The 71879-nt window shown below is 44.0% G+C and overlaps 2 protein-coding genes across 2 annotated transcripts; both read right to left on the reverse strand.

The window, feature by feature from the left end:
• Positions 1–7615: 7615 nt before the first annotated feature.
• LOC132508422 (epidermal retinol dehydrogenase 2) lies at positions 7616–21152 on the reverse strand. Its single transcript, XM_060128580.1, has 7 exons — positions 21017–21152; positions 18017–18363; positions 14955–15086; positions 12379–12478; positions 10177–10321; positions 9194–9319; positions 7616–7919 (listed from the first exon to the last, which is right to left on the reverse strand). Exons 2-7 carry the CDS (start codon positions 18347–18349, stop codon positions 7826–7828), a joined length of 930 nt encoding a protein of 309 aa, XP_059984563.1. The 5' UTR covers positions 18350–18363; positions 21017–21152; the 3' UTR covers positions 7616–7825.
• A 15328-nt stretch (positions 21153–36480) lies between these two features.
• On the reverse strand, positions 36481–59490 carry LOC132508415 (short-chain dehydrogenase/reductase family 16C member 6-like). Its single transcript, XM_060128573.1, is given in 6 exon segments — positions 36481–36569; positions 36572–36606; positions 38486–38611; positions 39869–39987; positions 44001–44316; positions 59306–59490. Coding segments are annotated over 6 exon segments (870 nt in total).
• Between the last annotated feature and the right edge of the window lie 12389 nt (positions 59491–71879).

The following is a 71879-nucleotide window of genomic DNA, read 5'->3' on the forward strand; positions in this document are numbered from 1 at the left end:
TACCACACTCACAACACTTCTGACACCAGATGTGTGGGTTTTTTCCCCACACAAAGCAATTTTCCAGTTCTCAGTGGACACTGACCAGGTGTCTTATAAATTAACACAGTTCTGACACTATCTACCTGGAGATAGCATCTGATCCTACAGGTTATGGACTCCGTCCCATAAGACTGCCCCCACTGCAGATGCCAATTGTAAGCACAGGTTGTCACCTGTGTTTCTGACCAACTGGCTTGACACTGCAGCTTCCCATGACTCCTTTTTCCAGTTTGATTAATTTGCTAGAATGGCTCACAGAAATCAGAGAAACATTTACTTACATTTATAAGTTTATTATAAAGGATACAGATGAATAGCGAGGAGAAGAGGTCCATAGGGTAGAGCTGGGAAGGGTCTCGAGTGCAGGAGCTTCTGTGCCCATGGAACTGGGGGTGCCCATCCTCCAGCCATGGGGATGCATTCACCAACATGGAAGCTTTCTGAAGGCTGTCCTTTGGGTTTTATGGAGGCTTCATTACATAGGCATGCTTGATTACATCATTGGCCATTGGCGACTGATTCAACCTCTGGTCCCTCTTCCCTCCCCAAAGGCTTCCCAGGCAACCAGCTTGCACCCTTACGGGCTTTCCAAAAGTCCCCTCATTAATATAAACTCAGGTGTGGGTGAAGGGAACTTGTCAGATGAATAATAGGGCACCCATTTCATCTTTATCACTCTTATCACTTAGGAATCGCGAGGGTTTTAGGAGCTCTGTGTCAGAAATGGGGAAGAGGAATATATATATCTCAGTATAAGTCACAGTATCACACTTACGTGCATGTTTGTGCATGTTATCTACTTTTTCCATTAGAGTCCTTAATATATTAATCATAGTTATTTTAAATTCCTTGCCCAATAATTTGAACATCTGTGTCATATCTGAGTCTGGTTTCGATAATAACTTTGTCTCTTTAGACTGTTTTTTCTTGCTTTTTGGCATGCTTTGTAATTTTTGGTTGAAAGCCAAGCATGTTTTATTGGGTTATGGGAACTGGGGTAAATAGGCTTTTGGTGTGAGGGTTGATGTTCATCTATTTAGGGGCTGGGCTATATTTAATGTTTACTGTAGCTCTAAGTGCCAGAGGTTTCAAATCCCTCCACGGCCCTTGTTTCTGTCTCCCCTCTGGTCTTTGGGTTGCCCTAAGTATTTCTCTTTAGAGAGAGAGCTTGTATGTTGCAGTGTTTTCAGCTATAATCCACTGTTATTACACTGGAGCTCTGTTGGTGTGCAGTAAGGTGTGGGGAGAAGGGTAGCAGTCTACAAACTTCTGACTGAACCTCACCTTCTAGGGGACCTGTTTCTCAGAGCTGTAATCTTCCTAAATGTTTTCCAGGAGTGTAGCTTTTTCCCTGTCTGTCTTCGTTCCCTGGCTGCAGTGTTCCCAATCCACTTCCTGGAAGCCCTGGCCCGACTTGACTACTTTCTCCTCTTAGGTGAGACAGCGGAGCTGGAAGCGGGTAGAATGACCTTCGTCCTGCTGAGATAAGGCTTTGGCAAAGTTCTTTCCCCTGGAGAGTGCTTTGTGTGGGGAAGGCCCTGGGCTTCTTTCACAACGATCCCTCTTCCCCAGAGCCAGGAAGGGATCTTTCTCAGACCTTCACTGTGAGAACCTGCTAGGATTCCCAGAGGTAAAGCCCACGTAAGTGTGAGGGCCCTTAACACTTTGATTCCCAAGAGTTTCTCACTGTCATATTAGTTCATCCTCAGCCTCTAGCAATTTGTCAGAATTGCCATTTAAGTGTTCCGACCACTTTATAGCTCCAGTGGTTTCTGCTCCAGGTAAGTAGCTCTTGGCTCCGTCTCTCTGAACCAACTTCTCCAGAGCCTGCAGTGGTGGTTTGCCCTCAGTTTTCTTCTTCTTCTTCTTTTAATGTTAATTTCTTTTTATTGGGAGGTTTAAATCATTAAACTAATGACCTCATCCATATTTTGCAGCAAGATAATAAACCGCATGCAGCTATAATCACATTTAACCCCAAAACTACACAGAATTTGGTATAAAAGATTCCATTATATATTTTATTATTTTTTCTTAAAAATTTTCATTGAAGTATAGTTGATTTACAATGTTGTGTTAGTTTCAGGTGTACAGCAAAGTGATTCAGTTTTACATATATATGTAATATATATATAAATTAAATATATATATATATTTTTTCAGATTATTTTCCCTTATAGGTTATTACAAAATACTGAGTATAGTTCCCTGTGCTGTACAGTAGGTTTTGCCCTCAGTTTTCTGATGGGTCAAAGAAAAGTAATTTATTTTCAGTTTATCCAGATTTTGTTGTTTAAGATGGGAATGATGACTTCATGTCAGAAATGAAACCTGACATTTAGAAGACGAAACCCGAAACCAGAAGTTGGCATCTATCAGCTAGTCCTGCGTGCTTATATTTAGCACTGTCTTTTAGAAGATAAACGTCCTTACCCTCCGTGTTTACAGCTTTGTGGCTTCAGCCAAAATTTTAAGATGTCAAGAAAATGTTCCATTTAATAGCCTGTAACATATATTAAATATTTGCATACCTAGTACATAGTACTTTGCAAAGTGACTGAAATGTAATTTTTTGAAAGGAAGAGATAGAGAGACAGAGAAGTTAGAAAGGAGGAAGTCAGAAGGAAAGAGAGAACAAATAGGAACCATAAGGAGAAAGAGAATTAAGATCCAAAGTTTATCCAAAATTATATCAATATAAGTGGCCTACGTATACTGAATAGTAACATGAATAAAAATCAAAGTAGAACATTATATTTTCTTTTTTTTTGGTATACTCCCAAAGGCAGGCAAATTCTTTTAATTTTTATTTTATTTTATTTTATTTATTTATGACTGTGTGGGGTCTTCGTTTCTGTGCGAGGGCTTTCTCTAGTTGCAGCAAGTGGGGGCCAATCTTCATCGTGGTGCGCGGGCCTCTCACTATCGCGGCCTCTCTTGCTGCAGAGCACAGGCTCCAGACGCGCAGGCTCAGTAATTGTGGCTCACGGGCCAAGTTGCTCCGTGGCATGTGGGATCTTCCCGGACCAGGGCTCGAACCCGTGTCCCCTGCATTGGCAGGCAGATTTTAAACCACTGCGCCACCAGGGAAGCCCAGGCAAATTCTTTTAGATAACAAAGAATTAAAATATTTATTCTATAAAAATCCATAGCTCCAGGACTTCCCTGGTGGCGCAGTGTTTAAGAATCCGCCTGCCAATGCAGGGGACACGAGTTTGAGCCCTGGTCCAGGAAGAGCCCACATGCCACGGAGCAACTAAGCCAGTGTGCCACAACTACTGAGCCTGAGCTCTAGAGCCCGCGAGCCACAACTACTGAGCCCGCATGCCACGACTACTGAAGCCCACGTGCCTAGAGCCTGAGCTCTGCAACGAGAAGTCACTGCAATGAGAAGCCAGCGCACCACAATGAAAAGTAGCCCCCGCTCGCCACAACTAGAGAAAGCCTATGTGCAGCAGTGAAGACCCAACGCAGCCAAAAATAAATAAATAAAATAAATAAATAAATAAATAAATAAATATATATATATATATAAACTCCATAGCTCTAAATAAATACTGAAATACCCTTAACAAACAGGTTAAAAAATGTCAATGGAAATGTGTTATAAAGAGATTTCAAGTGGTACCAGACTCATTGCTACAAACTAGAAGTTTAAGGTCAGAGTTTACATAGGGGACATAGTAGAAACTGATGTTTATTGAGTGTTGGTATGTACCAGACCCTACATTAGGCATTTTATCACTGTCAACTCATTTAATCCTTGTAGCAGTCAAAAGAATTACAGCCATTTGCAGAATTGGAAAAGGGTTTCAGAAAGTTCAAGTCACTTGACCTAAGTTGCATAGCTAAACTGATTCAAAACCTCTTCTATGACTTGGAAGCGCCTGTGGCCAAGATTACTAATGCCCATTTTCCCACATTTAGAAATCTCTGCTGTTATTAGATGGAGTCATGGCTGCTGTAATCAAAGCTACAATCCCCAGTCTCACTTGCATCTAATAATGTTTGAAGAGAGTGTTATGTGGCTGTTTCTAGAAATATCCTTTAAAGGCAAATTGGTGCCTATGTCATTTTCATCCTTACCCTTCCTACATTTGCTGCCTGGAAGGTTCTATGATGGCTGCCATCTTGGCGGTGATGGTGGTGGCCACACTGCAGGGATGGCCGAGTGAGGAGCTGTCCATAGCCCAGGTCCCTGGAACTTCATAGAGCAGAACCAGCAGAGAAGGTATCATCCACTCACCTCTGGACTTTCACACAACAGAGAGAACACACTCATAGTTCCTACCTCACTGTTATTTACGATCATTATTATAGCTGAACATCATTTTAAAATTAATATAGAACTCAGTACCTTGTCGAGCAGTGCTGCGTATGGCAGAAATGAAAATATGTGGTGTAAGTTCAAGTTCTCAGGTGGGAGGTGGCAAGGGCTCAGAATCGTACAGACTAGAAATCTGGTGATCTGTGTTTGGCAGTGGAAACATTTAGTTCAAATTGACCTTACTCTACCTTGAAAGCTCTGTCACCTGCTGAGGGAGATTGTAGCATGAAGGGAAAAGGTAAGACAAATTCAGAATCTTGCTATGACTTGGATGTTTCTGCTGCTTTAAGTGGAGTCGCCCAGAGTTGAACCCAGGCTGGAGAGCACCCGTGTGCAAACGGAGGTGTGAGGGAATAAAAGTCTGTCCCAGGAGGCCCTCTCTACCTACAATCTAGAGCCTCAGATGGTTGAAACAGCCAACACCCTCTGTGTCTGATGAGAAGCCCTTGGAAGTGTGGATTCCAGACAATGGCCTTAGCAGAGTAAGACTGTGGTCCTAAGCCTTTTTCCAGCACCTTCCATTAAAGGTTGTTTGCCAGACATGGTATCCAGCACCGTAGCAATCATCAAGTGATAGGTTTTTCCCCTAAAGCTATGCTTCAGATGGTCCCAAGAGAGTCTTTACTAGATGGGGAGGGTCACGGGGAGAGAGAGAGGCAGGGCATAGATGCCAGTAGCAGAGCAGAGCCAGGACAGAGCAAAGTTCTGGACTTCGCAAGACATGCAGTGAGTGGGAAGGGCTTTGAGGTGGAGTGGGTCTGTGGGTTCCATCTGATAAGAGGATACATAGATATTTAGGGAAGCCGACTGTGACAGAACTGTAAGTTGACACTAACACCTGTTTTTATCCTTTTCTACAGTGATATAACCCCTAATCTTTAGCTGGTTCATTCAGGGCAAAACGGGGACCACACTTAGCATCCATGGCAGGCTGGTTTAGTCACGTGACTAATTCTGGCTGATAGGATGTGGTGTTTGAAGCCCTGACTCCTAGTGTGATGATATTTGGAGATGGAGCCTTGGGGAGGTAACTAGGGTCATTCGGTCATGAGGGTTGAGCCCTCGTGATAGGGTTAGTGCCCTTATAGGAAGAGGGAGAGCATGATCTCCCTCTCCATGGCCACACATGGAAGAAAGGCCATGTGAGAACACAGTGGGAAGAGGGCTGACCGCAAGCCAGGAAGAGCCCTCAGGAGAAACTGAACCAGCTGGTACCTTGATCTTGCCCTTCCCAGCCTTCAGAACTGTGAGAAAATAAACGTTTGTTGGTTAAGCCCCCCAGTCTGTGGTATTTTGTCATGGCAGCCTGAGCTAACTAATACAACATCACAATGTAAAAACCAAGCGCCCAAAACCTCCCCAAACCACGGTCACACGTGTTCCCCAGCCAAACTCCTTCTAATAGCAAGCGTTCTTCCTCATTCTTGAGCAGCGTGCCCACTACAGGATGATGCCATCCGGAGGGCAGCGTGCCCACTTCTGGGGACAGCCCTTGTTTTCCAGCCTTTCCAGTCTTAAGGCCTCCTGAGGTGTTGGGCTCTTGATCGTGGCTTCATTAGGATTAAATTTCAGATGGAAGCTGCTGGGAAACACACGCTGAGGACACTTGCTCCTCAGTGGTGTTAAATCAGCTTGTTATTTGTTACCCTCTAGAATCCTCTACTTTACATGTGGTCTCTTCTCCTGTGAACGCTTCAAATAAATCTGAATTCACTTAGATAATCGTACGGGTACTGTAAAACCACAATTAAATTTCAGGCCTTTGTAGTCGTCCAGCCAAGATGCACTCCAATTAGAAATAATTGCTGTTAACGCGGTTACGATGTGGTACGGCCCACTCTGCCCCAGACCTTTGTTCTACAAAATCCCCTGAGAGTCTCTTCTTTATTCTTCAACTAAATAGACAGGCGCCTAGAATATACGCTTTTGGAATTGTAATACAGGAGCAATATTGTGCCTCTCTCTTAATTAACCTTGTTAACCAAGGATTTGGAACATGAGTTGGTTGGCGTAAGCGGGCCTTTGATCCTCTGAATGCACGTCTCTGGTTGAGGAGGAAATAAAACGCTTTTTCTTCTTCGGCGTACGCCAAATACCTTTATGATTCTGGTTTAATGAAATAACGTGTGTAAAGCGCTCAGCTTCGTGCCAGGCGCGTTAACATGAGCTATCGTTTTTAGGATCACAAAAGGAGTTTTTAAAAGGCTTTCTGAAGGGACAGGAAATACAGGGGCGGAGCTGTCGGAGCCATGCAGGAAGCTCAAGAGAAATCAGTCCACAATGAATCCCAGACGCCGCATTCCCTGAGACGGTTGCTCCTCTAAGAGAATCTTACCCCCAAGATACTCAAACTCTCATTTCTTTTGACTCTCACAGGGTCTTCCAGGATACTTCTCATCCCTTCCCACGCTCCACCAAAGGATGGGAAGAGACAAAGGCTGCTCTTTCTCTTGCAAGGTAGGTGCTCCCACCAGCCTGGGAAGGAGCTCCAGGGATACGGTAATTAACATGTTTCTCTTAATCGTGCTTTTATAGTTAATCTCCAAAGCGTGAAAACAGTTGGCCAGTTGATTAAACTGTAAGCATACAATAGATCTGAAATGAAGGCAGCCCTGAGGAATGCAAATGGATAAAATTTTTCATTCTGTGATAAAAATACCTCACAAGGACCCCAACTTGAAATACTAAATGAAGCACTTGAAATTACCCACATGAATATGATTTCTGGCTTAATAGGGAACAGGTCATCTAACTCAGTAGAATATCATTTCTTCAGGGTAAGAAGCAACCATTCTTGAATCTCTTCTAGGAAAGAAATGTGACCCTATTTAGAGTGTGGTCTAGAATCACTGCCCCTCGGGTCACCCAGGGAATGTGCAGGAAGGCTCCCTGACACAGTGGCCCTGGTGCACCCTCACCAGGATACCCAGGGCTAGAAGCAAGCATTTGTGTGGTTACTGTGCAGAGGGGGACATGGGAGGCTGGCCTTTCTACACCAGGCGGCACAGTTTCAACAAGGCCAGGGCTGAGAGCAGGGCAAGGGGGAATCCAGAGCTCTGTGTCCTCTGGAGAGAGGGCACCCAGTTCAGCACTCACCCATCAGCCCTCATCTCCGCTGCCCAGCGCGGGCTCAGCCACAGCCAGCCCCATTTAAGCCACCTCCCCAAAGACCAAAGCGAAAGGCAGTTCACGAGAGAGAGGATTATCTCACTTTCACATCTGTTGCAAGCAAATGACAAAAATGGGCTGGTTTTTTTTTGTTTTTTTTTAATTTAAAAAACTCAACAGAAAAGCAGTACGCAACATTATTTTCAAAGGCATTGGTTGAAAATACTAGTCCGGACAGCAGACGAAGAACTTGTGGTTTCCAGATACATTCGGTTGGACAAACACTTCTTCATTGAAACAGACATTGCGTAGCTTTGGGTATCAGGTGACATCAGCCAGAGTTGGTCTTTAGTCTTTCTTCTTATGGCCACAGAAGCCATCCATTGCATTAAAGACACCCATATACTCAGCCAAAAGCATTCCAAGCTTGAGGGGCAAGAAACTAAAGAGAACACAAGAGTGAACTTTCCCGGTTATAATTCATGAAAGCATCTTTACTGGCTCCGCTGAAAAGCAGGGCCACTGACTTGTTGCAGAAGTCATTCACACACGCCCACCTGAATGTCCCTGCCTCATGGTCACTCGGGGCTTGTCCACCACGTGGGAGGACACTGGCCCAGGGTCTCTGGATCTCTCCTTGCTTTATTTACACTATTCAGCCTCCAGGGCCTCACTACACTCTGTAACGATGGACAGGAAGCCGTGAAGTCCTGTGGAGTCGTGAGCCTGGCTTGCATCCCAGTGCTGTCACCCGCAGTGTCACTGGCCTCTGGAGACTCAGTTCCTTCCACTGTCAAAAGAGGTCATCGCTCTTTCTTTCTGGGACCACTGGGAGGATTAGATGCAATAGCTCCTCCGAGCTTTGGCGTGACCCAACTAAGACTGTTCATCTTCTCCACCCTGCTCACCCCTCCTGACACTCTGACCCCGTCCAGCCAGATGTTCACACAGCAGGGCGAGGAGAGGCACAGCAAACAAACCGGAGACTTGTCCTGGGAGTGAGGTGAAGAAAAGGGCCCCTCCGAGGGCAGCCCAAGATATCCAGGTGGCTCCTGCCCTCCCCGGCTTCCGGCCTCTGGTCAAATGTTACCCTTCTCCAGGAGATGCCCGTGCGGACCTTACTGACAATTCAGTCCTGCCGTGCTCTCTTCCACTCTTGCTCTGGGATCACCTTCTCCTGCTTTGTATTTCCTTCATAGCACTGAGGACCACCCAGAATATCTTTCTTTTACTTTACTTTCTTGTTTGTTTGTTCCCTCCACCAGCCCCCCGAGAAGAGAATCTCCAGTGAGAGCAGGGACTCTTGTCTCTCTTGTTCTTTGCTGCAACCCAGATCCTGGGATGGCCAACAGAGCACGGCACACACACTAGCCACTCTACTGATGATTGAATAGATATTTGAAGGAGTGTGTGATGTGGTTCCCTGTCACTGAACTTCTTCAGGTTTCCAAAGCCTTCTCAGGACCTATGCAGATAGCTCCCCAACTGGGCCCAGAACTAACAGCCTATGAAAGTAAACGTAACCTCCATTTTCTGACTCATGGGAAGCACCGCAAGTATGCAAATTTGAGATGGTGTCAGCAAATGGGAACAATCGAGGGATCAAAATCCATTCATTTAACAGGTATTTTTTAAGTGGCTCCCCTCTGTAGGACCTGGAGTCATTTGTTGATACGATTGACACATTACAGAAGTAATAGAAGCAGATACTGTTACCTTTTTAAAAACACTATGAAGTATATAAACCTTGGCATATATAAGTACGACTTTTCTTGCAGGATAGCATCTACTATCTTCCTGACTGCATATTCTGGTTCCAGAATCGGTAACAGAGAAGGACAGCTAGGGGGTCAAAAAAAAAAAAAGCCGTATATTAAGAAATTAATAAAAGCAATTCTTAAAAATAGGATAAAACAGTTGTAAGACATTATCATTTATTTGCTTCTTTCCCTGCCAGATTTGATCTTTTTCTATACTTACTTCCTTATTACCTACCTGGCAAATAATAGCATAACTAGGATTCGAAATGGAAAATGATTCTAATTAATACACTGATGTTACAATATGCACATATGTGAAACCGTATTAAATGAATGGTCTAAATGTTGTAAAGCGAGTCTTTGAGAAATCACTGCTGGGACTTCCCTGGGAGTCCGGTGGTTAAGACTCCACGCTCCCAATGCAGGGGGCCCAGGTTTGATCCCTGATCGGGGAACTAGATCCCACGTGCGTGCCGCAACTAAGACCCGGCGCAGCCAAATACATAAATAAATGAATATTTAACAAAAATAACAAAAAAAGAAAGAAAAGAAAACTACCTGCCTGTCATCTCATGAGTGCAGACTGGGTATTTATGCCCCTTCAACAATTTCTGGTCCTTCTGTGCAATCAGGGAGAAGGCAGGATGGAGTCAGGTGGCAGAAAGGGGGTGCGACGGGAGTGCCGAGGAGATGGGGGAGGAGGTCTGGGCCACAGGGTGGCTGCAACTTGGATACAGCCTTGATAACCCATTGCTTATTAAACCCAGTATCTTAAACACAACTGCATTTGAGGAAGGAAATTCTGAAACCATTTATAAATCAGGCTGCATGCTGGAAAAATCTTTTTAAACAACTTTAGAAAACAGATAGAACAAAATAAAATGGATGGCTAATCATTTTTCAAAACATAGTTTCTTTGAAATCAGAGGACATGCTTACCCAGTAGTACAGCCGTCAAACATTCCAGTGTTTATAAAAAATGGGCACACAATAGTGGTTTTGATCCCGTTTTGTTTCTTGGCAAATGTTTCCATAAATACCGATTCAGCAAATCCAAAGGCTGCAAATTTACTTGCACAATAATCTGAAAAAAGACAAACGATGCTAACGTATAGCGTAAAGTTTTTAAATGTCATTACATTAAGGTTTCCTCGTAACATGAATATCAGCAGAGAATGGGACGGCAATTTCAGAGTCCTTATTCTGTATGATCTTGGTCTGCTCCACATGGAAGGGGCCAGGAGTGAGCGGGAAGGACCACGGTCACCTCAAGGTCAGATTACAATGACCACGTGGATTCGCGGAGAAGCAGGGCTGCGGGGAGCCTCCTGAGGGGCGGGTCACACAGCCGGCCTTTACTCCCGTGTTAGTGATGGTCAGACACTCTGCCAGCCATGACACGCGGCACAAGATGTGCGTCCTGTCCCTGTCCCTGTCCCAAAGAACTGCAGCCCAGTCGGGGCAGGAAGACACACAAAAGGAGAAATAAAATAATAGGTCAAGTGGGAGTCTGGGCAGTGGAGATCAGTGTGGGCCATGATACTCAGATCAAATTTTCTTCCAACTCTAATTCTTCCACTTCCAGAAAAAAAACAAAGGACTCTGTCCCTTCCGCCTCAACTGCTCAAGTTATCTTCAAGTGCAGGGGGAGGGGAAACTGGTATTTGTGTCAGTTTTGAGCTCTCTGTCCTCAGGTACGCTCACTTCAAGTAAACACCTGAATATTCAATTTACTAAATGGAAACGTGGGGAGAAGAGGAGTTTAGGTGGACTTATCCTTTCCTCTGCCTCACACGATGCACACCTCCTGGCTTCGGTGGGAAGCAGCTCCTCCAGCTGGCAAGATCCAGGCTACACGTGCCAGGTGTGGGCTGGTGGGGGCCCGCTGCTGCCCAAGACAGTGGGAAAGCCAACAGAAGAAGGGGCCGGGGGGGGTGTCCTGAGCCGCTTCTGGGATCATCTGAGTCGTTTGGTAGAAATGCAGCTCTCTGAGCTCCTCGACCCGCGAGATGAAGAGGTGTGGGTACGGCCCAGGGCCAGGGAATCTGCATTCTAAATAGCATATCTGAGGTTCTGACACAGGGGAGCCACCACTCACACTGTGGGAACTCAAAAGGCTTACACTTGTTCCTAAGGGGAGCACGGGTGGGAGAGACGTCCGTCTGAAGACAGAGATGTTGTGTCCAAGAAAAGGATTAAGACGAGCTGTAAATACACTTGTATGATTTCAAGACCCGTGATTTCTCAGATGTACGAGAGAGGTAATAATAACACCTGATGAATTCTAAGGAGGACAGAGGAAGGGAAATCCAGGGTACAGGGAGATGTGTACAGACTGCTAATATTTTGGGTGATGGGTGGTTCCGGAAACCTATCCACGTAGCTGAGACGTACTTGCTGAGACTAGTGTTGTGAACCTTCCACCACACTACTCAGCTCCAAAGCACTAGGCAGGGCCCAGTCGGCCAGCTGGGCCGTCCACTACTGAGTGCTGCAGTTAGGGTTCCGGTGGGTGAGCCTCCAAGAGGGACAGGACTTCCGCTCCTCCTAGAACCAGCTCCCCAGTGGGCCGCCTTCACCGAAGATCTTGGCGTACGTCTTTGTCCCCTCCCCACCGCTAATGTCAAGTCAGTTGCCAGGGAAATGGAAGTCACAACAAGTTCCTGCAAGTCTCCAACCAATGGAAAAGCAAAGAGGTTAATTTTAGGTTTCCTGGGGTGAAGACATTTTCTCTAAACTCACGGCTAGGGGAGATCACTTAATGGAAACTTAGGAGGGGTGAGAGTCCTCCTGGTATCATCCTGATAACAGTGCCGGGTGAGCTTTGGGGGACGGTGACTATGCTGATCACTTGTGTAAGAAATTTATCAGTAGGGTCTCTCTCTTTCTCTCTTTTTAAACCCAAGGGATTGCCTAAGACCTAACGCTTCCGAAGTGCACAGTTCAACTTCGTGTACGTATAAACTGCTGGGTGATTTGGCCGGACCGTGAAGTTCTCAACCACTTACCTTACTTGAATATCCCTCTTGATCTATTATCCTTCATTATGAGTGCATAAGGTCAGTGCTGATTATTCAGAGCTATTACTCAAGTTAAAGTTACAAGAAACTTTGCAATTGTGAAATATCACATTTCTCTTACCGGCCAGTCCATTTACTCCAATTAATCCAGCTGAACTCGAAATGCAAACCAAATGTCCATGGTCGTTAGCGATCATCGCAGGTAGAAAGGCTTTATAAGTCTAAGAAGATCAAGGTGAAATGTTTAACATTTGATGCCACATTTTATATTTTTTTCAGATGTTTATAAGATCACTGTGATTGAAAAAAAAATTAAGCTCAAAAAAATACCTGAAGGCACTGGGATATTCAAACTTAACCGTCTGGGAAATAACCATCTTAACCGGTTTAACCTGTATCGATGCTTTCCTGATGGCAATTCCAATATTATTAAAAATAACTTATTCAGACGTATATTTTGCTCATGTTTGACTTTTAAAAACACAGTATTAAGACAATAATTGAAGCAGTATAGGAAACTCTTAGTTGTGGCAGCCACGACCCACAAACCAATAAGAACACTCAAGGATAAGATTATTTCAACTCATGGTGCCTTTTTTCCTCCCTGGGCTTATAGCTGAATTTCAAATTTTTCTGAACATTGTTCACAGGACATGCGACTGCTGGCTTCAGTTTAAAAATATCACTTTATTTTTAAAGTCATCTATACTTCTCTGAATAATGGTTTCTTATTTTTATTCCATGTCATAAAGGAGAATATCTGTTAGACAGGAGACACACACTGTGTCTCAGTATGTATTATATAGAATACCTTCACCTTTCCTGTGGGACCTGGGAAAAAAAGCTAAAAGAGAAATAAATTTGGGGACATGTATGCTGCAACAAAGGAATAATGAATCAAACATGGATAGTTGCATATTTATAGGAAATAAATTTATATTCGTATTTTCAAATAGGAATAATATGCATAAATATGAGAAAAGGGATCTCTAATAAAAGTCAAACAACCTTTGTTCGTCTGCATCTCGCTGAGTTTCAGAGAGAAACTAACAGAGAGAGAAGCGGAAAGTCAAAGAGGCGCCAACAGCTCAGCGTGACCCACGGCATCCTGAGTTCCGATGGTCCATGATGATGGGCATCACTGCTCCGTGGGACACGCCCCTCGGGAGCACGGTCACCACGAGCTCTCTGACCCTCAGCAGTCACGTGCCTACTCCGGGCAGGTGCTCAAAGGGCGTTTGCGAACCCGCCTGGGAAGAGTGTACAGAGTGTGAGGACTCGAGGGCATGACAGGGGCCAGGGAAACACCAGCAGCTCAGGAGCAACTAGCAGGGGAGAGAGAAAGAGGAGACCAGGATGGGGATGCGGACAGCGGTGGGGAAGGAACACAACGCCCCGGGGGTGGACACTTAGGAGACGACGCCCTCACATTCATGCTGACCGTACCTTCTAACCTCTGTCTCGAGAAGGAGCGGGGCATTTGCAACAAGACAACATCAATCCCGTGCAGTCGTTCCTGAAGGAACTCGGTGGCCCCTTAGCTCGGAATCTTTCCATCTTTCTCCCCAAAACTATACGGAACGCTGAAACTACCACCAGCAGCGTTACATTTTTGGTGAAACCAGGGGACACAAAACGTACAAACTCCAAATGGCATGTGAAGGCTGTCACAGGAGAGCTGGGCAGGAGCCCGAGGTTGGCGTGGGGAGAAAGGAGGGGGTCTCTGAAATGTCCGGCAAACTCTCACTCCCCGATGGAGAGAGCTGGTCTGGGGGACAGGCTGTGGGCAAGAGCCGGGTGAGGGGGCAGAACGAGGGCACATGTGGCTGGGGAAGCTGACGTGACTGGTCTTTGCAAAAGCCAGGAAGACGCAGCCTGAATGTGGGCACGTCGCCTTGGAAGTCAGGGCTATGCCTCAATGTTCAAGGCCCCTAGTCACCAGGTGGGACTGGTGGGAACTCTCCTTTCCCTGGTTAGGTACCGAGTAAGGTGACCATGCGTCTTGGTTTGCCCCGAACAGACCTGATTGATGCTTGCTTGTTAATTACGCCTCCTTTCACTTCAAGAGAGTTCTAGCCAGGAACTCTCTTAGGCAAACGATAAGGTCACCTGGTCATGTCTAAGCACGGTCACTTTTAACTTCTATGGTCCCTTGTCTCACTGGGCTGTTTTAAGGCTTCTTCATGAGGGATAGTACCTGACACAGGTGGGCCTTCAGTTCATGATTATGACAGGAGGAGAGGACAGTTGTGTCTTTGTAGGATTCTCTGAGCAGAGGTGCTGGGAGGTGTAGGTTAAGTTGGATCTGGAGAGGACAGCTCAAGCTAGAATTAAGAAGTCTGTGCTTTATTTAGAGACCAATACTACTGTAAGAGAACATGAGGAAGGCCAATACTACTGTAAGAGAACATGAGGAAGGCACTTTAAGATGACACAGTAGGGGCTTCCCTGGTGGCACAGTGGTTGAGAGTCCGCCTGCCGAGGCACGGGACACGGGTTCGTGCCCCGGTCCGGGAAGATCCCACATGCCGCGGAGCGGCTGGGCCCGTGAGCCATGGCCGCTGAGCCTCCGCGTCTGGAGCCTGTGCTCCGCAACGAGAGAGGCCACAGCAGTGAGAGGCCCGCGTACCGCAAAAAAAAAAAAAGGTAAAATGACAGAGTAACTTTATATTTATAATGAGAAGAAAAAATAATTACCCATAAATGTGCTTTGAAATTCACATCGAAAGACTTTTCCATAAGCTCATCCGGGCAGTCGAGGAACTTTTTGCCTGTTACGATTCCGGCATTGTTGATGAGGATTGAAACGTCGCCAACTTCTTTCTTAACCTGAATTGAATAAGGAGCACAGCATCACCAGTGCAGTGCAGGCAGACCTCGGAGATACTTCGGGTTCGGTTCCGGACCTCCGCAGAAAAGCAAATACCGCAATAAAGCGGGGTCACACGAATTTTTCGGTTTCCCAGTGCATATACAAGTTATGTTTACACTATACTGTAGTCTATTAAGTGTGCAATAGCATTATGTCTTAGAGACAAGTTGCCTTAATGAAATTTTTTTTTTTTTTGCTAAAAATACTAACCATCATCTGAGCCTTCAGTGAATTATCGTAGTAACAAAGATCACTGATTGCAGATTACCAGAACAGACATAATAATGATGAAAAAGTGTGAAATACTGTGAGAATTACCAAAATGTGACCCCGAGACATGGAGTGAGCAAATGTTGGAAAGATGGTGCCAACACTGTTGCTCAAGGCAGGGCTGCCACAAACCTTCAATCTGTTAAAAACCTTCAGATGGAAAAAAAAAAAAACACAGTACCTTTGAAGTGCAATGAAATGAGGTATGCCTGTAATTCCTTACATCATCCAGGTTCACTTCCCCATAGTTTTATATGCTTCCTGTCCTTGTTAACTCAGACTGAGTTCATGCGCTCTAAAAACAAAGTATGTTTATCTCCTTTGCAGAGTTTATGGCGCACCAGAAATCTAGGTCTGATGCCTCTCTACTCATGCTCCTCCCGTCCTATGATGGTTCCAACACTGCAATGCTACTTTCCTTCTACAGGTAGAGCTGCTCTTATACTCAGTGGTCCTATGCTAAAATGACGTATGAGCAGCACCCCATTTTAATTAGTGCAGTGGCACACCAGGCATGACAGCCATGCCACGTAAATCACGACCTGGCCCGCACAGCGATGGGGGCGGGGGGGGGAGACGGAGGGTTTACGATATTCACATGCATAGTTGAAACACACCGTTGAGCTCAGAACCCGACCGTCCTGTTCTCACCAGCTGGCTGGTTCCCTTCTCCCCAACACAGACTTTCAGGTGTAAGATCTGTGAAAGGGGGATCAGGGGCCCGTCTGCGGCTGTCACACCGGCCAGAGTAGGTGTCAATAACCTTCAGGAATAAAAATTCCGGGAGCGCCACTGGAGCCTTCCCCTTAGAGCAGACCTTCGGCATGTGACCCGGGCCCTTTGTCAGAAATGAGCAACAGGATTTTCTAGGCTTGGCGACAGGGGATGCGGCTGTCCCTCTGCCTTGTGTTTTGAATTTCATTCCTGTAATGTGTCGCACAGCAGGGGCCCTGTCCCCCGCGAATCAGAGGGCGCCACTGGTTGCAGCACCACTTACATCTCTAGCTCTGTGTGTTGTGTGCACACGTGTGGGTGTGCACGTATGGGGGTGAACCGGCCTATGAGAATGGTGCAGCTGGGCACAGGGAGGCGGTACTACTGAAGCCAGGCGGATGCTGCCACCTTCCCCATCTGCTGTTGCAGAAGGCCCGGGTCCCAGCAAGGAGGCTGACGTGCTGGGTATCCACCAGCCAACGAGATCCACAGCCTGGGGGGATGCAATCGAGAAGTTTCCGGATCTGAAAGTTTGCCCCTTGTTTACTCCTTTTTATGGGAAAAAAATCTCTGGTCCCTATCGTCTATCAAGAACAAGAAGTGGAAATGGTTGCTTTATAGTATCAATATCTTAAGGTCTTTTGTGTTTAAATATGAACCAGTCACTGCTTAAGAGTGGCTGGAGACGTCAGTCATAGCCAGCGGAAGTCAATGTGCCGGGCGATTGGCGCTCCAAGTGCAAAGAGCTTACTCTGTGAGGGTGACCAGAGCAAACACCCCTGCGCTTTGAAGGGTGGTCCCCGCACAAGCCCATGCCAGTTTGTTAGGTCTGGATCCCCAGACTCTGCTGGGCAGCCTGCGACTGGTGACGGTGGTGGTCACGGACGTATAAAATGTAAAGACAAACTTAAAACAAAAGAAACTCACTGGCCAGGGATCTGCGCTAGGGAGTGAGGTGAGAAGCCGCAAGGGGATCCGGGTTCGAGCCGACAAGCTGTGCAGGAACCTTCCCACAGGCCGGTCTGCTTCCTTCCTTCTCGCTGAACTGGGGAATTCTGAGAGCCGCAGAGAGTGATGTGTGGAGCGCTCGTGCCGGTGAGCGGGATTTCCCTGAAATCCTTCTCAGGGAAAAGAGGCGGCCACCAAACAGGTGCGTGCCTCCATGAGCTAAGAACGCCCGTACCGCTGGCCTACCGGAGCTCGGGTTTCCTGAAAGCGTTCTTTCTAAGTGCATCTGTGTCACTGCCAGAGCAGCAGCTGCAGTTGAGTCTTTAGGATGAATATTCTGATTTTCATATGACCACTTAAGAGAAATACACGTAAATGGAAAGCACTGATGGGGGCAGGGGGGACAGCTGGACTTACGATGAGGCTAGATATGGGTTCACATCCTGGCTTGGTCCCATGCTAGCTCTGTGACCCCAAACAGGTTATTTAATAGCCCTGTTTCTCAGTTTCTTTAGCCTCAAAGAAGGGTGCTACGGCCCATCTCTCGCACGGTAATGGGGGCCAGCACAGCCAGCACACGCGCTGGTTAGAGTGCATTCTTCAGAGTTAAAACTCAAGTCCCAGCTGTAGCTCTGCTACTTATTACCTGTGTTTCTCAGGTAAGCGACTCACCTGCCCTAAGTTTCCATTTTCTTATGTGTGATGTGGAGATAATAAGAGGCCTGACTTTACAGGATTGTGATATAACTCACACAGGGTGCTAAGCACGGTGTATTGCACACAGTGAGAACTCCAAAATCCTAATTCCCACTCTCCAATATTTTTTAAAGTAAAGGGATGCGGGAGAGGTACATCAGCACTGAGGAAGGCGAACAGACAAAGAAACTGACGGATGTCAAAGAATTTACGTAGCGGTCTCACTACCCGTAGGAAACAGCAAGCACCCAAGATGTACCTGGTCGGCCACTCTATACACTTCCTCCTTCCGGCTGCAATCACAGGTATACGCATAAACCCCTGTAGCTCCAGCTTCCTGAGCCATCTTGCAGGTCTCCTCATTCCCCTCCTGGCTGACATCCCAGAGAACAAGCACCGATCCCAGGCGGGCAAATTTGAGGGCTAAGAGCCTTCCAAGTCCACTCCCAGAGCCTGTTATAAGTACGATTTCACCAGCAACATTCTTCTGTGGCCTTGGGATTATGGCAAAAACCAGAACCTCCAGAAGGGCAAACACTGATTTTCCCAAGAAAACGAAAAACGTCTTGACTGAGTTCAGGTTGGGCGCCATGTTCTGGCTGACACCTGTAAAGCAAGAGAGACTCACGTGAGGACCTCGGTATCCATTCCCTCCGAGCTTGCTTACCCCACGGAGCTCACACTTTCTGCAACAGTGAAAGAAACCAAGAAGCATGATGTAAACATCTCTCCCGGCAGCAGACTCTCAACTTAGAAAGGGGAGGGAACCCACAGGGACCATCTCGGCCAACCTGCCTTCATAGCAGCAAGGTCATCGCTATCCGCGCACCTGCTAAGCATTATACGGGACAGAAATGTTCAGTAATCAGGAACTGTACATGTGCCCAGATTTAACCCAAAGGAGAAGTTCACTGTTTCTCATAGTTAACCTGTCTTCATAATAATCACAGGTCCTGATTATTCACGGGCAAAGCCTTGACCATGTGGTGTTTATGACGTAACTGCTCCCTTCTGGTTTTATTTTTACCTCCGTTTAGGTTTCTTATTTGCACTGTTTTCTTATTTGCACTGTTGTTCTTTAAAATCTGAGATTCAAGAGGAAAATGTAAGGAGGGGAATAACCAGACGTTCGAAAGCTTTCCCCCGGACTTGCTGTCAGCACACGGTACCCCTTCCCCACGCTCTGAGGCCCGCACGCCAGATCACTTACCACTCGGCCCTGTGATTGTAGGATATCGGTGGGAGATGGGTGGGCCCTGCCCCTGCCTAGCTGTGGAACCTGGGGCGGCCCACGAAGGCCCTCTGGGCCTCGGTCTCCGCACCTCTACTGGTCCTGTGGCCTCGGGTGGTTTTGCAGATGGGATGAAAATGTCTGCGGTGCATGTGACCACAGTGCTGGCCAGCAGTAAGTGCTTTACGATGTTACCTTGTTTCTCAGACCCACAGGAAGGCACTCAGTAGGTCTGCTGAATGAATAAAAGGCCTCCCTTTGACAAACGCATACAGGGCTCAGTGCTTCCATCCTATCAGTTACTCACACTTGAGTGAGAATGAGTGTATAAGATGCTTCACTAACAACCAGCTGAGAAAGAAGGGAAGGTCTTATTTCCTCCGGGATGAGGAGAGAAGGGGCAAACTGCTGTGGGTAGAAGGCTTCCCTGAATGGAGTGGTCACCTGAGAGGCAGGGATGAGGACAGAAGATGGACATCATTAGTGAGGTGAAGCGGTTCTTCACTTACTCTGCAGCTTGGCTGGGGACAGACTAATGCTCACAGATTCATCTACGGGACGGCTTGAAGCATGGTCAGACCCTGAGGAAATTGTGACTTAAATTGTTGTTTCTTGGCTCATTCTACAGATGGGACTGAGGACCAGAAGAATATGTGTGTGGTTTAGCCAGGGTCCCTGTGCTAGTTCGTGCAGGCCAGGTGAGTTCATTATCATGTTTACTGAGCACCGGCCCCGGGCAGGTAAGATGCTGGTCCCTGGGGCTGAAGGGGTGGGCAGCCTCCCATAATCTCTGCCCTGGTGAGACGCCTCTCAGGGTCTCCAGCACCACAAGGGTGGCCGGAAGCCTCACCACTGTGCTGGCTGACATGAAAGTTACCGGATTCTAGACTTCGGTGTTCCACTGTCTCAGTGCCGGCGTGATGCAAGCCCTAAAACAAGCCCCTTGTTAATCCCTGTCCTGGCAGATTCTTCCTAGGTTCTCCAGAGCCTAGCATCCTGAGGTCTCCCTCATTTGGGGTTTAGGGTGTCTGCTGGGTACCTGCACAGGTAGTGAGGTCTAGAGATTAAGGTTTGGGTTGGAATTCGGGATCTGCCACTGACCTCTCAGCATCCTTGCTAAAAACTGTTGCATCTCTTCTGCCTCAGTTTCCTCATCTAAATAGCGGGATTCTACGGGTACATGCCAACATTTATGAAATAGGGAAAGTGTGCAAGTTAAATGAGGTTAATACAGGTATTAAGGAAAGGAGGATAGTATGGTCACTACTACCCCGTAGGAAACTTCTGAGCAGACTGGGGAAGAACAAAGAAGGGGGCAGCCCTCTCCAGGAGGTAGAGGAGGGCGTGCTGTGGGATCTCAGCCCCCGCCAGGTTACGCAACCCCTCCACCCCCCGCCCCCCATAACGCGGAAGCCAGGCACATGAGAGCGAAGTAAATAATAGCTAGGGCTGTGATTGGTGTTCCTGCTAGCAATGTGAACTTCGGATCCTCAGCTATACCAAAGAAAGAGGGTTACAGCATGCAGACGATGTACCCAGGCAAACGTCTGGTTCTGTTCTGGTATAAAGTTTAGCAAGTCAGGGAGCATGTGCATTACATTTAATCAGGCTGAAGGCGTCTTTGGTGTCTCCATCCCATGGCTTTTACCCCCTTAGTCCAAAAGCTGAGCTAACTTGGTGCAGCCTAAACAGGTGACTTCCGCCTCCCCGGCCAGGGCGCGGCCGCAAGTCGGCCCCGGTGCCCGGGGGCGGAATGGGGTGAATGCAGGAGGATGGCTGGGGAGGGGCAGGCAGATGCACAGAGCAGCGGGGAGCAGGGCACCTGGTCAGAATGCCCCGAAGGTGACGAGGCGACCAGGGATCAACCCCGCGCTGCTCCGGGATGGGGCGGGAGGCCACCAGCTCACTCCTCGGGGGCTCGCGGCGCTCCCCCGCGCTCGTCCCCGCCGCCCAGGCTCCCGGACTGCGCCGTCTCGAGCCCCCGCCCCGCCTTGACCTTAACGCCGCCAGCGGGCCTCGGCTACTCACCCGGGATGCGCTGTCCTCGCTGCGACCGAGTGGCCGGCCTGCTCCGCCACGGGCCTCGCGTCACTGGTTCTCAGCCTCGCGAGGTTCCGGGTTTATCCCCGCGCCGCCGGAGACAAAGTCCAAGGGCGGGACGGCCACGCCCGCGCGGGGGTGGGGCGCCCGGGGACCCCGCCCGCCGTGTGGGCACGCGCTCTTTTTTTTTTCCCAGGCAGCCGCGTGCAGGAGCTGGAGATTCTGTCGCGGGGACCCATCGCGCACCTGGATTCCGAGCAGGAGAATCACCAGGGGATGTTTAAACATTGCGATGCCCAAGCTGCACCCGGGATTATTAAGTCAGAATTGCCGGCTTGGCAGGAGGCCCTGGTACGAGCGATTAAAAAGCTCCCCAAGTTGGGGATTGGCATGTACACACGGCTATATTTAAAATGGATACCCAACAAGGACCTACTGTAGAGCCCGGGGAACTCTGCTCAATGTTATGTGGCAGCCTGGATGGGAGGGGAGTTTGGGGGAGAGTGGATACATGTATACGTATGGCCGGGTCGCTTTGCTGTGCACCTGAAACTCTCACAACAGGTAATCGGCTCTACTCCCACATAAAATAAAAAGTTTAAAGGAAAAAAAAAAAAGCTCCCCAGGTGTTTTTAAAGCACAGCTGGAGGTTGGGACCCCCGTAGAAGAGAACCAGGGGGCGGCAGAGGCGGAGTCCCTGCAGGAGGGGGCCAAGTCCAGCCTCTGAAGCCTGCAGTGCGGAGCACAGATACCAGTTCGGGTCAAAGTGTGACTCCTCCGCTTGGGATCAAGGTCTGCAGCTTCGCTGGCCCGGACTTTGGCGTGTGGGCCTGGGGGAGGCGGGTGGGGGCGGAGCTAGCTGGGGGCCGAGGAGAAGCGGAAGAAGTTTGTTCTGACTAGATCAGGTTGGGAAAAAGAAAGTCAGCAAGTGCTTCTGATCCAACCGGTGTTTATTGAACGTCTTCTCTGTGTGCAAATATGCAGAAGACATAGCAGTGCTACATCTGTCAGGGGAAAAAAAGAAAAAAAAAAAGAAAAACATCGGTTAAGAACCTTAGCTAATCATTTAATATGAGTCACCACTGAAATGACTGAGGTTGGAGTTTGATGCGTGGCGTGAGGAGAAGAAACATCTAGTTACAGGGTGCTGAAAGAAAAGCTGGGAGTCGGGACAAGATTGCCTTTGGAGTTCAGCCAGGGTTGAGTAGCAGGTCCAGGAGTGCTGAACACGCAGAGGAGAGCTGGTTAGCCAACGTATATCTGGGACAGACCTGGGTATGTGAGGAACTGCACCTTTGTTCTTTATTCGGCTGTGAGAAGAGCCAGGTGGGCTGTATAAGCCTGGAGAACGGGGCAGGTGTGTTCATTGGTTTCAAGTCAGCGAACATCACCCGAGGACACGTGCCGTGGGGGGCCTCTGCATGGCTGGGGGAACCGCAAAGTCTTTTTTTGGGGGGGTGAGACACAGTCAGGAAGTGCACACCTGCAGATGATACAGACATGCAGGGTGCTGCCCCGGGTGCATGGAAGAGGGGCACCTGCAGTCTGGATGAGGAGAGGTAGCTGGGAAGAGCCTTCCCCACTTGGGGACAGAATGGGTCAAGGTGCGGGGGGCACTCAGCAGGGAGTGAGAAGTTGGGTGATGGACACCAGGTCACACAGCCCACCTGCAAGTGCTCAGATCGGGGGACGTCGGAAAACGGCAGCCTTATGTCATCTTCATGGTTTCTCTGAGAAAAATCCTAGGCGGTCTTTCTTCTTTCTGGTGAGAAGTTCACAGCAGACCTCAAGAAAGAAGTCTCCAGCAGTATTAGAAAGCTCATTGAAACAAAACAGGAATGTAAAGCAGTGCGGCTCCACTGATGATGCAGTTCAGGGAACTAGAGGCCCCGCCTTTGGAGAAGGCCTCAGTCTGACTTGGTGTGGGAACGCTCAGTGGATGACCATAATCCTGAAAACTAAGAAAGTACATTTTTTCTTTCCTTTTTTTTTTCGGTACGCTGGCCTCTCACTGCGGTGGCCTCTCCCGTTGTGGAGCACAGGCTCCGGAGGCGCAGGCTCAGCGGCCATGGCTCATGGGCCCAGCCGCTCCGCGACACGTGGGATCTTCCCGGACTGGAACATGAACCCGTGTCCTGTGCATCGGCAGGCGGACTCTCATCCACTGCGCCACCAGGGAAGCCGTAAGAAAGTGCTTTTAAAGGGTCCTTTGTGGCAAAGGCTATAGGGACAGATAGTTTATGATGGCAGATGTACAGTAGAATGGGCTAATGAACGTATGAAAGAAAATGCTCTAACTTTATTCTTAGAGAAATGCATATTAAATCATTCCTTGCCTTCCAAATTGACAAATATTAAGAGAGAGAGAGAGAGAGAGAGAGAGAGAGAGAATGTCTTCATATGGAGGTAGTATAAGTTATACTGGAGAGCAAGTAGGTATCAGAAACTAGAAAGGTACGTAACCTCTCACCCAGTTCCACATATGGGTTTATCTTTACAAAATAATCAGATATCATTTGTTGATTCCAGGAATGGAAACTGGCTACTGGGAGTCATGGTTGGAAAGGAGAATTCTGATTGTATTGATTCATGGAAGTGTATTACTCTTTCTGGCAATACATATATTATTAAAAAGAAACTGATCATTAATTTCTAAGAAACATGTGCAGATGGAGTACTCTACAGTCATTTAAAAAATAAAATCATGTTCTCAAGGATATAGAAAAATACTCTTCACATAATATGAGTTTAAAAAGCATAGTATAAGACTAAATATATGATACGATCCAACATTTCTATGAAAACTGTATTTATATGCATTAGAAATGCTGGTAGTGAATTCGCCAGCATCTTGATATTTTTTATTATCGAATAGTGGAATTTTGGTTGGTTTTTATTTTTTCTTTGTGTCTTTTTGTATTTTCCAAATTTTCGATTATGTGCATGTTTTTATTTCATAATAAAGTGTTTCTCAGAACATATATACACAGACATTTCCATTCAAGATGGCAGACAAGCATTTTCTGCCAAAATTCCATTGAAATGAAAGGGAAGATGTAAAAATGTGAATACAAACAAAGTAGTGCTAGAAAAAAAGGAAAGGATCTATCAGTGAGGACTGACTAGAGGTCGGTAAGCAGATGGATCCCATTTCCAGAAACCAGAGCAAAAGATACTTAACCTAAAACACACCCGTGGCAGGCACTACAGAAATGAGTCATTCTTCCCAACAAAACCCTGAGTAACTACAATTCAGTAAATAAACACGAAAGAGTGGAAATAGGACACAGGGAATCCGGATGGAATAAGAGTCTTGATATAAAAAACAAAACACTGAAAGTACTGAAGTAAAATATAGAAAAATTATTTTGTAATTTGGGGCTAGGCAAGCGCCCACCCTGAAACCATCAATTATTGATCTGACTCCATAAAAAGTGCAAACCACCACACAGTAAAAAAATATCATAAGCAAAATGACAAGCAACAGACTAAGGAGGCAATGTTCTCACATAAAGAATCGACATTTGATAATTAGGCATAATTTAGAGCATTTCTCTAAACCACTCTGAGTAGGGCAGTAGGAAAAATGGGTAAAGAAATGCACAGGAATTAATAGGCAAATAAATTATAAATGACTGAAAACATCTGAAAAGATGCTAGATGTCACTAGTATTCAGGAAAATGCAAACTGAAAAAGAATATCCTCTTTTTAATCCATTGATATCGAGATATTAAGAAGTTAGAGAAAATCCAGGAATGATGAGGGTGTGGGAACACAGGTATTCTCGCGCACTGAGTGTGAGAGCAGATTCTGATGTATCCTTTATGGAAGGTGATTCGGCAGTAGCTCTCATGCCTTTGACTCTGCTCTTTCACATCTAGGGATCGATCACATAGGAATATTGACACTTGTGCATAAAGAATTCTCACTGAAGCTTGTTTGCAATAGCAAAAAAATAGAAACTCCGTTAATCATGGTGTAGTCATATAATAGAATTCTATGAAGCAACAAAAAGGATGACGTTAGAACTCTATATACTGACAGGTAAAGATCTCCACGGTACGTTAAGTGAAAAAAAAAAAGTACAGACTTATCCCATGAAAGTTAAATTTAAGATTGCACTGTGTGTGTGTGCGTGCACGCGTGTGTGAATACAGATGGAAACACTTAGAGCAATGGGTTTGAGGACACACACCAAACTGTTCAAGTGGTTACCCCTAGGAGGGGACCAAATTCAGTGAGGGCCATTAAGGGAGACTTCTCGCTTTAGGATATAGGTTTCTTTTTTTTTTTTAACTTAATTTTTACTAGAGTATAGTTGATTTACAATGTTGTGTCAGTTTCCGCTGTACAGCAAAGTGACTCAGTTATACATATACATATATCCACTCTTTTTTAGATTCTATTCCCATATAGGTCATTACAGAGTATTGAGTAGAGTTCCCTGTGTTCTACAGTAGGTCCTTATTAGTTATCTATTTTACATATAGTAGTATGTGTATGTCAATACCAATCTCCCAGTTTAGCCCTCCCCCCTTTCCGCCTTGGGAACCATAAGTTTGTTTTCTACATCTGTATGTTTCTTATTATTAGACATTTTACAAATGTTGTGCATTATTTTGTAATCTTAAAAACCAAAATACCGTTTAAAATGGACGTACTGTCTGTTTAGAAAAGACTCATTTTAAGAACAGATTGTCAACACAACATTGTAAATCAACTATACTTTAACTAAAAAAATAAAAGTTTTAATTCCAAATCTCCAGGAAAAAAAACAAAAAGAAGACCAGGTTGCCTTTGGGAATTACTTTGTAAAATAGTGGAAGAAGTCTAGTCAACAGGTGACACATTCAAACTATATTAGTTTTACCAAAATGTATTATTTTGGGATACTGTCTGGATTTGGTTAGAAGGAAATTATAAAATTCTCAGAGAAAAACAAAATTAGCTTAGAAATAGATTTGTTTGTTCCATGGCAAGAGGAAAGCAGTGTTAGCTGGGACAGAAGTAGGAAATGGGTGTATGTGAAAACTTCAAGGAGGTACAAAGCAGAGCGGGCTGATTTTAAGGGAATTAATTTCCAGGTCTTAAACCCCACATGTGATCTTTCCTAAAGTGACTCATGTGAGTGGATAGGAAGAACGATACATATAAACAAGTAACCCAAGAGTTGAAGGAGGCGAGGGACAGTTGTGCTGACACATGGCTGGGGAGAGTAACCATATACCACAGAAACTCACAAGTTCCCCTAAGACTTGGGGAAGACAGTGATAGGACAGGGCACATGACTGGCATTCCCTGTGTGCTGCATTTCTCAGGAGGGCTGGTCACACAGCAAAACACTCTTCATTCCACCTCTCACAGAAAAAGACAAAAGGAGGGGTTGTTATGAGTTTGTTCTTGCGCCTCTATTTATCCCAAGATCACTTTTTTTTTTTTCTGAGTAATCATAGCGTGAGTGTCATGGTGGTGAATTAATGCAGATTTGACCTGGTTTGCTATGCCAAGTTTGCTTGAGTCACGTTGGAAGACAATTCAGACACAGCCGGTGTCTCACGACACGGATAAGTTTTCTCCTCTTCATTCTGCCTTTCTGTTCTTGGATTTCTTTTCCCTTTTGATTCTGTCTTTGGTCAGGAAACACTGCTGGTGAAGGGCATTAGCTGCCTGTATTGACTATTGATATACGATCAGATCGGGAGCAAGACAGGCAATCTGCCTCCTACCTCTGCCCCCAAAGCGTTACTGAAGTATAATTTACATGCTATATAATTCACCCATTTTAAGTGTACACTTTGGGTTTTAGTAATTTACATAGCAAATTTACATATGCAACTTTTGTTAAATTAGCATATTTACGTAGTTGTGCGTTATTGGGCTGCCTTCCATCACCCCAATAAGTTGTTGGAAGCGTTTTAAACCAACCATCTGGCTGAGATTTATTGTAGGGGATAACACGGATGATATCAATTCTGGTCCCAGCTGCACTGTATCTCTCTAGGGCAGTTCTCTAGAGAGAACTCCCTCCCCAGCTCAACCCTCTGACAGTGTATCCTTTCTGGGATTCTGGGTTCATGTGGATGTTTCCCAATCCATCCTCTTGACTTTTACAGGCCCCGTGTTTTTGTCTTTTCTCCCCACTCTATGACCACCTAGGAGACCCAGGTACACATGGCTGCCCCACCTCCTGACAAACGCCAGCATAAGAGAGGCTTAACTCTCAGGATTTTCACTTTCTTATCCTTATCTATCCTTTTCAAAACAGTTCTACCAATTGGTTTAAAATATTACAAAAAATTTTATCCAGAATGTTTAGATCCATATCAGAAGGCTTTCTCTGGACATCTAGTCCCTCATATAAACAGAAATGGAAGTCATTATACTCATCCTTAAAAACTTTCTTTTTTGAGTTTTGAAATAATATTTAGAATATGCCAGGAGTCTTCAAAATGGGTGTATGTGAAAACTTCAAGGAGGTACGAAGCAGAGTGGGCTGATTTTAAGGGACTTAATTTCCAGGTCTTAAACCCCACATGTGCTCTTTCCTAAAGTGATCTGCCCGGAACTAGACTGTGCTCTGCTGGTTCTCCTTTTCCACCTTCCCTCATAATCGAGCTGGTCCTGTTGTACAAAGTCTGGGGGTACTTCTCACTCTTTCTGAACTTTACTCATGTTTTGCCCTGGATGCAAACCCCTCTTGGATGACAATTAGATAATTCTAAAATGGATAGCTCCTGAGGAAGAGATGCACGAGGGCAAAGGAAAGCGAACACAGAGCTGAAGGGGGCAGTGCCTTTTCATCCAGGTGGCCAACTCATGACAACGCTTCCTGCTTTCTCTATCTTAGTGCTAGAATTTAGAAGTGAGGTTTTTTGTTTTTTAATTTTATATTGGACTATAGTTGATTAACAATGTTGTGTTAATTTCAGGTGTACAGCAAAGTGACTGAGTTATATGTACACATGTATCTATTCTTTTTCAAATTCTTTTCCCATTTAGGTTATTACAGAATATTGAGCAGAGTTCCCTGTGCTCTACAGTAGGTCCTTGTTGGTTATCTATTTTAAATATAGCCGTGGGTATATGTCAATCCCAAACTCCCAATCTATCCCTCCCCCCCCATTACCCCCTGGTAACCAGAAGTTAGTTCTCTAAGTCTGTGAATCTATTTCTGTTTTTTAAATAAGTTCATCTGTGTCTTTTTTTTTTGGATTCTGCATATTAGCAATATCATATGATATTTGTCTTTCTCTGTCTGACTTACTTCACTTAGGATGATAATCTCCAGGTCCATCGATGTTGCTGCAAATGGCATTATTTCATTCTTTTTAACGGCCGAGTAATATTCCACTGTATATATGTACCACATATTCTGTATCCATTCCTCTGTCGATGGCCATTTAGGTTGCTTCCATGTCTTGACTATTGTAAACAGTGCTGCAATGAACATTGGGGTGCATGTATCCTTTTGAACCATTTTTTTCCCCAGATATCTGCCCACGAGTTGGATTGCTGGATCATATGGTAGCTCTATTTTTAGTTTTTTAAGGAAGCTCCATACTGTTTTCCATAGAGGCTGTACCAATTTACATTCCCACCAGCAGTGTAGGAGGGTTCCCTTTTCTCCACACCCTCTCCAGCATTTACTGTTTATAGATTCTTTTGATGACGGCCATTCTGACTGGTGTGAGGTGATAGCTCACTGTAGTTTTGATTTGCATTTCCTGATCTTGGAGAAGTGGTTTCATGTAGGGGACGTCCTGTGGGCCCAGCAGTGCATCTCCCTCTGGTCACCAGGGTTACGTGCTCTAGGGGTGCCCTTTAGGCGGGCTGCGTGGGCCCTTCTGTTGTGGCAGGCTGACTACTGTGGGCAACTAGTTAATTGCCGGGCCCTGACTAGTGTAGAGGCTGCTGGTGCGTGGGGCTGGGTCACAAGGTGGCTGGCTTTGGAGCCCTGGGAGGGTCCTGGGGCTAGTGCTGGCCCGTTGGTGGGCGAAGCCAGGTCCCGGAGTGACAGGCTGTGGGGCGGGGGGTCCTGGAGCTAGTGCTGGCCTGCTGGGTGGGCTGGGTCTTGACATGGCTGGCTGCAGGGCCACTGTGGTCCCGGGCCTGATGCCCACCCACTGATGGTGAGGCCAGGTCCTGGGGTCTCTGAGCTGGTGTCAGCCTGCTGACGCGTGGGACCGGTCCTGGCACTGATAAACCAGAGGGAGGATTCCAACGTTGTGCTTCCCAGCACCCGTGTCCTCGTGGTAGAACGAACTCCCAGAATGGCTGCTGCCAGTGTCCGTGTCCCCAGGGTGAGTCCCAGTTGCCTCCTGCCTCTCCAAGAGGTTCTCCAAGGTCAGCAGATGGGTCTGACCCAGGCTCCTTTCAAATCACTGCTTCTGTTCTGGGTCCCAGAGCATGTGAGGTTTTGTGTGCACCCTTTAAGACTGGAGCCTCTATTTCCCAAGCCCTTTGGCTCTCCCAGAAGTAACCCTGCTGGCCTTAAAAGCCAAGTGTTCTGGGGTCTCATCTTCTTGTGCAGGATCCCGGGACTGGGGAGCTTGATGCAGGGCTCGGACCCCTCGCTGCTTGGAGAGAACCTCCGCGATTGTAATTATCCTCCTGCTTGTGTGTCTTGACAATACTGCGTCTCTGCCCCGCCTACCATCTCCTGAGGTTCCTTCTTTGTATCTTTGCTGTAGATCTCTTCTGCTAGTCCTCAGGTTGCTCTCATAATGGTTGCTCTGTAAATAGGTGTAACATTGGTGTGCCCATGGGAGGGGGTGAGCCCAGGGTCTTACGACTCTGCAATCTTGGCCACTCCTCAGGATATACAATTTTAAAAGTTTTAACAAGTTTGAAGGCTATTGACATATACCAATTTTTCTTTAAAGTTTTTATATTGTCTTTTTTTTAATTGCTTTTGCAATTACCATTTTAGGGTTTTATCATTTTAGTCACTTTAGTAATAGATTTTGTAATCAATATTGATTAATTTGTAAAACTTTAAAAATCTGCTTCATCTAGCAAGAAACAATGGACAAAAATAAACAGAGGAACTATTCAATTATCAAATACAATAAAGCCATGGTTAGAAATTAGTTTTGAGTTAAAGGGCTTCTACTGAGTTAGGTCAACCTCCCTTTAATGATATAGACAGAGTGCTCATTTTAGCATTATCTTGGTGGCTCCAAACTGGACCAGGTATCCAGATAGCTTGTGGCGTATTCACACAAGGGAATACTAGACAGTAATGACAAGGAATGAACTACTCTGGACACAATCTGTGGATGCAGCTCACAAACAAAATGTTGGGCAAAAGAACGATACGCACAAGTAGATACTGTGTGATACCACTTATCTAGAATTCAAACCCAGCAAGATTTATCTCTGGTGCTAACAGTGGTTACCTAGATGGAGTAATGACTGAGAGAGGGGCCACAGGGGGTGGTCCTGGGGTGTCCTTTATTGGCTACATCATGATCCGGGTGGAAGTCACAGAGATGAGTTCACTATAAAGAAAATCTATCAAGCTATACACACTGGGTGTACTTCCCAGAATGTATGTTCTATTTCAATAAAAAGCTTACTTTAAAAAAAGACATCGTGCTTCTTTTACCCAGTTGAAACCATGGCCACTCTTTCACATTAAATACTCTTTGTTTTACCTGTCTTTTACTGTTGCTGATGACGATGGTGATTTTCAGGTGGATATTTTTTCACTTAGCATATCTTTTAGCCTTAGCCTGTGGAGAAAACACAGCTTAGTGATATTTTTATGCCAGGTCCCACCTTGTTAAGGATTTGCATCCTTCTGCAGCCTTTTCGGCTGAAGCAATCGCTGAGAAGCAGGTATACTTTTGAGTCTGATCATATTTAACAAGCTTTCACTTGAGCTTGGTTTCCTGTAGCATCTCTCATTTACAGCAGGACTGAGGTGGGGTCTGAAACGCCAAGTGCCCAGAAGATTTTCTCGTCGAATTGCAAAAGCCAGTGCTTGGTGGGGATGCTGTGGGACCGCCCGCTGGCTTCCAGGGGTGCAGGTGGGTGCAGCAAACAGCACCCCGAGGCGGTGGTCCTGGGGAGCCCGGGCTGAGCACGTGGTGCCTCTTCCTGTGCCCACAGCTGGGACACATGCCTACCGCATGCCCAGGCTTCCACCACCCCTACCCACGTCCTTCCAGCCACTCCCACCGCCTCCCAGGGGGCCAGCTCACATGCAACCAGAGCCTCGGGGGCCACGACAGCCAATCTCTTTGCCTTTAGGCTTAACTGATCCCTTGAAAGTTTAGCAGTAGACGCACGTGTTCTTCAAGAGATTCATTCACAGACAGCTTCCATCTTATCAAATTCATAATCATGGGCTTTGCATATCTGCTGCCACAGTCTAACCTCTACAGTTTGAAAAATGACAGTAGTAAAACCTGGAGAAGCACCCCTCTAGGTTTATTAGGTGCAGAGCACCTCTGTCCCAGAGTGGGAGCAATACCGGCCTCTGGGAGGACCAGCAGGGCATCCTTCATCCTCTCTGCGACCCCAGCCACTGGCCACTCCTGGTGAGTTGGGAGCCCAGCCTGGCCTCTGCTGAAATGTGGCTGTTCCTGGGGAGGGGGGTTCCAGGGTGCATGGGAGGGAGAGAGAGAGAGGGCAGTAGGACACAAGTGACCCTGGACCCCGGCTCAGCAGAAAGGGAGGAGGAAACTGCCTGGCCGGCTTGTGGATGGAGGCTGACAGCAGGCAGTCCCATCAGGTGACGACGGCACAGATCCCCATGTGTCTGTTGATCTGTTCCATCCGTCAGGGCCAGTTGGGGAATGTCAGCATATACGGTGGAAACTGCAGTGAAGTTCGAATGCAGGAAAGTCCACAGGCGATGTCATCCGGCTTTGACTTGGGTTTACAGGATGTTAGAGCTGGGAAGGATTCTGGAAATCAGTTAAATCCGGAAGTTTTCTACCTGTGGTTTTGCAGACGTGACTTAGGTGCTGTGGGACCCTCACCACCCAATCAACTAGATCAGGTACGTTTTGAGCCTCTTCTATATTCGGGAACAGCAAGTGGTTCTGAGTTTGGGCCCCGAACTCAGCGGGGGCAGGAGGGAGGTGCAGCAGCCCGGACGAGACCCGAATCTACCCCTCCTGGGCTCTGTGACACGGAGTGACCTGCTTCTGGACCTACTGGAGCTTCAGTTTTCTTCTCTGTAAAGTGAGCGTCACAACATGTACTTATTCTGGTTGTAAGAAGTAAATGATGATAATGAAAAATAGTCAAAGCTAACACTTACCGAATCCTTGCAACTTGCCAGGTGTTTTTCTGAGTTCTTTCCGTGAATCACTCAGTGAGTTCTGTTATGGATGGGACACTGTAGTGCAGAGAGGATGACTTGCCCAGAGTTACAGTTGCAATTGGTGGTACCAGGGCCGGATTCCAAACAGGGCTACCATCTTGACGACAGTGTTCTCCTGCCTCTCGCCATGGGTAATAAACTATGGAGAGCTGTAATGTATTGAGCCTGGACTGTGTACCAGGCACTGTGCTAAGAGCTTTCCATGGATGCTTGCAACGCACCTCCTCCAGCAGTGTTTGGAGTTGTGGTGTGTTATTACTCTCATCTTACAGGCAAGAAAACTGCAGCTTAGTGAGTGACCTCGGCGAAGGTCAGCTAGTTGGTAAGTTGGGAGTTGAACCTGAACCAACCATCACGTGGCCTCTCTTGCAGGAGATCCAGCACAGTGTGTGACACAGGGCGTCACGACCAGCTTCAAGGACCTTCGAGTGTGAGGATGCACAGGGTCCTGTGCTCGGAGGGCTTTGTATGGACTTAGCGTAATGCTCTGCCTTTGCTCTCTTCAATTTGCTCATCATTTATCCTTGAGCTTGTGTGTTGTGAGTTGAGTTTGATAGGACAGCAGAGTGTGTGCGTGGGCACACACAGTGAGCAGGTAGCTGTGTGCACGCAGGGCTGTGGTCCAGCTCCGCCCACATGCACAGTGGGTGGTGCACAGAGAGATGACTCCGAAGGCATGTGCTTTTGCTCTGGGGCAGTTTGGGGTGCACAGGGCCCAAGATGGTGGCTGGGCCTGGACCTGGACCTGGCCTGGTGGTGGCCGCAGGGGATAGAGGGCTCCACACGGGGGCAGTGCCAAGACCCAGGGTGGAAGGCTGGCTTGTCCTTTGTCCCCAGAGCCTGTCCCTGAGGCACCCACCTGAGCACCAGAATAGAACCTGCTGTTCTGTCTCACCTCTTGCTTCAGGGAGGGCTTATTCATCATTCCAAGACGTTTCTGGAATTCTTGCCAGCTAATGCCTAAGGTTCATCCTAAGATGATCTTCTCTTCTAAGAAAAGATATTCTCTGTTTTCTTTTTTTGCTTCACTTACCTTTCATCGTTTTTCTTCCAAATTCTGCAAAGTTACCCTCACATTCTCCTATTTTCCTTTTCTCTTACTGAGTCCGACTAGTGCGTCAAAAGTACGTTCAATAATCTCACAAATATTTATGCTTTGCACTTAGGTTCTCGATAAAGATTTATGACAAGAATGAGCCCTAAATAAAGATTTTCCAGATGGGAAGGGATCCAGATAATTTAATCATTAACCTCCTTTGCTTTTCAAAAATGGGAAACTTCATGTTTCAAGAGTCTAAAGTCATTTTTATCTCAAGCAGCTGTTATTATTAGAAAGTTCTTTCTTAGGTTAAGCCCAAAATCTGCCTCCTTTCCCGTATCAAGAAGAAAAGGCTACTTTAAGAAATGAACTTACGTAAAAGAAAGTGCTCTCAATTTCCAAACCCTTGGAAGATTCTAGTCATCAATTTCAGAACCATCACAGACTTCTCCTATCTCTTCAGCCTATAAATTTTTTTCAAGTATTTAACTAAAAAATGGCTAATTCATTATTAAATACTGTTTTCACATATTTTAATTTTTAATATTTTTACTATTTTTTATTGCATTGGATTATGAAAACTTTTGTAGGATGAGAGTCACTATCAAGTATAATATTATTCTGTTGCAAAAATGAATCTTCACTTCTCAAAACACGCCCATGAAGTGTTTTAAGTACGGGGAAAGGGTGAGGGGGGCCTTCACATGTAAAGTACTAGGGTAACGGGTGGTTTGAGAACTTGGTGGAAGGAAATAATAGAGGCGACCAAACTTCGGACACGATAATCAATTCAGTTTTGCTGCTTCTGTTGGACAGAATTCATTGTTATATATGAAAACTGGGAACAGAGTGACATGGACAGCTGTTATATGTTCTCAAATTTCAAAGGTACTGAAATAGGAAGAGAAAATGCAGTGCCCACCAGGAAATCGTTTTTAGGTTCAACTCCACATTCAGACTCAGGGGACAGGTATCTGCTCCGAGGTGGAGAGGAGGAACCGGGGAGGGGGTCCTTCCCTCAGTCCAGGTAGCACTGGGCACAGATGTCAGGAAACTTCTCAGGTACCAGCTTGTAAGTGCGACGTCCCTCCCCATCAGGTCCTTAGAATTCATTCACAGCTCCTCTCAATCTGAAGCAAGGTACCAATCATTGATCCTTTTCATCGTGAGCAACGTTGCTTAGAAACGTGTTTGACATTTGACTCTTGCCAGGTTACCAGGGGAACAGAGCTAGGATGTCAACCTAAGGGAGCATTCTCTTGAAGAAAAACAAAAGGGTGGTTAACCCTTTACCTACAATACAAATGAAAGATAACAGAGAAACAGACTATGCAGTTTCTAGATACAGTAAACCTAGGAGATGAGAAAGCCAGACTTCCAACAGTATTAAAATAGGCAAAACCCAGCCAAAGCCCCTATGTGGCTGAAAGCTGTCACAAAGATCTTGTACCTCACTTAGTGACTGTCTTATTCGCCACTGTGTTTCTAGTGCCACACATAGGAGGTACTCAGGAAATACGTGTGGAATGAATGAACAAGTGAATGCTGAGAGACCATCCTGAGACCTGACGATTGAAAATAAGATGGGCCCGAATTAGAAGGAGCAGTACCCCTCTTGGCTGCGTGAAGCGGAAGGTGATGCGCAGTGAGGGGGTGTGGACCAGTTTACTTAGAGATAAATGGCTGTTCAAAAGCCACTACTGGGGGTCAACCCAGGTGACAAAAATATGTCAATGCTCCTTAGGCATTAAGGAAAATTGATGGAAATTTATGGAAGCTTAAGAAAAATTTAAGTGGTTCTTCGAATACTTGGTTTAAGAAGGTATAGAGATGTCAAAATTTTACAAAGGTTTTACCTAAGAAATGACCAGATTTGGTTGTATAGCTGATTCACTTTGTTATAAAGCGGAAACGAACACACCATTGTAAAGCAATTATACTCCAATAAAGATGTTAAAAAAAAAGAAAAAGGTTTTACCTACAAAACTGTTAAAAGAGAACTCATTTCCTGAAAGTTATTGCACTTTGGAATTTTTATCCCTCTTTTAGTTCAAAAATTTTCTCTAGTTTGTTCACCGCAAGTTAAAGTTTCTTTGCAAGAATGTAGAAATATTACGTCCCCAATAATGGGATAGATCTTATGTGTTGAGTGTTCACTTTTTGGTTAACAAATATTTACTTTACTTGATACTTCTTTTTTTGGTTTTACCGTTACTCGCTAGCTCTTGACCTGTTAGAGGCAAAGCTACGTTGCTGTTCTGTAACTCAGCTCAAGAACATTTCCAAACTCGGAGCGTCATTTAGGAAAGTTTGCTGAGAGCTGGCAAGGTGAGGTGCACGTTCGAACGAGTATATACTTTTTTAAGGAGAGTGCCTCCTATTGTATATACAAATTCATCAGAGTTAAGGCTACTTTATTGACTGAATTATGAAAATAAGTCTCCTCCTCAAACCAGCAGTACCTAGTCTAATGTGTACTTTTTTTCTTATGGAATAAAGAAGTTAGGAATTTTTGGCATGTTCAGATGCAAACAAACGTGATTAGTTGTGGACTTATTTTGTCAAATAAGCAGATTCAATCTCCCTAAGGACCTTGATGTGGTCATCCAACTCCAGTAGGAATTAATAGGCAAACAGAAACGTGTTATTTTTCTTCATTGCAAAACTGAAATGTTTCTTTACATCTGATGTTGAAAAATTATCATCCTAAAACCCTGATTTACAAGGTCATTATTTATAATGACTCCTTTTCTAAAAGTATCATATACTATTTAAAAATTAAATTAGTGTCAATTTGCATTAATATGTTTTTATTAATACATTATATTCTCTGAGTTCGTTGGAATGGCTGCACTATCCTTATTTACCAAACTAAAAAGTGACAGGAAAAACTGTCAAATATATAATTTGAATGCCTAGGGAAATTATCAGTGTGCAAACCATGTCCTGGGAAGTAGGCTAGCCCTTGTGAAAGCCTCAGTAATCCTTGGTAGACTGGACAGCTCTAAGCGTGAGGAAGAGCTCCAAATGGTCTATCCTCACAACACTTGGTTTTATTACCGCATGTGAGGCTTCAGCTATAGGTGTTTCCTCTCGTTTTCAGTGTGAACTTCACCTGTTTTCTCTTGACCTGTCAACAAAGCCACGGAGGTGTCCATTCCAATGTTTCGGCAAGGGTGATCATCATGTCTGGAGATATTATTCTAGAGAAAAGCAGAGGAAAAAAATCAGAATCCTTTAAAAGGAGTCATAGTGACATCTTTAGGGACTGCCCTGGCGGTCCAGAGGTTAGGACTCTGTGCTTCCACTGCAGGGGGCGTGGGTTCCATCCCTGGTGGGTGAACTAAGATCCTACAAGCTACACAACGCAGCCAAACCCGCCCCCTCCAAAACAAACAAACAAAAAAGGGACATCTTTGTGAAGATTACTTTGAATTACACAACGTGCGAGTTGTCGTGATTCACACTGTGCACGTGTCACCGTTGAGAAGGATGGGCAAACATTGCGTCACGTGCGCTGAGCGCAGTCCGACAACCGGGGAGCCTTGAACAATCCCAATGCTCAGGCCACAGCTTAGCCATTTTTTTTTTTCATGTGGACCGTCTTTAAAGTCTTTATTGAATTTGTTACAATATTGCTTCTGTTTTACATTTTGGTGTTTTGGCCACGAGGCATGTGGGATCTTAGCTCCCCGACCAGGGATGGAACCTGCCCCCTCTGCACTGGAAGACGAAGTCTTAACCACTGGACCGCCAGGGAAGTCCCTTCATATGTTAACTCACTGCCTTCTGTGGTAAGACTGTGTATATCCTGATTTACTAAACTAACACATGGTAGCAAAAAGTAGAAAGAAAACCAGACCGATTATAGGAGAATTCCTCGGGAGGGGGCAGGCATCTGTTGTTTTAAGTGATTCCAGTGGACACCCGAGGTGGAGAATCATTGCTTTAGTTTCTTGAAGAGAGAGGAACTGTGCCTTCGGCTGAGTTCTGCTTAGATCAGCTCAGCTCTGCTCAACTCAACACAACTTAGCAATTATTTATTGCTTGCATATTCTGTGTTAGGTGGAACAGGAAACTGTGTCCTGTCCTCAGGCCGTGTGTGCTATCAGCAAGGAGGACAGATATCATACACGCAGCCCACAGGTGTGGTGGGTGCTACAAAAGTAAGGGAGAGATGTGAGGGTTTGCAACATAAGGGACTTTGACCTAGTTCAGCAGTCAAGGCAGGATGAACAGGAGGTGGTGTCTTAGAATCTCCTGTGTGCCTCCCTGTTCAGGGAATGCGTGAATAAACCCACAGGTCCCAAAAATATGTTGAAGAGGATATAAATAGTAAAGAAAGTCCTAGATTTATTAATAACATAATTTCATAATAGTGAATCACCGGTTGTGTTTTCCACTCTGCTAGTAACTTACAGCAGGGGAGGAGTATATCTGATGGTAAGAGCTTAAAATTGTAATCAGATGAAAACTTTGTTCCAGAGTTTATTAGCTGTTTAATCCTATAAAAATGACTTACTCTGTAATCTTCAGATTCCCTAAGTGTGATAAAATGCATGCAAGGCTGTTATGCAGAGTCGGGCACATATAGGCTCCTGTTAAATGTGAGATGTTGTTCCAGAGAAGACAGTGGGCCTGGCCTGAATCCACCCGCAAAGACTCCAGAACTCTTAGCATGAAGGTGCCGGTGCTCTTTTGCTAAAAGCAGTGAGGAACTTACCAAATATCCTTAATACTTTTCCGTCAACACACTCACATTTATTTGTCCTTTCTTTTCAAAATAGAGTTTTACATTAGCTGAACCAAAAGAATTCACCAAAAAAATTGGTGTTCTATTTGTTTCTCTTGAAGTTAATAATTTGTACTCTGTAAGACCCAATAGTTTCTAAATTTTCTCAGTGTCTGGAGTAACCAAGCCCAGAGAGAAACAGTCCAATAAATTACCCTTGAACTATTTAAATATTACTTTTCCTTTATCATTTAAAAGGTATGAGGTTGCTTTCTGGCAAAAGAGGAAGCAATGATGAGACAATTTGTTCACACATGACCAAAATGATAGGGAATTCATTATTAACTTACTCTTTAAGGAGCAACACAACATGCAAAAGTGTGGGCATTATCCAGTAAACCTGTTCCTCTAAAATAGCATTTAAAACTTTTGGGGCAACATATTCCTCCTCCAGTATAGGCAGCAGAAGTGGATCCCTGGAATGAAAACAACAAAAAGTTATGTTGTCAGAGTGGTATTTTTTTGCTGCCATCGTGAGCACTAATTATTAAATTTTAGATATCAAGTTATTAACTTGATAATTAAGTAGATTACAGTAATTAATTAGATGTCATTAATTAGATGTCTCTAAATATGCAAACCCAATGTAAATATCAGGAACTGCCTTGTGTTTTCTCTCATGACCAACACTGGGACCAGTGCTGATACATTTAATTTTTTAGAGTGAACGCCTGGCCTTTATTGATTGTCTGCTCTGTGATGGTCTTCACCTGTGGAAGGAACGGCTTTGAGTTTTTTTTTTTTTTTTGTATTTTTCCTTTCTCTCTTTCAGTCCAAACATCAAGCAATTGTACACTATTAAGAAGCAAAATTGCAAAATTTTATTACCAAAAGGAAAAATCCCCTGAGCATGTGTCATGTGTCTTTATTTTAGGCAGACTATTGTTACCACGTTAAGCAGACTTAGATGTTTGTGAAATCAGTTGGAGTTGAGATGGGATGAGCATGTAATAAAGCTTCCATTAGTCATTACTTTGACATTTTTACTTTTATATTATGCTTCTCTATTATTTGAACCACACTGCCCCCAAAATTCTATTTATCTCAGCTGATTATTGAAAGCTGATTGATTTCTTGTAATTAGATATTGGTAATTAGTCTTTATATTTTTTCTCCTAAAATTTCCTTGGAACCATAGCCTAAAGGGCTCCAACATTTATTAAAAAAAGTTTTCCAAAGAAGAAATACAAATGGCCAACATGCACATGAAATTGAGCCCATGAAAAGGTGCTCAATCATGATGCAAAGCAAAACTGCAATGAGATGTCACCTCATACCTGTCAGCTGGCTATCATCAAAAAGACAAGCGATAACAAAAGCTGGTGAGGGTGTGGAGAAAAGGGAATCCTTGTGCACTGCTGGTGGGAACGTAAATTGGTGCAGCCGCTATGGAAAACCATACAGCGGTTCCTCAAAAAATTGAAAATAGAGCTACCATATGATCCAGCAATTCCACTTCCGGGTATAAATCCAAAGGATTTGGCATCAGGATCTTGTAGATATATCTGCACTCTCACGTCCATTGCAGCATTATTCACAGTAGCCAAGATATGGAAATATCCTAAGTGTCCGTGGGTGGATGAATGGATAAAGAAAATCCACATACACAGTGGAATATCATTCAGCCACGAGAAAGAAGGAAATCCTGCCATTTGTGACAACTTGGAGGAAACCTGAGGGCATTATGAAAAGGGAAATAATCAAGGACAAACACTGTATGATACAACTTGTACGGAGAATGTAAAAGAGCTAAATTCATAGAAATAGAGAGCAGAGTGGTGATTACCAAGAGCTGGAGGTTGGGGAAATGGGGAGATACTGATCAAAGGGTACAAACTTCCAGTTACAGCATTAACAATTTCTGGGGATCTAAAATACAGCTGTGATTATAGCTAACAGTATTTTGTTACATACTTGAATGTAGCTAAGAGAGTAAATCTTAAATGTTCTCACCACAAAAAAGAAATGGTAATTATGTGATGAGATGGAGGTGTGAGCTAATGCTATGGTGGTAATCATTTTGCGACATATAAATGTATCAAATCAACACATTTGTACATCTTACACTCACACAATTTTATATGATGATTATGTCTCAGTGAAGCTGGAAAAAATATAATCTACACATCAGTGTTCATTTCATACTCTAGCAGTTAGGATTATTCATCTTTCTTTTTCTAGAGACTTAGTTTTTATCTTTTATGAACTTAGGAACTCCACGTTTATACGGGCCATCATTTAATATCACTGTTGTCATTGGCTACCATGCCACCTCCTCTTGGCTGGTTACATTTATTCTGTGGCCTTGACCCTCTAGCTTTTGAAACTAATGTTCTGTTAAGTTATCAGCAAAAGTTTCTTAGCAAATGCAAAGGTCTCATTTCTGATTTTATCATTTGAAACTCTTCTCGCCATTCACGGCTGTCCTTTCCAACCAGATATACTTTATCTCTGCTTCATTCCAGAGCTTTGAAACTCTTCTGTGTAGAGTTCTTTTGTAGACACGCTTCCTTCAAATTTTCTAGAAGTCTATTTCCAATAATACTACATTTTCCCTTTATGGCCATTCTGTCAGCTAATATGAATTTTTAATTCATTATTTTATTTAAAATATTTATTATAGAGAATTTCAAAGAAACAAAAGTAGAAAAGTATAATGAACAGTGATGTGATGGTAAATGGTGAACAATGGTTCCTCTGGGGGGGAAAATGTATTTATGGCTTCTAACCTCACCTGACTTTACTCTCTACTTTGCTCACTGTGCTAAGACACAGCAGCCTTCTTTCAGGTTCTTAAGAATCCCCATTTCCTTCTGATCTCAAGGGCTTTGTGCAGGGTACTTAGATGCTCTTCCCACTTGCTCTTTACCTAGTTAATTCCTACTTCTCTGACTTTTGGGTCTCAGTTTTCTTTTCTTTTTTTTTGGCGGCTCTGTGTGGCATGTGGGATCTTAGTTCCCCAACCAAGGATCAAACCCATGCCCCTTGCAGTAGAAGCATGTCCTGCCAGGGAAGTCCCCAGGTCTCAGTTTTCAGTGTCACTTCCTCTGAGAAACTATCACTGACTCCTCCTCCCCATTCTAAAGTATATGTCCTTTATTCTCTCTCATAACACCTTTTTACTTTTATATCACTTAATCACATATTATTATCAATTCTTACTAACATTGTTATTTAAATAATAATGTTAGAACAAAGAAGTAGAGAAAATAATTCTTAAAGAGGAAACTTACTTCAGTATAACAAAGGTCATATATAAAGCCCAGAGCTAATATCACATTCAATGGTGAAAATACAGTTTTTGATTACAGTTTTTAGCCTGGTTTTCTACTAGACAGCAAGAAAATTTTAAACGAAAAGGAAAGATCCGTGGGGGGTGCTGGAGATTACAATACTTTTGATAAAAGGAAGAGGATTGTGAGGCCGTCGTTTCATTGCTGACACGTTTGTGGGTCACTACTGGGGAGGCACCAGGGCCCCTGACGCCAGGCAGATGGAATCACAGCTCAGCTCTGTCTCTAATTTGCTTCATGACTTGGTTTCTTGTCATCAGTAGAGTGGACAATGTTATAGTACCTACTTTATTATAAAGATTATATATAATAATGCTGCAGACCTCAGAGTCCTGATCTGTGACTTAGTGGTGGCACTGGGACTGGGGCCCCTCCTCCGCAAGCTCCTTCCTTGAACTCACCCCAAAGACCTTCATCTGTGAACCTTTCCTGTCACACTGTTTTTGCTTTTGCAGAATAAGAACTGATATTGATTCCACTTGTTCTGTTCTAAAATACACCTAGTGGGGGCTTCCTTGGTGGCGCAGTGGTTAAGAATCCTCCTGCCAATACAGGGGACATGGGTTCGAGCCTTGGTCCGGGAAGATCCCACATGCCACGGAGCAACTAAGCCCATGCGCCACAACTACTGAGCCTGCGCTCTAGGGCCCGTGAGCCACAACTACTGAGCCCGTGAGCCACAACTACTGAAGTCCACGCGCCTAGAGCCCATGCTCCACCACAAGAGAAGCCACCGCAATGAGAAGCCTGCACGCCGCAACAAAGAGTAGCCCTCGCTCACTGCAACTAGAGAAAGCCCGCATGCAGCAACGAGGACCCAACGCAGCCAAAAATAAAATTAAATAAATAAATTTATTTTAAAAAATAAATTAAATAAATAAAATACACCTAGGGATCTATATATAATCCCTAGGTTATATTCTCATTAGCTGGTGGTGCATTATAAAGAACAAATCCTATGGGGCCCCAAAGAAAAAAGGAGGCGATAGAAATTGAAGGAGAAAAGTGAAGAGGAGGAGGTTTCAGAAGGTAAGTGACCCAGAGCCGGGAGTTGATCAATGTTTTCTGAGTGTCAGTAAGTGTATTCTACGTTTGGAGCATGGATTGCCAGAGGGAAGGACAATCTCTTGGAGATCTGCTATCAAACCGAGCTGTGTGCACCCTTTCAGATCATGGTGCAGAGGATGAGAGCGACTTTGACTCCAAGTCCTGGTGGGTTTGGCTCCGTCTATGACCAGTTTCAGGATCTTGGGCAACTTACACATTCTCCTCACTCCTAAGTTTCCTCATTTGTAAATGAGGAGGGTGATGACAATATACTCCCAAGAGGGCTGTGTGTGTTTTATTAAATGAGTTATTAGGTGCCTATAGTGCTTAGAATAATAGCTCCTGGTAATATCGTGTTTTGTCTTGTCCTGTCTTCACCCAGTTTTGAGGCCCTGGCTAGAGGCTAGTCCATTCCCCCTCTTGATCAGCTGATTAAGTCTGCACCCCAAGCACCTCCCTTACTGGGCTCTCACTCTGCAGACTACCGTACACCTGTCCTAATCGCCCCAGGGTCAGGTATCAGATGGCCAGGGATGCCCTGTGTGGCCCAGATCCTGCCGACATGATTCAGATCAATCCATCCTAAGCCTGCTGGTCCTGCCTCACCTGTTCCTACTTGTGGAAAGCACAATAAAGTCTCTGGTCCACGTCCTCTGTCTCACCTGCCTCCTGACCAGCCTGGTGTTTCCCCTGGTGGCCCTGCGTGGCATGCCGTGTTCTCCCCAGGGAACTGTTAGTCGAGCAGGACTGTGACACTATTTCTGGTTTCTCTGCTTCATCTGTGTATTTATCTTCCCTGCACCTCACCCAAGGCATATGGTCGAAACACCACTCAGCAGCTAGACCGTTGTTAGAGTGCGTGGAAACTGCACAGCAAGTAGCTGTTATTATTAAAGTATTTATCAATATTTAGTGTGAAGTTAGAACGAATATCCACAGGCTAAATCTAAGAGGAAATTTAGTCTAGAAACATGCTTAATGCTTCTCCCCTATCCTCCATACTTTCTACCCTCAGTACAGGCTGACAGTGGATGTACATTGGGATCATACAATGCAGAGACTTAAGTTAAAGCTGAGTGTCATATTGAAGATCATCTGGTCCAATCTTGTCATTTTACTGATAAAGAAACAGAGACGTAGAGAGGACAGGTAACTAGGTAAATGAACAGCAGAGCCAGTGCTAGTTCTAGTTTCTACTGACCTCTGATGGCAAATGAAGAAAGAAGAAGAAAGCAGCTGGGCAACAACTCAAAAGGCTCAGCAAATGCCCACTTGCATTGTTTTCTTCCGTTTCCCTTTCTGGAGGCCACAAAGTCAGATTTCTGACACGCAGAATCAAGCGAGAGGCACACAGAACTCTCAGAGGAAGTGGATGACAGATTTTCTCCTCTTCTCGTTGTAAAAGCATACTAGATGCAATGCTTTTCTTGGGCATAGAAACTAAGAAGAACACCAATCAGCTTACCTGATCAGCAACTCTGTAGATGTCTTGCCTGTTGCCACAGTTACATGTGTAGGCAAATACTTTCACATCACCCTTTTCTTTGATCATTCGACACGTTTCCATGTTGCCTTCTTCGTTAATGTCCCATAGAACTAAAATGGCTCCAAGGCTGGCAAATGTTATGGCCAATAACCTCCCAAGTCCACTTCCAGCTCCTGTTATAAGGACAATCTTTCCAGCAACATTCTTTTTCTTCTTGGGAATTATCCTGTAAACTAAAGATTCTAAAATATAATATAGAAATTTTCCCCAAAATATGGAGGTGTCCAAAATTGTACTCGTGTTAATTCACTGGAGAAAGGAACGTCTTAATTAGGAAAGAGGTAACTGATAAATTCATGACATTATCACAACAACTGCAAAACACGTAAAGCACTTAGTCCAAGGGAAATTACCTTTGAGACATCAGTTCTTCAAAATACAAATTTCAGCAATAACTACTACCATCTTTGAATGCTTAAATTATATAAATAATGAGTATGAAAATATTTTATGTTAACAAGAATCTTTCCAACTTACAGGGCGCTTTCTTACAGGTAATCTAGTTTGACCTACAGGTAATCTAATTTGACCTACAGGTAGATCGCATGTTACTAGGAGAGCTTCATAGTGAGGGACATAAGATCTTTGAGTATCGACTTGCCCAACATTATGTGACTTGTACACCAAGACTTCGGATTCTTAGTCTGGTCAGTTTTCTATTACATGAACTCGATTCATGATCTCATATCTAATAGAAATTTGCTTTTCTTTAAGAAGTTGTTCAATAACGTAGAAATAATATTTATTGTAATACAAATAAAGTCTTTTTATGTTTTCACATGATATTTGTAATATCCCTCTGAGAGAGTCAAACCAGGTACAGTTATTACTGGTTTATAGTGAAGACCTGAGACTAAAATGATTGAGTAGATTTATTCAATGTCACATAGGCAGCTAATAAAATAGGGAATATCTGGATTGGGGACAGAGGTCTTCTGAATGCCCAAGCCTTTACCATTAGAACAGGCTTTTTCTGGAGTTAATGTGCCTTTTGCCAAGACCCACCTTTTAAAAAATAAAATAATGGAGCATTTTTTGTTTTCAGTGACATTTCCTTGATTTTTGATAATCATATTGTTACACTTGAACATTCTTACATGATCATTTCTGTATAAGTTAGATGCGGACACCTATAAAAACCCACATTAAAGCGGATCACAGCTCCTACACTGTTGGTGGGAAAGTAATTTCGTGCAGCCACTATGGAGAACAGTATGGAGGTTCCTTCGAAAACTAAACATAGAACTACCATATGATCCAGCAATCCCATTCCTGGGCATATACCTGGAAAAAATTATAATTCATGAAGATACATTCAACCCTATGTCCACAGTGGCACTCTTCACAATTGCCAAAGCATGGAAACAACCTAAATGTCCATCGACAGATGAATGGATAAAGATGTGGTAATATGTACAATGGAATACTACTCAGCCATAAAAAAACACAAAATAATGCCACCTGCAGCAACAAGGATGTAACCAGAGATTATCATACTAAGTGAAGTAAGTCAGAACAGAAAGACAAATGCCATATGATATCGCTTATATATGGAATCTAAAATATGGCACAAAAGAACCTATCTACAAAACAGAAACAGATTCACACACACAGAGATCAGACTTGTGGTTGCCAAGGGGGAGGAGGGGAGGGAGAGGGATGGATTGGGTGTTTGGGGTTGTTAGATGAAAACTATTACATTTAGAATGGATAAACAAGAGGGTTCCCTTTTCTCCTCACCCTCTCCAGCATTTATTGATTCTAGATTTTTTGGTGATGGCCATTCTGACTGGTGTGAGATGATATCTCACTGTAGTTTTGATTTGCATTTCTGTAATGATTAATGATGTTGAGCATTCTTCCATGTGTTTGTTGGCAATCTGTATATCTTCTTTGGAGAAATGTCTATTTAGGTCTTCTGCCCATTTTCGGATTGGGTTGTTTGGTTTTTTGTTATTGAGCTGCATGAGCTGCTTATAAATTTTGGAGATTAATCCTTTGTCAGTTGCTTCATTTGCAAATATTTTCTCCCATTCTGAGGGTTGTCTTTTGGTCTTGTTTATGGTTTCCTTTGCTGTGCAAAAGCTTTGAAGTTTCATTAGGTCCCATTTGTTTACTTTTGTTTTTATTTCCATTTCTCTAGGAGGGGGGTCAAAAAGGACCTTGTTGTGATTTATGTCATAGAGTGTTCTGCCTATGTTTTCCTCTAAGAGTTTGATAGTTTCTGGCCTTACATTTAGGTCTTTAATCCACTTTGAGCTTATTTTTGTGTATGGTGTTAGGGACTGATCTAATCTCATACTTTCATATGTGCCTGTCCAGTTTTCCCAGCACCACTTATTGAAGAGGCTGTCCTTTCTCCACTGTACATTCCTGGCTCCTTTATCAAAGATAAGGTGACTATATGTGCGTAGGTTTATCTCTGGGCTTTCTATCCTGTTCCATTGATCTATCTTTCTGTTTTTGTGCCAGTACCATACTGTCTTGATTACTGTAGCTTTGTAGTATAGTCTGACGTCAGGGAGTCTGATTCCTCCAGCTCCATTTTTCGTTCTCAAGATTGCTTTGGCTATTCAGGGTCTTTTGTGTTTCCATCAAATTGTGAAATTTTTTGTTCTAGTTCTGTGGAAAATGCCATTGGTAGTTTGATAGGGATTGCATTGAATCTGTAGATTGCTTTGGGTAGTAGAGTCATTTTCACAATGTTGATTCTTCCAATCCAAGAACATGGTATATCTCTCCATCTATTTGTATCATCTTTAATTTCTTTCATCAGTGCCTTATAATTTTCTGCATACAGGTCTTTTGTCTCCTTAGGTAGGTTTATTCCTAGATATTTTATTCTTTTTGTTGCAATGGTAAATGGGAGTGTTTTCTTGATTTCACTTTCAGATTTTTCATCATTAGTGTATAGGAATGCCAGAGATTTCTGTGCATTAATTTTGTATCCTGCTACTTTACCAAATTCATTGATTAGCTCTAGTAGTTTTCTGGTAGCATCTTTAGGATTCTTTATGTAGAGTATCATGTCATCTGCAAACAGTGACAGCTTCACTTCTTTTCTGATTTGGATTCCTTTTATTTCCTTTTCTTCTCTGATTGCTGTGGCTAAAACTTCCAAAACTATGTTGAATAAGAGTGGTGAGAGTGGGCAACCTTGTCTTGTTCCTGATCTTAGTGGAAATGCTTTCAGTTTTTCACCATTGAGGATGATGTTGGCTGTGGGTTTGTCATATATGGCCTTTATTATGTTGAGGAAAGTTCCCTGTATACCTACTTTCTGCAGGGTTTTTATCATAAATGGGTGTTGAATTTTGTCGAAAGCTTTTCTGCATCTATTGAGATGATCATATGGTTTTTCTCCTTCAATTTGTTGATATGGTGTATCACGTTGATTGATTTGCGTATATTGAAGAATCCTTGCATTCCTGGAATAAACCCCACTTGATCATGGTGTATGATCCGTTTAATGTGCTGTTGGATTCTGTTTGCTAGTATTTTGTTGAGGATTTTTGCATCTATGTTCATCAGTGATATTGGCCTGTAGTTTTCTTTCTTTGCGACATCCTTGTCTGGTTTTGGTATCAGGGTGATGGTGGCCTCGTAGAATGAGTTTGGGAGTGTTCCTCCCTCTGCTATATTTTGGAAGAGTTTGAGAAGGATAGGTGTTAGCTCTTCTCTAAATGTTTGATAGAATTCACCTGTGAAGCCATCTGGTCCTGGGCTTTTGTTTGTTGGAAGATTTTTAATTACAGTTTCAATTTCAGTGCTCGTGATTGGTCTGTTCATATTTTCTATTTCTTCCTGGTTCAGTCTCGGCAGGTTGTGCATTTCTAAGAATTTGTCCATTTCTTCCAGGTTGTCCATTTTATTGGCATAGAGTTGCTTGTAGTAATCTCTCATGATCTTTTGTATTTCTGCAGTGTCAGTTGTTACTTCTCCTTTTTCATTTCTAATTGTATTGATTTGAGTCTTCTTCCTGTTTTACTTGATGAGTCTGGCTAATGGTTTATCAATTTTGTTTATGTTCTCAAAGAACCAGCTTTTAGTTATATTGATCTTTGCTATCGTTTCCTTCATTTCTTTTTCATTTATTTCTGATCTGATTTTTATGATTTCTTTCCTTCTGCTAACTTTGGGGTTTTTTTGTTCTTCTTTCTCTAATTGCTTTAGGTGCAAGGTTAGGTTGTTTATTCGAGATGTTTCCTGTTTCGTAAGGTAGGATTGTATTGCTATAAACTTCCCTCTTAGAATTGCTTTTGCTGCATCCCATAAATTTTGGGTCGTCGTGTCTCCATTGTCATTTGTTTCTAGGTATTTTTTAATTTCCTCTTTGATTTCTTTAGTGATCACTTTGTTATTAAGTAGTGTATTGTTTAGCCTCCATGTGTTTGTATTTTTTACAGATCTTTTCCTGTAATTGATATCTAGTCTCATAGCATTGTGGTCAGAAAAGATACTTGATATAATTTCAATTTTCTTAAATTTACCAAGGCTTGATTTGTGACCCAAGATATGATCTATCCTGGAGAATGTTCCATGAGCACTTGAGAAAAATGTGTATTCTGTTGTTTTTGGATGGAATGTCCTATAAATATCAATTAAGTCCATCTTGTTTAATGTATCATTTAAAGCTTGTGTCTCCTTATTTATTTTCATGTTGGATGATCTGTCCATTGGTGAAAGTGGGGTGTTAAAGTCCCCTACTATGAATGTGTTACTGTTGATTTCCCCTTTTATGGCTGTTAGTATTTGCCTTATGTACTGAGGTGCTCCTATGTTGGGTGCATAAATATTTACAATTGTTATATCTTCTTCTTGGATCGATCCCTTGATCATTATGTAGTGTCCTTCTTTGTCTCTTCTAATAGTCTTTATTTTAAAGTCTATTTTGTCTGATATGAGAATTGCTACTCCAGCTTTCTTTTGGTTTCCATTTGCATGAAATATCTTTTTCCATCCCCTCACTTTCAGTCTGTATGTGTCTCTAGGTCTGAAGTGGGTCTCTTGTAGACAGCAAATATATGGGTCTTGTTTTTGTATCCATTCAGCCAATCTGTGTCTTTTGGTGGGAGCATTTAGTCCATTTACATTTAAGGTAATTAATGATATGTATGTTCCTATTCCCATTTTCTTAATTGTTTTGGGTTCGTTATTGTAGGTCTTTTCCTTCTCTTGTGTTTCTTGCCTAGAGGAGTTCCTATAGCAGTTGTTGTAAAGCTGGTTTGGTGGTGCTGAACTCTCTCAGCTTTTGCTTGTCTGTAAAGGTTTTAATTTCTCCATCAAATCTGAATGAGATCCTTGCTGGGTGGAGTAATATTGGTTGCAGGTTTTTCTCCTTCATCACTTTAGATATGTCCTGCCAGTCCCTTCTGGCTTGCAGAGTTTCTGCTGAAAGATCAGCTGTTAACCTTATGGGGATTCCCTTGTGTGTTATTTTTCCCTTGCTGCTTTTAATATGTTTTCTTTGTATTTAATTTTTGACAGTTTGATTAATATGTGTCTTGGCGTATTTCTCCTTGGATTTATCCTGTATGGGACTCTCTGTGCTTCCTGGACTTGACTAACTATTTCCTTTCCCATATTAGGGAAGTTTTCAACTATAATCTCTTCAAATATTTTCTCAGTTCCTTTCTTTTTCTTTTCTTCTTCTGGCACCCCTATAATTTGAATGTTGGTGCATTTGATGTTGTCCCAGAGGTCTCTGAGACTGTCCTCAGTTGTTTTCATTCTTTTTTCTTTATTCTGCTCTGCAGTAGTTATTTCCACTATTTTTTCTTCCAAGTCACTTATCAGTTCTTCTGCCTCAGTTATTCCGCTATTGATCCTATCTAGAGTATTTTTAATTTCAGTTATTGTGTTGTTCATCATTGTTTGTTTCATCTTTAGTTCTTCTAGGTCCTTGTTAAATGTTTCTTGCATTTTGTCTATTCTATTTCCAAGATTTTGGATCATCTTTACTATCATTCTGAATTCTTTTTCAGTTAGACTGCCTATTTCCTCTTCATTTGTTAGGTCTGGTGGGTTTTTATTTTGCTCCTTCATCTGCTGTGTGTTTTTCTGTCTTCTCATTTTGGTTATCTTACTGTGTTTGGGGTCTCCTTTTTGCAGGCTGCAGGTTTGTAGTTCCTGTTGTTTTTGGTGTCTGTCCCCAGTGGCTAAGGTTGGTTCAGTGGGTTGTGTAGGCTTCCTGGTGGAAAGGACTAGTGCCTGTGTTCTGGTGGGTGAGGCTGGATCTTGTCTTTCTGGTGGGCAGGTCCACGTCTGGTGGTGTGTTTTGGGGTGTCTGTAGACTTATTATGATTTTGGGCAGCCTCTCTGCTAATGGGTGGGGTTGTGTTCCTGTCTTGCTAGTTGTTTGGCATAGGGTGTCCAGCACTGTAGCTTTCTGGTCGTTGAGTGAAGCTGGGTGCTGCTGTTGAGATGGAGGTCTCTGGGAGATTTTCGCTGTTTGATTTTATGTGGAACTGGGAGGTCTCCTGTGGACCAGTGTTCTGAAGTTGGCTCTCCCTCCTCAGAGGCACAGCACTGACTGCTGGCTGCTGCACCAAGAGCCTTTCATCCACACGGCTCAGAATAAAAGGGAGAAAAAGTAGAAAGAAAGAATTAGTAGAAGTAGAAAGAGAGAAAGAAAGCAAGCAGGGAGGGAGGGAGGGAGGGAGGAAGGAGGGAAGGAGGGACGGAAGGAAAAAAGAAAGGAGATAAAGTAAAATAAAATAAAGTAAGATAAAATATAATAAAGTTATTAAAATAAAAAAATAATTATTAAGAGAAAAAAGAAAAAAAATTTAAAAAACAAAAAAACACGGACGGATAGAACTCTAGGACAAATGTTGGAAGCAAATCTATACAGACAAAATCTCACACAGAAGCATATATACATACACACTCACAAAAAGAGGAAAAGGGGAAAAATCATAAATCTTGCTCTCAAAATCCACCTCCTCAATTTGGGGTGATTCGTTGTCTATTCATGTATTCCACAGATGCAGGTACATCAAGTTGATTGTGGAGATTTAATCCGCTGCTCCTGAGGCTGCTGGGAGGGATTTCCCTTTCTCTTCTTTGTTCGCACAGCTCCCGGGGCTCAGCTTTGGATTTGGCCCCGCCTCTGCATGTAGGTCGCCGGAGGGCGTCTGTTCCCCCACCCAGACAGGACGGGGTTAAAGGAGCTGCTGATTGGGGGCTCTGGCTCACTCAGGCCGGGGGGGAGGGAGGGGCACGGAGTGCGTTGGGGGGGGGAGGGAGGGGCACGGAGTGCGGGGCGGGCCTGCGGCGTCAGAGGCGGCATGACGTTGCACCAGCGTGAGGTGCGCCGTGCGTGACGGTGCACCAGGTGCGCCGTGCATTTTCCCGGAGTAGTTGACCGTGTATCCCGGGACGCTGGCAGTGGCGGGCTGCACAGGCTCCCCGGAAGGGGGGTGTGGACAGTGACCTGCGCTCGCACACAGGCTTCTTGGTGGCGGCAGCAGCAGCCTTAGCGTCTCATGCCCGTCTCTGGGGTCCGCGCTGTTAGCCGCGGCCCGCGCCCGTGCCTGGAGCTCCTTTAAGCAGCGCTCTCAATCCCCTCTCCTCGCGCACCAGGAAACAAAGAGGTAAGAAAAAGTCTCTTGCCTCTTCGGCAGGTGCAGACTTTTCCCCGGACTCCCTCCCGGCTAGCCGTGGCGCACGAACACCCTGCAGGCTCTGTTCACGCCGCCAACCCCAGTCCTCTCCCTGCGCTCCGACCAAAGCCCGAGGCTCAGCTCCGAGCCCCGCCCGCCCCGGCGGGTGAGCAGACAAGCCTCTCGGGCGGTGAGTGCCGGTCGGCCCTGATCCTCTGTGCGGGAATCTCGCTGCTTTGCCCTCCGCACCCTTGTTGCTGTGCACTCCTCCGCAGCTCCAAAGCTTCCCCCTCCGCCACCCGCAGTCTCCGCTCGCGAAGGGGCTCCTAGTGTGTGGAAACTTTTCCTCCTTCACGGCTCCCTCCCACTGGTGCAGGTCCCGTCCCTATTCTTTTGTCTGTTTATTCTTTTTTCTTTTGCCCTACTGAGGTACGTGGAGGGTTTCTTGCCTTTTGGGAGGTCTGAGGTCTTCTGCCAGCGTTCAGTAGGTGTTCTGTAGGAGTTGTTCCGCGTGTAGATGTATTTCTGGTGTATCTGTGGGGAGGAAGGTGATCTCCGCGTCTTACTCTTCCGCCGTCTTCTAGGCATTGAGTTTTAAAAATGCTAAGTTACAGTCCCTGGCCTTGAGGAGCATGGAGTCCAGTTCTGGAAAATGACAAGTAAACACAGGGTTGCAGAGTGAAAAGTGCTGCTGATAAAACCTGGACAAAGCTTGGTCCCAGGTTTGGGGACAGGGAATGAATTTCTCAGTAGAGGAGTGAAGAAAATGGACAGGAGGATTGCATCTGAGTTCTCGCTAGAAGGCTGTGCCTTTAAGACAGCAAGAGAAAGGGCATTTCAGATCTCTCCTATTAACCTATTTGCGTTTATGAAGAATATTAACTATATCCCTAATGGTATTATCCTAGGAAAACTTTAGAGACCCCACTTACCTTAATGTTCAGCAGGAGTTAATGCAGATGTCAAGTATTCAGTCAGGAAAGAGATCAAGCTACGGAAAGTTCTCTCTTCTCCAAGCTTGTATAGACTTTTCTGGCTTAAGCACAATCCTGGCAACATGTAGTGTGTTGCCATCGTGAAAGGAAACCATATCTTATCATCTATTAAAAACAAATACAGGGCTTCCCTGGTGGCACAGTTGGTTGACAGTCCGCCTGCCGACGCAGAGGACACGGGTTCGAGCCCCGGTCCGGGAGGATCCCGCGTGCCGCGGAGCGGCTGGGCCCGTGAGCCATGGCTGCTGAGCCTGCGCGTCCGGAGCCTGTGCTCTGCAACGGGAGAGGCCACAACAGTGAGAGGCCCACATACCGCAAAAAAAAAACCCCAAAAACCAAAAACAAATACAAACGCAACAGAGAAGGCATTCTGGATCACAGGGTTCTCATGTGGAGAACGAGAAGATTTCAGCTTTCCTCTCCTCCTACTTTTTCTGTAGGAGGCAGTTCATTCTCGAAGTAGATGATTTATCTTGAAAGAAGTTCAAGTAGCTTTCTCTAAAAATTATTAAATTTCAGCAACAGATTGTTATGCTTTGGGACCATTTTGAGGACAATATTTTGACATTTCTCCGATCATTCATTGTTTAAAGTTTCCCTGAACTAAGAGGCCGCACTCTCGGGCCTCAGAAAGCATTCAGTTTGGGAACAAAGGGAAAAAGTACACGTAAGCCCTAGATGTAGGAAGTACTGGTGAGAAAAGATGATTACTCCCAGGTGGTCCTTGGGCAGTCATGGTAACCAGGCAGTTAGAAAAAAAATCATGAAACATTGTGACGAGCAAACATTTATCAAGTTCTAAACCGCATCACACCTTTCCATTACCTCGTTTTTTTGTAAGCCTCAAAAAGGCCCTGTGGGGTGAGTATGAGACTCAGGTAGAGACAAAACTCAGCGGCACATGGTTTGGGAATAGAAGTGGGACTTGAACGCAGACTGTGATTCTGGAACTTCTTCTGCCCCTTTGACCACCACACATTGAACTTCCCATTCAGTAAACTGGACTTTGAATCACAAGGGCCTTCTTTCATTTTTCAGGCCCTCCTGAGCCCTTCGGGTTAAAAGGTTTGTCTATGAGCATGGAATATGTATTTGTAGAAATCTCCGACTCTCAGGAATGTTAAAAATATTGAAATAACCCATATAACAAAAGCCTTTTGTCAATTGTAAAGTGCTGCGCGAATGTTGATTTTTAGCATCTGCATCAGCAACTTTTGGGTGATGGTGCTGAATCTGCAGCCGGTCCTCCGTGATGAGACCCCTCAGGGAGGTGTGGAAAGCGCTTCTTTACTGCGGAGGGTGTGTCTGCGCTATGACCTTGCTGAGTGGGGCTTGGGAGCCGGGTTTGCACAGGATTTCATCTGAGTCGCCATCCTCACGTTAGCTGTTGGTGAATGAAGGCCCTGTTGCAAGGTCAAACTCATGCAGTCGCCTGTGTGCACAGCGGCGCCCACAAGTACCAGCCCCTGGGCTCCTTCTTGGCTTTCTCCGCTGTCCTTTCACCACCTTTTCCCTCACCTCGCAGAGTGAGCAAAACCAGGAAAGAAAAAAGAGACCCTGGAGATGAGAATAGAATTACCTCATGCCCCTGTTTGGGAAACAGCACTAAATTATGCCCAGAGAAACTGGTTCTCAGCAGCGGGAGCCTAATATTTGCTCCTGAGGGGCCAGGAAGCCCAAATCTTATCTGCAGAGACACTGAACTCCAGTGGCACAAAGTCCTCCTTACAGGGGATGAAGCAACAGAGCTCAGGTCGCAGCCAGACGCTGTCTTTTTAAATGATTTTGGTTTTACGTGTCTTCCCACACCTTCTGCTGTCTCTGTGGCTCTCAGATAAAGGAGTGTCAACTGTGAGAACCTGCCTGAGTTTCACCCACTTTGACCTTACCGAAGCGGGGGATATACATCTTAAACTTTCACATCCCACAGTGACCTGGAGTGAAGGTGTGTCCTGTGAAGGGACATGTTTAAAGTGATTTGCAGGCTTAAGCCCTCCTGAAGGTGTCCTGAAATTTTCCTTCTAGCTCAGTTAGGAAAGTGGGAACCAGTGTTTGACTCATCTCAGCATCTCGATCAGGATACATCATTTTCCCCCAATTTTTATTACGAAAAATTTTCCAACACACATAAAACTTGAATAGTACGTAAGTGTTCCAAGAACCTACACAAAGACAATTTTAACATTTTACCATATTTGCTTTTTATCTCCTTCACTCTGGGTGAACTATTGCAACGTACGCTGTAGGCACGAGCCTTCACTACAAGTACCGTGCACTCATCTCCTGAGAAGGAAGTTACCGTACTTAACCACAGTAAGATGATCACACCTCATGAAATTAATATTAATGCTATAACATCATCTAACATGGGCCTATATTTAAATTTGCCCACTTGTCCCAAAGATCCAATTAAATTTTATGCACTACTTATGGCTGTCATACCCCTTTAGTAATTTTCACCTAGGATAGCTCTGTCCATCTCAAAAATTTTTGAAAAATATATAGTCACTGACTTTTTGAAAAGTCTAGGCCAGGTTTCTTATAGAATGTCCTGTAATTCTCTATTTGTCTGTCTTTTCTCATGGTGTCATTTAACTTGACCTCCATCCCCTGTATTTTTTGCAAACTTTAAGTTAGACTTAGAGCCTTGATGATATTCAGTTTAAACATTTTTGGCAAGAAAACATCATACATTCTGTTGAGCACTTCCTACTGCAACCTGGCGTAATGTCTGGTTTCAGGCTGTCCCACCAACAGAGATGCTAAATTTGGTCCCCAGGAGAAGGTGGCACCACAAGTTTTCTCCATCGAATTTCTCCTTTACAATTCAGAGTGGTCTGGGGGATGGTACCCGGGCACCCTGGGACTATATTGCTTCCCACAATCTTTTACTTACGGATTTTAAAAAATATATACATTTTAGTTTTTAGAGCAGTTTTAGGTTAATACCAAAATTGAGTAGAAAACACAAAGTTTCCGTATGCTCCCTCCCCTGCCACACAAACACTTCCCCCACTACCAACATCTGCACCAGCTGGTACCCTGGTTATAATCGATCAGCCTACATTGACATGTCATTCTCACCCCAAGTCCATAGTTTACATTAGGGTTCATTCTATTCTTGGGTTTTGACAGATGTATAGTGACATGTATCCACAATTACAGGATCATATAAAGTAGATTCACTGTCCTGAAAATCCTCTGTATTCACCCCTCCCTCCTCCAGCCCCTGATCTTTTTATTGTATGCATAGTTTTGCCTTTTCCAGAATGTCAGAGTTGGATTCATACAGACTGTAATCCTTTAAGATGGACTTTTTTTACTTGGTATTATAGTATACATTTAAGTTGCCTCTTTGTTTTTTATGGCTTGAGAGCGCATTTCTGTTTTTATTGTTTTATTTTATTTTTAAACTTTTATTTTATATTGGAGCATAGTTGATTCATGATGTTGTGTTAGTTTCAGGTGTACAGCAAAGTGATTCAGTTATACATATACATATATCTATTCTTTTTCAAATTCTTTTCCCATTTCTTTTTTTTTTTTTTTAACATCTTTATTGGGGTATAATTGCTTTACAATGGTGTGTTAGTTTCTGCTTTATAACAAAGTGAATCAGTCATACATAAACATATGTTCCCATATGTCTTCCCTGTTGCGTCTCCCTCCCTCCCACCCTCCCCATCCCACCCATTTCTTTTTATTTAATGTATAGATTTTTAGTTTCTTTTTTAAAAAATTTATTGATTGATTGATTTTTGACTGCGTTGGGTCTTTGTTGGTGTGCACAGGCTTTCTCTAGTTGCGGTGAGCGGGGGTTACTCTTTGTTGCAGTGTTCAGGCTTCTCATTGCAGTAGCTTCTCTTACTGCAGAGCATGGGCTCTAGGTGTGTGGGCTTCAATAGTTGTGGCTCATGGGCTCAGCAGTTGTGACACACGGGCTTAGTTGCTCCGCGGCATGTAGGATCTTCCCGGACCAGACCTCGAACCCGTGTCCCCTGCATTGGCAGGTGGATTCTTAACCATGTGCCACCAGGGAAGCCCCGCATTTCTTTTTATTGTGGAATAATCTTCCATTGTCTGGACACACCGCAGTTTATTTAACCATTTACCCATTGAAGGACACCTTAGTTGCATCTTAGTTGACAAATGTGATTGAGGCTGCTAAAAACATCTGTGTGCGTCTTTTTCTGTGGACATAAATTTTCAGCTCCTTTGGATAAATACCAAGGAGTGTGATTGCTGGATTGTATGGTAAAAGTATGGTCAGTTTTATGAGAAACTGCGAGACTGCACCATTTTGCATCCCCATCGGCAATGAATGAGAGTTCCTGTTGCGTCACATCTTCACCAGCACTGAGTGCTTTCAGTGTCTTCATCTTAGCCATTCGAACAGGTGTGGGTGCACCCATTTATTTTAACCTCCATTCATGACCCTTGCCTGAGTCAATGTTTATACTGGGGCTTGCAAAATGGTGAATTTCTAATTTAGCATCCCTTACTACATTTATTAAATAGCCTTCTTCTGTAACAGGAAACATTTTGCCGTGTTTCTTTCTTTCTTTTTTTTTTTAAATTTATTTATTTATTTGTTTTTATTTTTGGCTGTATTGGACCTTCATTGCGGTGCACGGGCTTCTCACTGCGGTGGCCTCTCTTGTTGTGGAGCACGGGCTCTAGGCGCGTGGGCTTCGGTAGTTGTGGCGCGCAGGCCCAGCTGCTCCGCGGCATGTGGGACCTTCCTGGCCCAGGGCTTGAACCCGTGTCCCCTGCATTGGCAGGCGGATTCCCAACCACTGCGCCACCAGGGAAGCCCCCTCTTTCTTTTTTTTTTTAATCTCTCTTTCACAGTGGGGAATTCTAAAGAAAAGAATGACTCTCTTGCCCATGTAGCTTTAGCATGCTTTGTGCCCCTCTGGGACTCACAGAAAGCTACATGAAGACTGACTGTTACTCCATCCTTTTTTTTGTATTCCCCATAAAACCTAGCCCAATGCCTTGCATATAACAAGTACTCAGTAATTATTTGTTGAATTGAATAATGAGCTTCAAATGTTATTATGGTTGTGGTCAATAAACTCTCAATGTATTTTTCAAGGTCTTGGAAAATAGAAAATGACATGAAAGAAATATATGATAGCAGAAGAGATATATTTTGAAGTATAATAACTATAGAAGCTCAGCGTTTGCCACATCATCTTTCAGATTATTTATCATCCTGTAATTGCTGGTTTACATGGCTCTCTCTTCCCCTAGACTATGACGTTCTTAAGGGCAAGGACTGGGCTGATTCACTCTGTCTACCCAGCACCTGACGAGAGGTGTGACTCACAGTCAGTTCTCCATAAACATTTGATGAATCCCTGAGATGAAGATGTGAGATTGGTTCACTGTTGAGCTGTTGTTCTGTAGTCAGCACTGCTCTTTATTTTTAAATTATTTATTTTACAAATTTTTATTGGAGTATAGTTGATTTACAGTGTGGTGTTAGTTTCTGCTGTACAGCAAAGTGAATCAGTTATACATATACATATATCCACTCTTTTTTAGATTCTTAAGTCAGACAGAGAAAGACAAATATCGTATGATATCGCTTATATGTGGAATCTAAAAAAATGGTGTAAATGAACTTATTTACAAAACAGAAATAGACTCACAGATGTAGAAAAGAAACCTATGGTTACAAGGAGAGAAAGAGGGGGGAGGGATAAATTGGGAGATTGGGATTGACACGTACACACTACTATATATAAAATAGAGAACTAATAAGGACCTACTGCAGAGCACAGGTGCTGCTTTTTAAATGTAGATACACATACAATGGCTAAGTGTTCCTGGACTAGAATGGCAACTCCCCAATGTCATTGGGATTTCAGGCTCCTTCTGTCCTTTGAGTCTGTCTTTTCAGCCCCTGGCTTCAGTATTTACTGATTTCTTGCTGTGAGCCCGTATTCCAAATCATCATTTTGCTTTCTGCCCTAATTAGCATCATCAAAGCGCTGCGCTGTGTGTCCATCGCTGGGGTTGTGCAAGCCAGTGCCTCTGCTCCGGCCATGGACCAAGGAGCCCCGGGGAGCCCCGTGCCCAGCTCCAGAGGAGGCCTGAGCTCAGTGAGGGGGTCTCCTCCGTGCCCCTGGACGCTGCCGAGCAGAGGAGGGAGGCCACAGATAGACAGGTGGCCCTCCTCCGTCTACCCCTTATACCTTTGTCCGTGGAAGTCTGTCCTCTAAACCCCACTGCCCCAAAGACGCTTCCCCTCTGCCACTGACATCTTCATCATCAACTAACCAGTGCACACCTAATTGCCACTCCTTCTCCAGGAGCCACAAGACCCAAGTGCAGAAACAGTACTTATTCCCCTAGAAATAAATGCTCTTTGTTCTCAAGCCTTCATTTCTACTGATGGCAGATAATTCATCTTACCAATTCAAGGTGATGCCGTATTTCTTCTAGGTTCAAACCTGGTCTTTTTTGGAAGGGTAGTCAATTCAAAATATTACACCTGCCCCACGCCATTGGGCAGACTCTAGGGCACTGCAGGGAGATGGGGGGCCTCTCCTTGGGAGACTCTCTCCAAGGCTTTTGCCGCTGATGTAACTTCCCTTTTTCTCTTGTGAGCTTCTACCCCGCGGTGTCTCCTGATGGGCTCCCCACACGATTCTGCTCCCCAGGGGCCAGGCCACACATGTCACTCTGCTTCCTGTTGCCCATCAGCGGCTCTCTCTCTTTCCTGAGTTCCCTGTAGGCCTTTCCCTCAAAAAGGAGTGGCCGTGTCCTGTCCATGTCATGGGCTCCTTGTACTTGCTTCATCCCGAGCTCCTTCCTTTCCTAAGTGGAGTCGTCCAGGCTCAACCTCCAGAAGCTCAAAACATGTTTTCTCACTCATTTGTTTCGTTTCTTTAGATTCCATATCTAAGTGATAGCAACACTGTCTGTCTTTCGACTTATTTCACTTAGCATAATACCCTCCAATCCATCCATGTTGCTGCAAATGGCTTTTTAATGGCTGAGTAATATTCCATTGTGTATGTGTATATATATACCACATCTTCTTCATCCATTCACCTGTTGACACTTAAGTTGCTTCCATATCTTGGCTATTGTAAATAATGCTGCTGTGAATGTAGGGGTGCATGTATCTTTTTGAATTAGTGTTTTCGTTTTCTTCGGCTATATACCCAGGAGTGGAACAGATGAATGGATATAGCAAAACAGAAACAGACTCACAGATATAGAGAAGAAACTAGTGGTTACCAGTAGGGAGAGGGAAGGGGGAGGGGCAAGATAGGGGTGGGGATTAAGAGGTACAAACTACTGTGTATAAAATAAATAAGCCACAAGGACATATTGTGCAGCACAGGGAATATAGACAATATTTTATAATAACTATAAATGGAGTATAATCTATAAAAATATCGAATCACTATGTTTTACACGGAAACTAATATAATATTGTAAATCAACTATACCTCAATTAAAAAAAAGCTTTTTCTTTCCCAGGTTCAGGTCTCCATCACTGCCTTCAAAGACCTATTTAGCAATGCAAAGCCCTGAATTTGAGGCTTTGTTCTGGTTAAGTAATTTTTCCTCCTTCTTTCACTTGGATTGGACAATAAACCTGGGAGGCTCAGAACCTCCCACAGGGAATGCTGCCTTGGGCAACGTTTCAGTTCCAGAGGGCTTCTGGGGACCGCCTCTAAGGTACAGAAGCAGTGCCTTGGGAGGAGAGATTGCGCTTGACGAAAAACCTAGAAGCAACCTTATCAGAGCCTCTTTAGGAAGACCCTTGCCCTAGGCCTGGGGTCGGGATGCAGCCGGCAAAACATCAGAGGCAGAAAAGTTCAGAGAGAGGAGGGGTCTGAGAAGTGGAATGTCGCCTCCCATATCAGTAATCAAAGGACGTCACAGTCATCAGCCATTATGGTCAGCTGCTGAGCCCTGAGGAAACTCCGGAAGGGAAGAATACCTGCCATCTAGCAGCCATCAGACTGAAGCCACTCCCTAGGTGAGCCCTGCGGAAACTCAGGATGTGAAAACACAGGACACTGGCCCTAGAGAGCTGAGGTGCATGTCAAAGGAATGATTTCAGTGAGCCCAGACGCTTGCATCTTCCCGTACAGAGAAAAGCGCTAAATTTCTTAACTTGTGATATCTGGTTTCCTTTAATCAACAATACTCTTCTGACGTTCAGACTACCTGCCATTTGTTGCAAAACTCCTATATTACCTGGCTCCCCCCTCACCTCCTCAATTGAGATGCTGCCTCTGGGCTTGAAGTCCTAAAATTCCTGCCGAATGAAACAGAACTCTCAACTTCTAGGTTGTGCATACATTTTTTTAAGTCAACGGTCTAAACCCAGCCAAGCCTGTCTCCCATCCAAGCCGAGCCACCCTCCCAGGGGACCCCTCTTGTTCCCCGCCTCCCCCCCGGGGCTCCCAGCAGCTTGAGCAGGGTTTGGGATGTGCATGTAGGGCTTTTTAAATTTAAAGTGTAATTACATCAAATCAAAGTAAAAAATCAAAAATTCAGTTCTCAGTTGCACCAGCCACATTTAAAATGCTTAATTGGGATTGACATATACACACTAATATGTATAAAATGGATGACTAATAAGAACCTGCTGTATAAAAAAATAAATAGAATAAAATTCAAAAATTCAAAAAAAAAAAAAGCTTAATGGCTCCATACGGCTGGTGGCTACCTTGATGGATAACAGAGATGTTCACCACTCACCATTCTCCTGTCTTTTAAAGTTGAGGACGACCTGACTGACAGGAAGAGGGCAGGCCGCTTGGGGGAGACGTTTCTTGCCTTTGATAAATGGCTGCTTCTGAAATGAAGCAATTTTAACAACAGAAAGAGTCCTGGGATTCTTTTCTTGGAGTTCTGTTTAGGCCTTAACTCTGTTCTGTTCTCACATTCGTTTTTTGACCAAAACCTGGTTTACCTGGACGCCCCCACTATTTGTGACTGTTAAAAAACAAGACAACAGGCCCCCAACAGAGTCACTCATGCTAGGTCCCCCATGACCAAACCGAGACTTAACCACAGTTTGGGTTCCCCCAGAAATGGAATGTGAGTCCAGTCAATCGGGAATCACCCGATTAGCACTAGGGGGGTCATTTGTCTGCCAGACCCCTGGCATCCCCTAAAGGAAAGTGCAACAACCAGTCCGCTTTTTTCCAGTATAACTTCCTTGTCCCTGCTCCCTTCTGCCTATACAAGTCTTTCACCTTGTGCAGCTCCTTGGAGCGCCTTTCTGTCTGCTGGATGGGATGCTGCCCGATTCATGAATCACTAAATAAAGCCAATAAGATCTTTAAAATTCACTCAGTTGAATTTTGTTTTTTCTAACGTGACCAAGCATAATGCCGCAGTCTTACCAGTACATTTTTTTTAATTAAAAAAATAGCCTTTTGATGTAAACTACCTTTATGAAAGCAGTTGTTGAGGATTAGCAAAAGTAAGAAAATAAGACAACTATATCCCAAATTTGTCACTGTTAGCGCCCTGTGTTGTAAATGCAGATGTGTGTATGTTCACACACACAATATGCAAATAATATCATTCCAGAAAATTTGTTCTGTAACTTCTTTTAAGTTAATGACCTCCAACGTTTTTACACCCTGCTGAGCACCCAGTCCGTATTTGAATTTCTCCAATGGACTCCTAAATGTGTTTTCCGGCAGTGTATCTGGGTTTTTAGCAGTCCAGTCCAGAGGCATGCAGTGCATCTGTTGCTTTGCCCACGTTTCCCTTTGAATTTAGCGCAAGCCCTGGCTGCACTGGTGAAGAATAATTAATGCTAGCTGTTGCAGCTGTTGCAGCTGAAGTCAACAACGGTTACATGGCCCTCCCCTCCCCTGTGTTGGCCGTCTGGATCTGGGTGGTGGCCTCCAAGAGAGGAACCGAGAAGGGCCGCTGGCTCCTAACTGTCTTGGACCAGAATTGACACCCTCACAGGCCACACGGTCCCAACCTAATGGCGAGGGAAGTTGGGAAATGTAGACAATTATCTGGAACTGTAAGTGAGCACGTCTCTGCCCTAAGCTGCTCCTTTTTAAGCCCCCGACCTGTCATGTTGAAGAGGCCCAGGTGCTATCCTGTGGGTGTCACATCTTTCAGGTTTTCTGGTGCAGTTTAAGTGGTTCTTCTATCTCCTGTATTTCCTATAAACTACAAGTTAGATGCAGAAGCTTAAAGGTTGTAAAGGAAAAATAATCTTCTACCTCCCGGGTAGGGGAAAGCCCAGTTCTTCCCTAGTCTAAGTTTCTTCCCTGTGAGTCTCTTTTATTACTCACACAAAACAGTTCATTTCTGGTCACCAAGCATGTGGAGGTCTTTCCCCCATCGATCGATTCTCCAAGATACCAGCTGGGCATCTTATAATTTAATTCAATTCTGACACTAACTACCCTGAGATGGTGTCAGATTCCCACGTTAAGAGCTCAGTTCCACAGGACTGCCCACTCCACTGCCACCACACTTCAGATGCAAGATGCAAGCCCAGGTGACACGTACTTCTGACCAGCCGGCTGTAGGTCAGAAGTCCCCATGACCACCTCCTTGGGTTCCATTGATTTGCTAGAGCAGCTCACAGAACTCGGGGAGATACTTACTTACATTTACCGGTTTATTGAAGGATATGATAAAGGATACAGAAGAATAGCCAGACGAAGAGATAGGCTGAGGTCTGGAAGGGTCCCAGGTTCAGGACTTGGGGTACATTGGCCTCCCAGTACCTACCAGGGATGTGTTCATCCACCTGGAAGTTCCCTGAACGCCATATTGTTGGGGTTTTAGGGAGGCTTCCTCACATAGGCATGATCAATTAGTAACTCAGTTCCTTGCCCCTCTCCTCTCTCTGGAGGATGGGAGGGAGGCTGAAAATCCTAAACTTCTAATCTTGGCTTTTGGTCTTTCTGGTGACCGGCCCTTTTCCAGGAGCCCACCCAGAGCTGCCACAGCAGAACAAAGATGCACCCAATGCTCGTATCGCTTCGGAAATCATAGGAGTTTTAGGAGCTCCGTGCCAGTGCCAGGAACTGCGGGCAGAGACCGATATATATTTTCTATTATCTCACAGGACATACGTTAAACATTTTTATCTAGACAAATGATAGGCAATGTGCAATTTGTATTATATCACATAAGGAAATTTAAATATCTAAGATGGTCTGCTGATTAGTGAAATGCGCCTTTGGTTACTTCATTAGACAGTTACATTTTCCCATTTATGAATAGTAAAAATACACCTAATACATTTAATCTTGACGTAATTTTTGTATGAGTCAGTAATCTTGTTAGGTGTTGCATAATGATGATTTTCTAATTCAGTCATTCCTCATGCTTTGCTAGCTAGCTTTCTCTGCAAGATTTGTCTTCATTTGGTTTCCCTGAAATACAGTGCCTACTGGAAATGCTTAGTTATTTCTCTTTAGTTACTGATTTTCTAAGTAAGGAGTTGGTTTATTAGATGCCTCAAATAGAGGCTGTTTTCCAGTTCTCGCTGTTTTTAAATGGAGGTTTGATTAAGTAGACTCACATGCAGTTGTAATGAATAACAGAGAGATTCCTGGGTACCCTTTACCGAGTTTCATACCATGGAAACCACTGTATAATATCATAGCTGAGATGGTGACATTTATACAATCTACCTCATCTTACTCAGATTCCCCAGATTTTGCTTGTACTCATTTGTGAGTGTGTGTGTTTGTGTGTATATGTGCATTTAGTTTTATACAGTTTTCTCACATATATTTACACCACAGCCCAGACACTCGCTACAAGGATCCCCTGAAATTGCCCTTTTGTAACCACACCCACCGCAATCCCACACCCCATCACCTCCTCCTGATCTGTAACCCTGACAATCCCTAATCTGTTCTCTATTTCTAGAATGTTGGCATTTCAAAAATGTCCTGTCAAGGAAGTCGTACAGTATGTAACGTTTTGGGACTTTTTTTCATGTAGCGTATTTCCCTAGCAACTTATCCAATTTGTCACATGCATCAGTAGTTCAAATTCTCTTATTTTGGGGGATTATTATAAACTCATACATTTTCATTGGTTAAATGCACTTGAATCAACTAAACTCATTAATATTTTTGATGCTGAAATTGTCACAACTTTGATGTGTGGGGTCACCTCCCAACTGGTGCCTAAATGCTTTTTATATGGCCCCATCATTTTAAAACAATACATTTATTTATTAAAGTATATGCTGTTATTACCAAAAAGTGCACATCATAACTGTATGGTTCCGTGGATCTTCAAAAGAACGCAAAGTTAAGATCAGGAAAAAGAAAATTACCAGCTCTCTAAATCCTTTGTGTGCCCACACCTAGTCATTACTCCCCAAACCCCACTGGCCTGACACCACAGTCCTGTTTTGGGACTTTATGTAAATGAAATTTTACAACATGTATTTTTGCCATTGTTCTTTCTGTCTTCTTTTGCTCAACATTAAGTTCGTGAAACTTATGTTGTTGCCTATAGTGGTAGCTTGTTCATTTTCATTGCAATTGAATACTCAGTTGTGTTAATGTACCATTCTACTAGTGATGGACATTTGAGTTGTTACCAGGTTTGGATACTACAAACAATGCTGTGAACATTCTTATACATGTTTTTGGGTGCACATAAATATGAATTTCTGTTGGATAAGAACTGAAGAATAGAATTGCTGAATCAAAGAGCATGTGTATATTGTGGTTTAGGAAATATTGCCAAAGAGTTTTACAAAGAAATTGTACCAACTTATATGTCTGCCAGGTATGAGAATTCCAGTTGCCCTGTATCCTGAATAGCACTTGGTATTGTCTGTCTTTTAAATTTTAGCCATTATGGTAAATGCAGGCAGTCTTCTCATACACGTGGATTTTAGTTACCACAGTTGAGCTAAACCACACTAATCCCCCCAAAACATTGTTCAAATTTCAGTGATCATGGATATCAACTGTGAGTAACTGCATAAAACACAGACTTGGTTGCTAGCTCTTGAGTCTGAAAATCATTACGTAAATAACAGATGAGCATCATGATCTGTGACCGATCATAGTCCTTTCATAGTCTGTTGGTGATGAGTCACTGTGTATCTATTCATTTCCCACGTAGACAACAAAGTATGTAGTTGTGTTACCTCCTTGTCTCCCAGTGAGTAACTCACCTGATATTTTTTATAAATAGATAATCAAAAGAGAGAATTGGCCAAAAAAGATTAAAGTACAGCAAAGAAATGAAAACTGGTAACATCAAAAGTAAATTAGATGTGATTAGAAGATTTGAAAAGGATGACAGTAAAGTGAAGATAGGACAAGACCTAGGCCGGCGTGGAGCTGGGTACAAACCATATTGAAACATTCTGTGAATAGAAAGCCAAGGTAAAGAGGCCTCAGTACCTTTTAATTTAAACTGCACAGTGAATAGAGAGCTGCTTATGGTTGAAATGGAGTGTTTACTTCTACTCTGGAATGAAAACTGTAAAAAGGAAAAACTCAAGCATTTTGGCTGGCAGACAAGCTAAAGTGTTGAATTGCCACATTGAAAGAAAACAGTAATTACAAGGAGACTGAAGGAGACCCCTTATGCTAGTATGGGCTGGTTTCATCGTTTCAGCAGCTGGCATGGATTAACAGATGTGAAGTGATCTGGTGACCCTGCTAATGCAGGCTAGGATGCTGCTGTGAAACTTGTAGCGTATTCTAAGAGTTGGTTAAGGCAGGTGGCAGTGCTGATCGTCAGATACTTACTGTTGATCAGACAAGTCTTTTTTCAGAAGGTGTAATGGTTTGAAAGGTGGTCCCAAAGATACGTCCAAACCCGAATCCCTGCAGCCTTTGAATCTTAATATGGTGGAAGTTGTGATTACATAGAGATGTTGAGAGGAGGAGATTTAGCTTGTGTAAACCTGGGTGGGTCCTGTAAGGTCGGATCTTAACAAACGGCACCACGAAACAGAGGAAAGCTTCAAGTGAGCTTTATTAGGGAGCGCTCCCGGGCGAGGTTCACTGGTCCGAGAGAAAGGGGCCAGAGAAGTCGCACCCGGGCGAGGGTTGGGCAAGATTTTATAGGGGAAGAAGGGAAAGGGGTGTGGTGAATCTGGGAGGGCGCAGGGTATTCCTTATTTGGTGGTCTTTTCGGGTATCCTGGGGGACCGTTAGTCCCGCCCCTCGAAAGGTGGGAAGGCTGGGCTGGTTTCAAAGTCCCCAGGTCAGTTCCTGGAACTGGGTGGTCCGGAGAATTTCGTTCTGATGCAGCCTGTGAATCTGATTGTGTTCCCCTGCCTCGGGCCAGTTGGCCTTACAGATCCCAAATGCAATCACATATATGCTTATAAGAGAAAGGCAGAGGGAGTTTCGGGACAGACACCCAGAGGAGGACAGACAGACATGCAGAGAAGAGGCTGAGGTAGGAGGCAATGTGACCTCAATGGCAGAGACTGGAGTGACATGGCCACAAGCCAAGGATTGCTTGGAGCCAACAGAAGCTGGGAAAGGCAAGGAAGGCATTCTCCCCTAGAGCCTCATGGATGGAGCACGGACTTCAGAACGGGAAGCTGCTCCAATGAGAAAGTTGGTGCTGCAAAACAGTGTGGCTTTGGACGTGTGGACAGCCCCGTAGGGAGGGACGTGTGCCTTAATCAGGCAGGAATGTTGCATATACACCGTCATATGAATCCAACATGACTGGTTTGCTCTCCCAGATGGAAACAGTCATTAATCAAATAGATACGATTTCCTTTGCTGAAGCTGTTACTCCTTGGCTTACTTCCTCCTGGGTAAAAGGGGAACCATATTTCTTAGTATTCTTTCATGTTTGGGAGGAATCCTTTGATCTTACTGCTGTTTACATTGTTGCTGTGGGCTCAAGACGCAAGCCACCTCCCCATATCTGGCCCTCCGTCCTACCCAGAAGAATGACAGATAAGATTGCACTGACGGATAAGCTTATACGGTAAGTCCCCTACATACGAACCTTCAAGTTGCAAACTTTCAAAGATGCTAACGTGTGTTCGCATGTCCAATAACGTAAGTTAGTTCACATGTCTGGTGTACATTGTCACATGTGTGCATCCTCTACAAGTGGTTGTGCTTTTGTGTACTTTACCGTACAGGACTACTGTATAGAGTACAGTAGTACAGTATCTTTATTTCAAGCCCAGGATGTCTGGAAGCAAGCGTAAAAGCAGCAGTGATGTAGCTGGTACCGCTAAGAAGCGCCAGGAGTTGGAGGCCCAGAGAAAGGGCGGAGACAGACAGGAGGAAGAAGACGTAACTGCAGAACCAAAGGGATTCACGACGCAGGAAGTGGCAAGAGGATTTTCTTTATTTGAGGAGGCGCTGTTAGTTTTTGAGGCACAGGACCTGAACATAGAACGGTACATGAAGGTTGCAGCAGCCGTTCGGAATGCAATCCAGTGCTACCGTGTCATCTATGACGAGAAAAAAAGAGCTGCTACCCAGACACCACTGGACCGTTCTTTCAAGAGGGTAGATAGACTTGAATCCAGCAAGGAACCAGAACCTGTGCCATCAGCGTCAGGCATGAGTGAAATGGCAGGTCGCCCTCCGTCTGCTATTGCTGAGGATACTTCAGCTCTACCATCGCCCACCTCCTCTCCCTCCTCCAGTCAGTAACTCTTCCTGCCTGTTCACTCGATGCCAGCCCCTGGACGCCAGCTGTTATACCGTGCTACTGCACTTTCCGAGGTACTGTACTCTAAGATTAAAAATGTTTTCTTGCTTTTTGGTGTTTGTTTTTTTCTGTATGATTTGTGTGGTAAGTATTATAAACCTCCTACAGGGTAGTACTCTATAGCTGATTGTGTTTGTTGGGTACCTAGGCTGACTTTCTTGGACTTACGAACAAATTGGACTCACGAATGTGCTCTTGGAATTGAACTCGTTTCTTCGTAGGGGACCGACTGTGTGGCCTGTCAGAATATGGGGCTGGAGTGTATGACTGTTAGCATTCCTGACGCCAGCTTGGACCCTTAGTTTCTGCTGTCCTTTCGCTGACCCGACCCAGGACTGTCCTGTGCAGTGAATCACTTCTCTGCATCTAGGGCTCTGTAATTAATAGATATTGTTTAATTATCATTAGGACCAGATGGCCTCTATGCTCTGTTAGTCCCCAAACAGTGATGAAGACCTTCCCTGACCTATTCCCAGTGGCCACGGGACTAGTTACCCATTCATAAAGCTTGATTAGGGATGCACGTCTTGTTGCTAGGCACCTACCCTCATATCCTAGGTTAACTATCAGATTGTCCCAGTGGCCCCTTGGTGGCGTGGACGGCAGCTGCGAAAGCTCCTGGGTGGTTGTCCACCAGATCCCATCCTGTGAGTACGTTACCCTACAAGAAACCGATTCATTGATTTTATGGAGCTGCCTGCCTTGAATTTTGGTCTCAAGATGTCTTCTCAGCTCAGTGGGCATTTTTCATTCCCTCTGTCCTCCAACAGAGAGAATGTATTTCTCTGTGTTAAACCACCTAGTTAGTGATAATTGGTTATGACATCCCTAGGAAACTAATACAGAAGGCGACTCTGGTAGGCAGAAAAATGGCCCCAGAAGGTGCCCACAGGCTTCCCTAGAACCTCTGTGTTATATAGCGAAGGGGAATTAACGGTGCTAATCAGCTGTCCTAAAAACAGAGATATATTTTGCATTAGTTGGGTGGGCCCAGTTTTATCACAAGGGTCTTTCAATGTGGAAGGGGAGGCAGGAGAGCCAGGAAATTTAAAATTTGAGTTTCTTCGCATCTGCAGCAAATATTCTGCTATGTCTGTATAAAACACTATGTGCTAAAGTCAACTGGGATCAGTCTTTTCCCGTGCAGTTTGGGTTATCAGTTTGATATACAGATAGGTTCATTTGTTTCAGCTTGCTTAAAAGTAAAATCATTTTGAAAAAATTTGGTTTTATCTATTTTTTTAGAATAGGTTGTTTATCTTCATTCTTCAAAAGACAAAATTATACAGAAAAGTCCTGCCTCCAATGAAGCTATGCCTACTCCTACCCTGTTTTTTCTGCTTTCTCTCTTTTTATGCACACACACACACGTGTATATACACACATATATGTACTTATACATAGAATTTTAAAATATTTATTAATTTAATTTATTTATTTTTGGCTGTGCTGGGTCTCCGTTGCTGCGCGCAGGCTTTCTTTAGTTGCGGCGAGCGGGGACTACTCTTTGTTGCGCTGCGTGGGCTTCTCATTGTGTTGGCTTCTCTTGTTGCGGAGCACGGGCTCTAGGTGCGTGGGCTTCAGCAGTTGTGGCTCATGGGCTCAGTAGTTGTGGCGCACCGGCTTAGCTGCTCCATGGCATGTGGGGTCTTCCCAGACCAGGGATTGAACCCGTGTCCCCTGCATTGGCAGGCAGACTCGTAGCCACTGCGCCACCAGGGAGGTCCCTATACATAGAATTTTGTAGTATTTGCTTGTTTCTCTTTTTGTGCTTACTTTTACGAATACTAATACTTGTGTTTGCATGTGTGTATTTATATATTCATATTCTTAGTTCTCACTTATTCTGCACACAGAAATAGCACTGTATATAATGTTTGGTGCTTTGATTTTTTTCCCGTAGAAATGTATCCCAGTGATACTTTCATATTAGCACAGAGACCTTGCTCTTTTTGTTTGTTTGTTTTTTACTCTGCATAGTATTCCATGGTGTGGATCGTCTCCACTCTTTTGCTATTTCAAACAGTGCTGAAACTAATAGCTTTGAATAAATTTCAGCTTAAACTTTTGCAGGCATACCTGAAGGATAGATTACTAGATGTGAGCTTAATGGGTCAAAGGGGGTAAATGCACTGGATAATGTCAGATGTTGCCCAACTCCTGCCTCTAGGTTTGTTTTTCTTCTGTTCCCATGTGTGAAAGTGCTGCTACCTGGGGTGGGCAAGAGTCTGCGTTGTTAACTTTTGGGATTTTTAAAAATCTGATGAATGAAAACCAGGGTCCAGCAGTAGTTTTAATTTTCCTTTCTCTAGTTATCAGTTGGGTATTATTTCATTTGTTCAAGCACCACTTATAATTCTTTTTTAGTGCCTTGTTATTTATGCTCTTCACCTATTTTTCTGTAAGATACTGGTTTTTCTTCCTGATTTTTACCAGCACTTATATATATACTAGTCAGAGTCACCCTTTAACTGTGACAAGTGTACGAGATATTTTTTTCTCAGTTTGCCTTCTGTCCTTTTTGATGATTTTTTTCCATGCATAATTTTAAAAAAGCAGTTGAATTTATCAGTTTTCTTTTATGATTTCTGAATATTGAGTCACAGCTAGAAAGGCCTATCACAGTCCAACTGTAAAAGTAAAGGAATTCACACGCTTTCTTCTGATGGTGTGTAGTGTTGTTTACTTTCAGGTCTTTGATTATTCAGATCAAGTGATAGGACCCCTCTAGCACGGAACTCAGCAGTATCTAACTACGCTAGGGATGCGCTTACCCTCTGGCTCAGCAATCTCCGATTTATGTTTGTGGTGTGGAGTGTGGGTTCAGTTTTACCTTTTTAAATTATTACCGGTCACACACACAGCATTTCTTTCCAGAGTCCATTTTAATGCACCCAGTTGAAATTATGCCTATCATATTCTAAATTCTCATGTATATTTGTGTGTTTCTAACTTTCTGCTATGTTTCTTGGTTTGTTTATTTGCTCATGGGCCATACTGTTTGCAATATTGATGCTTTCCATCTTTATTTTACAATCGGGTAGGGCCACTACTCAGTATTCGCTCTTCTTTTCCACGGTTTTTTTTTTTTTTTCCCCCTGAGTTTACTTTTTATTTTTGGCAGGTAAATCTGAGCTCCCTGGAGCAGAGAGAGTTTTCAAGCTCTTCTTGATTTTTCTAATGAAACGTGTTAGTTTCAGGCTACATGCAGCAGTGGGTTGTATAAACCAGTATTTCTTTCCTTTCTTGAGCCTCACAGGGGTGGTTTTCAGGGATTCTTTTTTTTTTTAAAAACATCTTTATTGGAGTATAATTGCTTTACAATGGTGTGTTAGTTTCTGCTTTATAACAAAGTGAATCAGCTATATATGTACATGTTCTTTAAGGCAGCAGATTAAAACCTTGCCATGGTTGAGAAATTGGTGAAAAGCTTCCATTCTGTACCTGGTTCTCGTTCTCTCTTTTTTACCAGGAGGATAAGGCGCTGAGCCAGGAAGCTGAGC

Source organism: Lagenorhynchus albirostris, chromosome 17 (genome assembly GCF_949774975.1).
Source record: "Lagenorhynchus albirostris chromosome 17, mLagAlb1.1, whole genome shotgun sequence".
NCBI classification, from domain to species: domain Eukaryota; kingdom Metazoa; phylum Chordata; class Mammalia; order Artiodactyla; family Delphinidae; genus Lagenorhynchus; species Lagenorhynchus albirostris.

Excerpts from the sequence above, each read along its gene's own strand:
- LOC132508422 (XM_060128580.1), bottom strand. The coding sequence starts at position 18,349 with ATGGCGCCCAACCTGAACTCAGTCAAGACGTTTTTCGTTTTCTTGGGA. Across the intron at positions 15,087-18,016 it reads TGTATAGAGTGGCCGACCAG|GTTAAGAAAGAAGTTGGCGA; the intron begins GTACATCTTGGG and ends TATTCAATTCAG. Across the intron at positions 9,320-10,176 it reads TTTGACGGCTGTACTACTGG|CTGTCCTTCTCTGTTACCGA; the intron begins GTAAGCATGTCC and ends TTGACCCCCTAG.